This window comes from Protobothrops mucrosquamatus, unplaced genomic scaffold, assembly GCF_001527695.2.
Source record: "Protobothrops mucrosquamatus isolate PMUCROS unplaced genomic scaffold, P.Mucros_1.0 scaffold1854, whole genome shotgun sequence".
NCBI lineage: Eukaryota > Metazoa > Chordata > Lepidosauria > Squamata > Viperidae > Protobothrops > Protobothrops mucrosquamatus.
In genome coordinates this window covers 8,755-80,843 of record NW_015387984.1, presented here as the reverse complement: position 1 = coordinate 80,843, position 72,089 = coordinate 8,755, and the positions used below count along the sequence as shown (strand labels likewise).

Here is a 72,089-nt window from a genome sequence, read left to right as displayed (position 1 = left end):
TCAAAAGGCAAGTGGACTTTTTTGTTTCTGCTTGGAGATGTTTCACCTTCTCATACAAGAAACGTCTTCAGTTCTTCAGCAGAACTGAAGCAAAGCTGAAGCTTGGATGAGAAGCGAAATGTCTTCAAGCAGAAACAAAGAAAGTCCACTTGCCGTTTGAAAAAGCACCTTTGGGACAACCATGGATGGCCAAGAATCTCCATGGACAGATCATTTGTCACTTTTTTCTGTGCAGTTGTAACGTCAGTCACTAAATGAATGGTTGTAAGTCAAAGACTATGTGTATGCCCCCTCAGCACCTGTTATGAAATACCCCATCCAAAAGCAAGAACATCAACAGGTTAACAAATCTAGCAGGGTGCTAGCCTGCGTAGGCCTAGCTACATAGAATGGGAGAGGCAGGGAAGAATTATAAACTTCTCTATGTCAATTATTTTAATCACTGGATTGTAAACAAGCAACAGTAGCAAATGGTGGTGTCTCTTAGTGATTATATCAAACCTCTGACAAGTTAATCTGATCTTGTTTAATTGTACTTCCTCCACCCAAACATTGCACAATTTGCATGTGATATAGAGATGATAGATATAGATACAGGCATCCTGTTCAATTCGGTCACAGGCAGAAGGAGGAGGATCTGATACTTCTTACTGAATTGCTTATTATTATATCCTAAAGTTCTTGTAAACAATGAGGGAGCTATACTATAGGAAGAAGAATAAAACCAGCTAAAGCTGATTACATTTTGACCAGACTCTGGGTACACCTCTGGCTCCTAGATTGTTTTGACCAATCAGCATCGTTTGTCTCTCCCAAGCAATATTCTGACACACAGCCAGATTTTTATGCTGAGCCTCCTCCCCTCTCAGCTACCTCAACTCGATTTCATCCATGTTATTTATGATTTTCTCCCCTTTTCCAACAGATGAGCAGCACTTTTATCTTAGTCTGAAATGTTATAGGATTTCCTGCTTGAGCGGGGGGGGGGGTTGGACTAGAAGACCTCCAAGGTCCCTTCCAACTCTGTTATTTTGCTATTCTGTTATTCCGTTTATCTCTTCTGCACATCTTGTTCAACACATGAAGCATATTCCCTGGAAAGGCAGATCACTGAAGAGAGAGAGAAAAAAAAGAAATCCCTGTTTTGGTACTTCAAAGAGTTATTTTGTGGGCCAAAGTTCACAATGCTGAGTCAAGCTTGAGCAATCTCAAACTGACCTCGTGTGGCTTCTGCTGCGAGCAAACACACCGAGCGGGTAAAGGACACCCCAGAATGAAATGGCTACAAGAACAGGTGCCATTGTGGGAGTCCGCAGAAAAACACCTGAGTAGTTTTTGGCTATAGGACTTTCTTTGGCATCTGTAGGACTCTTGAAGAGAAGAACCCCAGGTGTGAAAATGATCGATGCTGAGAATTTTGTGAGAAGAGTTAACGGTTGACCGTTTGGGTTTAGTCTGGGAAAAGTGATGTTTATGTTGCCCTCAAGAACACCTGGATCGGAGTCGAGCTGGATATAAACTTTCCCCTTGAGCGGATCCTGTTCACCTGACATATCCCAGAAATTTGCCAGAAATTTCTCTCTGCAATCAACTCCCAGAAGAATACAAGTAGGTGGGGGGGTTAAAGGAAGGAGACAGACAGTATGTAGAAGCTTCAAGGCAATGGGAAGGTTGCTGTATTTGTTGAACAAATTGCTCCATTTGATGGCTAGCAAGGAGGTGGAAATTTGCATTTGCAAGAAACGTGTTGCTATTGTTAGGTGGCTTGTGGAGCAAACCCTATAGATGCCAATGATGTAGAAAAACATACTGAGTTTGCGAATCTTTATTATTTGTTTATTAAATGTTTATGCTGCTCGTCTCCCCTATGTCTCTGGACCTTAATAATTAAAATATGAATGATTAAAAGGCAAATTAAAAATGTAAAACTATACAAAACACCAAGACTAAGTAAGAGACAGATGGCACGGGGATGAGGCCTTCTTACCCTATAAACCAGGGGTCCCCAACCTTGGCCACTTTATGACTTGTGGACTTCAATTCCCAGAATTCCTCAGCCAGCCATGCTGGCTGAGGAATTCTGGGAGTTGAAGTCCACAAGTCATAAAGTGGCTAAGATTGGGGACCCCTGCTATAAACCACCAGCAGTGATAAGCATACCCCTTGAGACCCCAAGACAACAGGCAAAGCCAAATTTTAATACCCTTCCTGAAGGCCCCAAAAGTGGGAGCATTTCTCATCTCCGGTGGTAGAGTGTTGCACAAGGAAGGGGCCACCGTGGAAAGAGCTCTTCTCCTTGAACCCGAAAAATGGGTATAGAATGGCAGTTGGGTGGGCTTTAGAAAATGATGGAGAACCGAGAGCTACATTCAAAAATATATTTAGGGATGCTTCTTATCCTCCACTGGGTATAAATGGATTGCAGTTCCTACGCAGTGATTTCCCAGCCACCATTTTTGCAATATTCTAAGAGTTACCATTCTAGTCCAGTAGTACTGTAGCCATTCTTCACCTTTTCATTATTTGCTGCTCAAATTTATTCATTTGTTGTTCCCTTAGCTTTGCTCTTACTTTACATCTTTCATTATATCACTGACGTGGATGTTTACTAGGCTGATGCTTATGACCACAATCAAGCCCCAAATTTGATGCTAAGCAAGACAGTTGTTAAATACTTTTTGCCCCATTTTATGATCTTTCTTGCCACAATTGTTAAGTGAATCACTGAAGTTGTTAGTAACACAATTGTAAAGTGAATCTGTCTTCCTTATAGATGTTACTTGTCAGAAGGTCCTAAGTGTGAAAAACGGTCATACTTTTTTCAGTGTAACTTTGAATAGTCACTAAACAAACTGCTGGAACTCAAGGACTACCCATGTGTATGTATATATGTATGTGCTCTCTCTCTCTCTCTCTCTCTCTCTCACACACACACACACACAATCTTTATACCATTTCAGGAAATGGAGCAATAGCCTAATGTACATTAGCTTATCGCTCTGTTTCCTGAAATGGTGTATAAATGTGTTGATATACGGGAAAGATAAAAATACTGTCCAGGTTGCATTTTATCTATATCTTTATGATTTTACAATGCATTATTGTCACGTAATCAGGCTCTGATTATGCAAGAAAAAAAGATTAACTTAATTACTGGCTGGAGTACCAATGTCAGAGATTTAGTTGTTATATTCCTCTTGGTGCTTAGCTTTTTTTTTAAATATTTTTTATTATCAATATATACTAAATAAATAAAAATATATCAGTGACTGTACAGTAAAGTAATCATACTTCACAATAACGGAAGAAAGTAGAAAGGGAGAAAAAAAAAGAAAGAAGGAAAAATACGAAAAATAATATGTAATAAAATCCTACAATATATTATTAAATCTGCAATATGCAGAAAGAGATTAAGTTTTTGAAATGTGTTTCTAGAATATATATATTGATCTTGTAAATACTGTACAGTATGTCATGATGATTTCATTGCTCTTATGTGCTTTTAACTATTCTCTGGTTATTATTATTTTTAATTAATATTATTAATATTTTTATTGGAGATGGATTGTTTCCTGGCTGGAGGCACAATATCAATAAATAATTTTTGTTTGTTATGCAAAGGGGCCCAGGCTGCAGGCATCCCAGATAATTGCTCATCATCCAAGATTGCACGAGGCAAGATGGTCAGAAGGATTCTTTATCATTAAATAAGACAGACAGCTTGTGCTGTAAAACCGAACTGGCATTTTAACAACTGACTTTATAATCCAAAGGGATGTGCTGTCCATGAGGATCTTATTTGCATAATATATCTCTTGTAGAAATTTATACTCACAAGGTTTTAGGTCATCTGGGATACCATTATTCCAAAAAGCGCACAGTTGCAGAAAGAAACTTGGCAAGATTGATTCAAATTGAATTGTTTAAATGTCACTATTCCGGAGATCACAACCAACATTGTGATCCAAAGGAAGAGATATATACATGCCATTGGCATGCACTGTATATCTATGGCAGCAGCAAATAATGAATGACATGCTGATAGTCATGAAGTTAACCATGTAGGCTTGCAAGTGATCAAGACAGTGTCTCAGCTCCAGAAAAACAAGGGAGTGTCCTCCATCAGGGGTATTGACATTAAGATCTAAAACAAGAAATGGACACAGGCAAAGCATCCAGGTGAGAAGGGAAATACTCAGGGAGATTAAGGCAATAACTTTTAATATTACATAGCATGTATCTTCCTAGTAAATACATTGTGAAACCCGAAACCTACAGATAAAGCTGAGTAACCTCTCCCATTCCAGATGTTGCTGGTTTCAATGACCAGACTGCTTTGTGGTCATGGAGATGGAATTTGAGCATATCTCTACATATGCTAGCCTCCTGTACTGGCAGTATCTATCTATCTATCTATCTATCTATCTATCTATCTATCTATCTATCTATCTATCTATCTATCTATCTATCTATCTATCATCTATCTATCTATCTATCTATCTATCTATCTATCTATCTATCTATCTATCTATCTATCTATCCATCCATCCATCCATCCATCCATCCATCCATCTATCATCTGTCTGTCTGTCTGTCTGTCTGTCTGTCTGTCTGTCTGTCTGTCTATCTATCTCTCATCTTTCATCTCTCATCTCTCATCTATCTGGGTTCTTGGGGGGGGGAGGGTCAAGAAAAGATGATGATATTGCAAAAGAGGAGGGAGGCAACTTTTGCCAAATATTCTTCCCCCTACAAACATTGCCAAATATTCTTCCCCCTAACCAAACTGTTCCCTTCTTCAATCTTCCAGCTCTCCAGAAAAGATGTCAAAAAGAAGAACACTGGGATTTAGAGAAACGGATGAGTCACTCTAAGTTAATGGTAGAGTACACCCATTTGCTTGAAATACTTGAACATTTCTTCCTTCCTTGTCTAGGGGAGACTTATGGAAAAATAAGCAGCTCTTCAGGGACCTGATAAAATATTGAGCAGATTCATATCATCACAGGGCTGCACACTGAACATGGCCTAGATAAATATGAGAATGCAAATATGCTACAAATATAAAAGGAATCTAAACGACTGTTGTTCCTTAAGGGCTAAAACTTTAGTCCATCTAGACTAGTCCTTTTTACTGGAAATGCTGTTCCCTTACTGACACTATTCAACTGCTGGATGAAATTTCTTGAATTAGGGTTTAGACAAGGAACCTTTAATATTTGAGTTAACTGGCCATCCCACCATTGCTAAGCCTCCAAGTGGGGTCCTTGGTGCTCTCTGAGTTTTTCTTATAGACATTTCATTACCAAACTAGGCAAACCAAATCTGTTGATGGCTGAATTTGTCTAAATTTGTGAAAAATTTCACAAATGGACATGGCAATCTCAACCATAGTTTCACCTGTGAACGTTCTAGATCAAGCCTAGTCCAAAACGCCAAAGAATTCCTGGAGGCCTGGGACTCAGACAAATTGACCATCAATAGGCACATAGATATAAACAACATTTACATACCACTCAAAAGAAACAATTAGAAAGTCCAAAAGGAAACAAAAAGCCTGAAACACATCCTCATGAGCAATCAACACCCATATGAGCAGACCAAGATTAACAAGAAATCAAGTAAACAAATACCCCAGTGAAGAAACTACTAATGTAGACAAACAGTCAACAACTGCCTAATCAAGGAACCACCAAGAAACGCTCCCACTAACACTGGCAGGACTAGCCACTAAAATATAAAAATAAGAGCAAATCCCACTACCTTCTAGCATTGATGTTGTTATATAGTTTGGTAATGAAATGTCTGCAAGCAAACATTCAAGCTCAGACAGTTCAACCTTGAGATACAAATATTTTCTTCTTTTGAATTCTATAAGTAATATACCATTGAGGAAATGTTTTATAACAAAAAATGTGACATAATTTAATTGAAATAATAATAGTGGTCAGTGTATTATCTTGAATCCTGAAGTAAGGCCTTGAATTAGCCCTAAATATACTACTGCAATTATGATATATAGCAGTCATGTTAAGTTCCAAACTCAGTGAATGATAAATTGCATCTAATGATACCCTGTTGATTATTAAAATAATGACTTCAGACAACACTTAATACAATATAGTATTATCCTGTAAAGCATTCTAAACCAAGATTTCTTTATAATGGTTGTTTACAAATGTCATTTATCAAAGGTCCCTTGCATGTCTAATTAGTAGCTTCCTACTTAAAGATGGTGCTGGAGAAGACTCCTGCGAGTCCCCTGGACTGCAAGGCGATCAAACCAGTCAGTCCTAGAGGAGATCAATCCTGACTGCTCTTTAGAAGGCCAGATCCTGAAGTTGAAACTCAAGTACTTTGGCCACCTAATGAGAAGGAAGGACTCACTGGAGAAGAGCCTAATGCTGGGAAAGATTGAGGGCAAGAGAAGACGGGGACGACAGAGAATGAGGTGGCTGGATGAAGTCACTGAAGCAGTAGGCGTGAGCTTAAATGGACTCCAGAAGATGGTAGAGGACAGGAAGGCCTGGAGGAACGTTGTCCATGGGGTCGTGATGGGTCGGACACGACTTCGCAACTAAGAACAACAACTTAAAGATTTTGCCTCTTTATTGTTTCCTGTTAAGCACAACTGAGCTTAATCATCATTACATCATCCTTAAGCAGTTTTCATTGCCATAAAGAATTTGATTATTTTTAATCTTCCCCTTCTTTTTATATTATAACAAAATAGTACCTTTTTGCTGTAAAGAGAATATAAAGAAAAGCAGTAACTAAGCCGTTCAATGCTTTCATTATTGATTTTCTTTCCCAGGAAGAATAGACTCTGAGTAAAGGTAATGAAAAATCAGTAAAGGAGCTCTACTGATGAAAAAGCAGTGAATAGGACAAAAGGAAGCTTTCAACTAATTAAATAAAAATACTCCTTTACTCAGCCTTTAAAAACATCAACAAATTCTGATGCTGAAATTAATTTTTTGGTAGGGAAGATAGCCACAAATCAGGTTCGAAACGGAATCAAAGGAGAACTTTAAAAAATCTGTAATACAACAAAAGAACCAAATTATTCAACATTCTCCATGAATGATGTTGGGGATTCTAATACAGAAGCATACTTTTTCTCACGCAGCTGTATCTAGAACAGGGGTGTCAAATGTGACGTGTCGTGACATATTGCGACTTTTTCCCCATTGCCGGAGCTGGGGTGGGCATGGTTTTGGCATGACGCATCCGGCCCATGGGCCGGCAGTTTGACACCCCTGATCTAGAATTACAGCTTTAAAACAATAAACCTATACATGTGGGTCCATATGGTTATGAGCTATGGGTTGCAGAAATCTAGAACATTCTATACCCATGGTGGTTTAGATTTTTGCAGCCTAGTTCTGACAGCCCTAGGTTCAAAATGCAGTTGAAATGCCCACAGATTAAAAAATACCCAAATATCCAATGTGGCATTCCTTCAAAACACTTACAAGACCATCCTTAAACATTTTACTTGATTTGAAGCCTGAGAATAAACAGAAGAGACCTTACAGCAGCAGATCATACCAAAATCTGAAATTATAAACCACAGAAGTAGAAAAAAAATAAAATGTGGCAATGAAAAACTGCTCTTCTGTCAGTGTTAACCACAAGAAAGGGAGTTACTGTTTCTGCATTTAGTTCCAGATAAATTGTGGTTTTGTAAAAATTGAGTGTGAGTGAACAGAAGAGACCCCCCCCCCATGGAGGGGAAGGTTATACAGAAGAAATCAACTCTTCATTAAAATGCTTTTCCTCCAACCCTTGTGTACTTTAAAATGCTCTCTGTTAGAGCACACTTGTAGTTTTATACTGGAAAGAAAGAATGTTAGATTGTGCAGCATAATGGCACAAAGTAGAATTCTCAACAATTGACCTATAAAAGCAATGTGGAAAAAATTCTTGATATTCAACCCTAATAATCATTTCATTGGAATTCACAATCAAAAATGTATTGATGTGATAGTGTCTTCCTGACCTTCCTTTGCTGAAATGGTCTTAGCCACAAACTAACAAATGAAGTACTTTAGATATTTCGGGACACACTGCTGACTGATAGTACCAGTGACAATCATAAACAGATGGGGAGAAAGATGAAAATCCATTTATCCTGCTACACCACGCAGCAACACTGTGGTTTTACGTTAATGTTAAGTCAATGATCTGGCTCCCAGCTTTTTAATCTCAAGCTAAATCCAAAATAATCTTAAATTTCAGGCGGATGTGTTTTACTCTCTCTAGTGGCCTTTGCTTTATTCTATGTACCCCTGCCTGTGGCTGGGTGGTGTAAAACCTAAGAGGGCACAGAGTGGAACAAATATTTATTGAATTTCCAGTGTTGGTTCTGTATCTTTCAAGCTCATTTTCCTTTGGAACGACCAATGAAACTATCCACCTAGAACGTGCCATCTGGAACATTCTGTGATGAGAAATGAATTTGCTGCAGGCATCTGTTCATCAGGGAGGCGCTGAATGGTATCCTCTACTAGGTATCTTGCCTGCTGTTCCTATTTAACTTAGACTCAAGGCGGCTAATAGTAAGCGATAAAGCTTAGACAGTTAAGATCTGATTAAACCCAGTTAACACAATCATTGACGTAAGCTAAAAACCCAGTTACAGAGGAAGGTCTGGGCTCTGTTCATGAAGAGAATGAGACCTGAGCACTCCAGAGGGAGCACATTCCGTTACTCTTATTTGTAAAGCTAGCAAATATATCCCCCTTGTCCCAACACACAACCATCACAGTTGTTGACTGCTTTGCAGGGTGCTTCATCTATTTGCGGGGTCACAGCTGAATGCTGGGAACAGGTAGCTGCTTCTGCATTGCTCTTAGCAATTGTGAGTTCTAGTCCCACCTTAGGCATGAAAGCTAGTCACTCACTCTCAGCCCAACCCACCTGTTGTAGGGAAAATAGGAGGAGGAAGGAGCATTAGTTATTTATAAAAATAGTAAAGGTGGGATTAAAAAATATAAACAAATAAATAAAACATATTGACCGGTAATGCTGGTTGGGACAAAATAAAAGACTTTCTCAATTCCAGCAATCTCTAAACAGGACTGGAGAACAGGATTGTGAATGTGTACGTTGCGATGACTCCATCTACCATTCCTTTGGAGAAGAGAAACCATGGGATTCATTATCTACTTCTGTACGAAGAAGATGCAGAATTAAGAATTGCCATTTCGTGGATTTGTCCAGCGCAATACACATTTTAATTCAAGCTTCTGATGATAATCATTTGCTTCCCACTCTCCCATTCCCGAAATCTAGGTCTAGCAGTTAGAGGAAGATTCCTGATTTTTCAGGAATGGTTATCCTGGTGCAAAAAATCCTGAATTCTTCCAACAATCGTTAGTTGTGATTTTAATGTAAAGACTATTTAAATATATGGGATTTAAATTTTACATGAACTATATGTAAATTACTTTGTTCCAGACCTGCCTACTTCATATAGCAAGAAGCCCATCATGTTACATAAAAGTCCAATGCAGTTTTCTGTCCCCAAAGGTCTTGCATCCTTACTTACTCTTGTATTTGAAAGCACAAAGCACATTAGTCACGCTCCATGAACTTTGGAGACATGTTTCATCCTGCAGCATTTCAGGTTGGCTCAAAGGTGTGTCTTTTCTAACTCTGGCATACAGCTCATTTCTAGGACTATAAATTAGAAGGAATCTGTTAATAAAAACACTACAAACAATCCCGTTTTAAAGGCAAGTAATACGATCCTGTATGGCCAAAGAAATTCAGTGTAATGCTTAAATTTAGAATACTTCCATTATTTTTTTTATTTTATTTTGGCCAACTGATGCAGAGTAGTGGATGGGAGAATGTAGACTAGATTGGGAGTTGAACAAAAATATTGGGAAAGCAGCAATGTACCTCTACTGTTGCCAAAGTCCATGCAGTCAAAGGAGTTAAACGGGATTTGAGGGAGTCTTTGCTTTGATATTGCTTGCCATTTCAGCAGCTCAAACACTAGTATGATGAAGTGACTGAAAGCTAACACCATTGTGTTCTTATTTCTTGACAGATTAAGAAATTGGGCTGTGAATAGATGGCAAGAGAGAGTTTTGAAGATTGTGAGTCTTATGTTTACCAACCATGATAAAAATATACATCTGTAACACAGATTATTCCTTTTGGGGGCCAAATTAGCAAATTTTAAAATCCCTTTCTAAAGGGAGGCTTTGTAGACTCTCCAAGTTGTACCCTTATAGTTAGACAAATATGACAATAGCCATTCTGTGGGTTGTATAAATGCTTCATTCACAAAGGAATTAGCAGGGTGCCTGATTTTTAAAAGCCAGAAGGAAATCAATGTGCGGTACCAAAGAATCCTTGAGAATGCCTGCTTATGTTCTCAGTTTTCATTCAGATGTAGCCACTTAATATCTGAACTCAACCAAGGAGAAAAACACAAGTGGGGAAAAAATATGAGTCATCTGCAGCCATTCAGCTGTTTTGTGTTCTTAGAATTAGCATGGTGGTCTGGGGAATTCTGGGAGTTGAAGTCCATAAGTCTTAAAGTTGCCAAGGTTGAACACCCCTGGATTACATGCTGGGGAAGATGTCCTGACTTCCCTCATGCACTTGTGTTAATGGCACACAATATTGAGGAAGAGAATTCAGGCTAGAGAAGGTCAGGCAGAGAGCATCTGATTTGCAATCCTGGAATGTCTTGTCTAAACACTTTTCTGATATTTTGTAGTGTTGACTGAATACATTCTCTCCTTTCAATTACAAACCTAAAACAAATACCAGAAATTTCATTGGAAGTGAAACACTGCAATTCACCAAGGCAGGCTTCACAGTAGAATGGCATTTTCTATTTATGCATACTATTTTGAGAATAACTACTCAATATTTTTGTGAACTAGGGATGCACGTTACCTACTCTTAACAATTAATGGAAGGTTAAATATCCATTAATTGGCTCCAAAGTCACCCCATTATTTAAGGAAAAGATTCAATATAATTGGAAAAGACTCAATATAATCAAAGAATTCCACAGGTACAGCATTTTCCAGTATAAGTTTTATAAAAGAAAAATGCTCAATTAAACAAAAGTTGGTAAGAAACTGGGAGCCCAGGGCAGAGACTTGCAATCTGAATTGCAAGCTACACATTTTTGGAGTTGAAGTCCATAAGTCTTGAAGTTGCCAAGGTTGGACACCGCTAGATTAGATGCTGGAGGAGGATAGCCTGACTAAAGGTAGAAATCCTTTATTTTTTTTTTTACCAAATTATAAATTTTAATGCAGCTGAAAAACATTAAATGCATGACTGGAGAACGAGATTGCCCGTTTTAAATTTTAATTAAATGTGAAAGGAAAAAAATCAATTTTTTTTCTCCTGCGTTAGGGTTAGTTTTTGAATTGCTGCTCTACCACAAGGGTATCAAACTGGCGGCCCACGGGCCGGACGCGTCACACAGAAGCCGCGCCCACCCCATTGCCGGCAATGGCAAAACTATCCAGATACGTTGAGCGACGTCACGAGTGTGACATGTCTGCTCTACAACATACCATCAAAGATGAAGGGAAAAGCCCTGGGAAAAAGGATTTGGGTACCAGCAATTGAATCCAGAAAAGCAAAGCAAACTCTTCAATTGTCTCCCTCCTGGTCACTTAGACGGGTCTGCTGGCAAACATCCTTCTGCAGCACCCACTGAGCGAGTCCCCCATTTTGATGTCCACCAGATGCAGTTTCCAACAATGGTCAGCATGGGATTGTTAGGAACCTTAGTGCTCTCTGAGCCTGGTTGTTTTCTTGCAGACATTCCATTACCCAACTAGGTAACAACAGTGCTAAGGGACTGTTAGTCAGAATGGCTGAAAATCTAGAAAGCATCGAGTTTGAGAAAATTATAGCTTTGAGCGTTTGACGCCTTTTCTCTCCCCATACTTAAAGCAATTTATGTAAGCATCTGCTTATATGCATGCACAATGCCCTAGGATTAACCCCACATTAATTTGGCTAGAAAATGTTTACACAATCCCAGGGGAAAAAAAGAGATTTCTACTTCTTTTTTTACTATCAACTACCTTATCTTTTCACCTGTTCCGAGCAAGATAAACGTGTTTATACTGCAGTCCTTTATTACAGGAGCTGTTTGCTCAGTTATGCTCTTTGTAACTTTGTGCAAAAACATTAACTGAGCTCAAGCAGCACTCAATGTTCAGTTTGTTTATTTGTTTGTTTGCCTGCCTTCTGGAAACACTGTACGTTTCCTGCTATGGTTTTTCACAAGACAAAACCCTATAAGTGAATTTTTGTGTTGACCTGTCAAAAAGGTTAGCAGGCAGATAACACATACACTAAAAGTCTCCGCGCCGTCCAAATAGCAGAACATCTTGATATTTGAAGTCAAAGGCAACAGTAGGCAGTTCCTTATGTGCACCTTGATCGCTGTGAGATTATTGAAGTTGAGATTTCAGGTGCCTTTTCTCCTTACCATGGTACCTTGTTAATTGGTTCCAGGAGGCGCAATGAGTACCGAGGGAAAGGGTACCAATTCTTTCCCATAAGGAATAATGTAGCGAATCACAAGGCATCCAACACTCTAGCTTGTGCGTTGAGCACCGAACAAATGGTGAGTATCAGGACAAAATGTTTGCGTCAAAATGCACAAATTGGATGAGTTTCAAAGCAGCTGAGGACCACCGCACAAAATACCTCAGTATAAATAAGGTTTGGTGACTGATACACTGGATTAGTGATATGGAGGCCATTTATGTGACAATTTAGATATATCTACTACTTTTAAGCACCATATCTGATCCCTCTAGTCTATGGGAATGGAATTTAATTCTGCTTTGTTGCTTAGGTCAGCTCAACTGACGTTCCATCCAGGTTACCAAGTAATCTTAAGAAGAATGAGTCAAGTCATGTACAGAGTTTTGCCGCTTTCATTTCGTGTTGAAATTTACAGTGATTTCTGATACAGAGCAGTTGTCCTCTGCACACCCCTGTAGGTGGTTCAGGGAGGACAAATTCACAATTCATACAAAAGTTACTTTACAAATTTTTGGCAATTAATCTTGAGTAACCCGTTTTCTCCTATTGCCATTTTCCAAACATTCAAAAAAGTTATACAATAATTTACATTGAAATGTTATTCCAAAGTGCTTAATAAACTATCCCCTCCCCGGGTGATTTACAATTGGGCCTATACAATTATTTACAGCTAGTACTTCTGAAGCACTTATACTATAATATGGCTTCTTGAAAAGTGCTTTATACATAGCCAGTGGTGGGAATACTTAAGTTTATTCAAGGGTTACAGGTAAGTAAGAACCATCAAAAGTTGATAGTGAACACAGATCTTTAAAACTTTGTATGAAAGTGTTTTTTTGTGAACTTGTTCCACCTGTGCCTTCATTCATCAAGGATCTCTTCAGCCACTATCTGGCTATCATGCAAAAGTGTAGAATGCAAGTGTAGACTAGATTCACGATAAATCATCCTCTGTGCTTACAACCGATATCTGTGGAGGAAAAAAATGTTATATTAATGCACCTGTATTTCAGACAGGTACAGTCTAACTTTAGGAATCAGCTGTTTGTTGGCGAGGGTAACCTGAAACCTCTAAGCTTTCCATTATTTATTTATTTATTTATTTAATTTTTTTATCCCGCCCTTCTCCTTACGGACTCAGGGCGGCTGACAGCCTTGTAAAACAGATACGACAATAAAAATACCCAGTTTAAAACCTAATTAAAAAGAAATATTTACTGTGGCCTATGTCAATTAAAATTACTCTTAAAACCCCACTAAAAATTCCCCTAGGCCAATCCCGCTTGTTGGAAGAGCCATGTCTTAAGGGCGCGGCGGAAGGATGGTACATTCAGTAATGTACCATCCCTTCATTTGAAGGCAAAAGCACTTAGAAACTGCATTCTAAATGCAATTGTAGCTTAATAAATTGAACATACCATCCGGTGCTGCAACATATTCACAGGAAAAAAAAACATTCCCTATCCAGAACAGCACATTCTGCTCACTTTCTTCCAAATGTGACAGGTAGCCCATGCCACCAGCAATCTCTTCTCTACCCCACCCCACCTCAGCAAAGTATATGAACATAAGCTTGTCTATGCCACCAGTCCTCACTGACACACCCCATATATCCTTTTAACCAAGGAGTGGAGCTGAGGAAATAGCTATTGAAGCTGGAGTCTGATAGTTTTACATCAAGTTGCCATGGTTAAGCTTCAGACATGTACATGTTGATTAGGTGCCCTAAAGCCTTCAATTGAAAAGTAATTCTTTGCAGAAACTGGTTGGGATTTTGAAACTTATTGACTAGATTATAGGCCATCAAGTCAGAGTTGACTCTTAGTGAGCATATAGATAGATCTTCTCCATGACAATCTATCCCAAGCTTCAGGACGTATTTGAGATTTAACCAGGTGAATTAATCTTTAAAGATCCATATCCCGGAATAAAGACAGACTACAACAGTTGTTGGAATCCCAATCAGATGCCATAGGAACTATGAAAAGCTTTTCATGATTTTTCAAAAAACAATTCTTTATATTTTGGGTACCAAGTAGAATCACCTGTTTTAATTTTATCAGTGACTTCTGGAGAGAAGTAGGAATTCACTTACTGCTGGATATGTGTGTCCAACTGTGCTGCTGTGTCTTCCAATATCTATAGAGAGATCTTCCTCTGTGGTTTTCAGGTACACTGGGTTGTCAAAGTTCATGCTTTTCATGTTCTTCTGTTGCCAGTTGCGCCACATGAAGTAGCCTCCTGCTGCGGCTGTGACTAATAGTACTATGAGAAATTGTGAGATTTTTAAAATTCAGCTGGAATGTCTGCTCTGTTTTAAGTAAGACTTAAAGACTAAGACTTCATTACTTGTATTATGCCTTTTCCTCAAGAATCTCATGTTGGCCTCTCCTTCCATTTTGTTTCTTCACAATAACCATGTGAAGCAAATTAGGTTGAGAAAGGCAGATGAGGGGGAGACTATCCATCGGGCATTACTACCACGTCACGATCTAGATGTGCTTTCTTCCAATGCTGTTCAGGCTCTCTGACTACTATGCCCTTCCTGCTACCTCTAGATATAGCTTTTTTCCAAAATAATTTTATATCCCAAAGGAAAACATAGTGGAGGTATAAAATAAACCATGCTGAAAATGTTGTCTACTCCTGATTTCGGGGTACCACCTCATACTTACAAATAGGAAGAATAGCCCATACTGCTGATGTACTTCTGGAGGAGGCCAGCTCTTCTGATACTGGACTGCTCTGATTTTGACCTAAGGAAAGAAAACAATTACAATATGTTTACAATGTACAATTTACAATATATTTATCTTTATGGATCATCTGATCAAGTTTCCTATCTAGAACACAGCATTGCCCAGTAAAGAAACTACATAATTCAGGAAATGGCCTTGATTTATACCAGCTGTATATCAACAGATTCTGCTCAGTTCACAATCACTCCATTATCTGTTCCAAAGTATTTCATCACTCTTGTGACATGACCACCTTCTTGCTATAACAAGAACAGATTGGACAACAGACCAACAGAGATGAACGGACATTGCAGGATAGCTGAGATACACCCAATGAGCATCCACAAATACTGTTAAAAGAACTGAAAACCCAGCCCAGATGATCAGAGATTCTAGTCTCAGCAGTAAGTAATGAGCCTCTGACATGGCTGAAGGATCATTTATGTTTGCATCCTGGAATTACTTTTGGACCCTGCCCCGTTTTTGGATTATCAGAATCTGGAGTGCCCACATAGCTATTAGATGACTTGCAAAATTCTAGCAGCTCTACCTGAACTGAATACAGGTAATTCATCGGCTTCATTACTCATTTGTTTCAGTTTAAGTTGGGTTTTGCTTTTAAATCTGAAGGATCGAATACTTAGAGCCACAAAGCTACCCAACATCCTACAAAGATCTAGCCAAACAGTGGTCCACATCCCATGGCTGCAGAAAGTCTTAGATGTGACATTGCTTCCAAGGTATTTGAACTTCCTACTTAAGTTGGTCAGCTTTAGTTAAAAGACTGTTGATTTTAACTCGGGGCCTTTTTCTGCAGGAGTCTGGAACTTATTTTTTTTTCCTGTTTTTTGTTCCTTTTGGATTGCTAAAATGGTTTCATTTAACTAGCTGCTTTGAATGTTTTGCCTAGGCAGTGAAGAATGCTGCAAACAAGACATAAGGTACAACTTTACCAAAAGTTGGCTAGGCATTCTTTAAGAACTTAAAAAGTTTGCCAAATCAAGCCAAGTCAGTCTAGCTCAGTGTTTCTCAACCGTGACAATTTTAAGGCACGTGGACTTCAACTCCCAGAATTCCACAGCCAGCAATGCTGGCTGTGGAATTCTGGGAGTTGAAGTCCACATGCCTTAAAATTGTCACGGTTGAGAAACACTGGTCTAGCTCCACATTCCTTGAAATAATCCCAGCAAGACCAACAGCTGCTCATTCCTGCTTCCGCGGTCAACGTTTTGGCTTAATTTATCCTACTTCACCACCAACGTTTTTGAGCTGCCTTGGATCAGGACCAATACCTCCAGAAAGTGGTCCAGGTGGTTTGTCTGTTCTGCTGCTCTCTTTTGTCTCAGTGAAAGCCACAGCAGTTCCTGTACCTGAAATTACAGATCAGTAACTTTGAAGCTCTGCATTGGCTCTTTTTTTTTTCATTTTTTTTCCTATTTTTGGGGTGGAAGTAGAATACCCACAGCAGATGAGTATGATCATGCAGGCTTAGTTTATCTGGCCCTGGAAGGTGTTAGATTTATTGTGCTATGAAGATGTAACCAACAGGCAAGGATATTATATTAGGTATCATAATGTTAGGAATCACTTCATAGCCAGCTCGATAAGCAGAATCATCATGAAAAACAAGGCAAGGATTGCAGTTTGAATTCAACAGAATGGAAAGTTTGACTCAATCAAGGGTTACCATAGGTTTGTTTGAACCAAACAGCAAATCTATCACCACCAGCACACAAAACACAGTATCCTTTAGCGTGCCTTAGCTGACTCACATATTATTGTGCTTTTATATTCAAATCAAAATGCCCTCTGTAATTATGCAATCCAAGACCCTGGATTAGTATTTACATAGAATTTGGTTATTCAAAGCCTCTTGCCCCTTTATAGATTAGAATTATATGATTGCCAATCGGAGTTTGAGGCAAGGAGTTTGTGAGCCCATGGCAGAGAAGAAGCTTTTTATGGCTTGTATCCAGGCACATCATGGTTGATAATTAAATCAGGTTGATGTTCAGATTTAATGTTCTACACAGCATGCAGTATCCATGAAAACGAAGAAGCCAGGCAGTCGGGATGCTGTTTAATGGCCAAACTTAATACATTAGTAAGAGTTGTATGCATGAGATGGCAGGACACAAGCGCTTCCAGCACAACGACAAAGAGTCACAGGCTGTACCTTTGCATTTCAAGCCATTGTCTTGCAGGGCATCTCCATCGGGACACGTGCAAGTATACTTTGAGGAACGACTGTTTATCTGGGGTGCAGGTAGGCAAAGGTATTCACAGCCTCCATTTGTCATGTTCTCGTCTTTGCACCAGTTTTTCCCTGTGGGTGGAAGAGTTTTCAAAAATAGGTCACCTAGGATTGAAGACTACAATTTCTAATAAAGCAGTAAAGGCTGCGGCCTACTTGCTGTTTGAAACAATTACAATGTCTTACTTGGCTTTCCACTTCAGATCAGGTTATGAAGGCATTACAAGAATGCCGTACCCCCAGAGCTCAAGAAGAGTAACCCCATTTTTATGTTATAAAGCAGCTATGGGCAACTATGGCAAATTTATGAACCATGGACTTCATGTTGCCTTAGTTGCCCGCTTAAAGGCACTATTTCTCTTTTCAGTACTAGATGGCATTTGCAAGGCACTTTGAAATGACGACACCAAGTCAAAAAGAATTGACAGATTGAAATCATCCGAACGTTTTGCTCCTCAGGGAGGCTTGAACAATAAAGGCAGTCCTTGAGTTATAACTCGTTGCTTAGCAACCAAAGTTACAACGGATCTCCCAGAGCTACTTATGATCTGGATTTGAACTTCTAATGGCCACCCTCAGTCATGTGATCACATTTATGGCTGTTTGCAGCATCCTGTAGTCATGTGACCTTGGTTTATTTATTCGTTTTTTGTCGGAAACCAGTGTTTACGTCTGGTTTCTAGGAAAACACACCCATTGAGTATAATGGATTTGCTTAATAACTGTGGCATTCGCTTTATGACCACCATTAAAACATTGTAAAATCAGGAGCACTCACATGGTGACCCACTTAACAGACATGATTTACAACTGTAATTCCAGGGTCAGTTACGGTTGTAAGTGGGGGGCTATTTGTACTGTGTTTTCCTCCCACCTGTACTTGAGAACTCAAAAGAGTTTTTGCTTGGAATCTTAACTCCTGTGCCCTTGCTATATTACCTGACTGCTGAACAAGTTCATGATACACAATGATGTCTCGAGCATCATAAAGATTATTTACTACTGTTTGCAGTTCAGATCCTGTAAATTTGTTGGCACTGTACACAGCTTCGTTTTCCCAGTCTGTCCAGTAAACAGTGTCCTAGGAAGAAAAGAGTGATTAATTATGTCAAACTGAAGGATTATTTCTTAACTTCCTCATATTTGAGTAGTGAAATGTACACTAAAGAGCATGCATTTCATCACTACAACTTATAGGTTAAAAAAGGAAACCTCTTCCAGATGAGCTCATCTTTCTTCCTCTACCAGCTTATACATTTGCTATCTTTTGTGATCAGGGACATACTTTGTCTCCCATACTTTGTTTCCTGCCCCTAAGAGTTGCAGGAAATACAGCAGTAATTATCATAAAAGGAGACAGGACAGAAGGCTATTTTTGGGGATGCATGTTTTTTTAAAAGAAAAACAGCTATATTAATTCTAGCTTCTCCAAGTTCTTTTCCTTGAAATGTTGTGGGGAAAAAAGTAAGATTATGATGCCAGGATTTTGCATGTGTCTATTAAATTTTAGCAATGCAATCTCCCCATCCCTCAAAAGAACTAGAGGCAGCTGACAGGTAAGTCACCCCTGCCATATGATCCTGCAACCTCTCAACATACATGTCTGCAAACTTTGATTCTTACCTCAAATATTGTCAAACTAAGAGGATGAGCAAGAAATTCATGGGATATAAATATAATCCTGCGGTCTTGCCCATTCATATCCACACTGGAAAGCTTATGCAGTTTGGAGTCAACCCAGTAAATACGATTTTTTACACGATCTAAACAAAAACACACTTCAGTACTTAGGCCAGAAGAACCATGATTTAACAAGAACTTCCTTACTTACTTGAACTCTCTTTAAACCTAGATATCTAGGGAAGCTATGAAGTAGCATCCTTGACTACACAATGGGTAAATAAAAGCCATGGCAAACAGTGATTGAAAGAATTCTTATCACAACCAGAAGCTGATGGCCGTGGCCATTCAGAAGCCAAGATACAGGTAGGTCAATATCACCAAGTTAGGTATTAGTGATATTTTGGCTATTAAAGAAAGAGAACATTTTAACATGGTTATTTCATTACAGAAGGTCACTTGCCTTCAACCCTTAATATACTAGTCTAATTTAACCAGTAATTCCAAGAATTCCTTAAGAAAGGGATTCCAATGTGGTATGAATAACATTAATATACCTAGTGCAATCCCATTGGGCCTTTCAATATCTGTTGTCACAAGTTGCTGCCTGTCAAGTCCATTCATCCCTGCTTTCTCAATTTTGGCTGGTTCACCCCAATCAGACCAATACATGAAGCTGTAAGAGAAACCAGGTAAGAGCCGTCATAAGTCTACTCTTGTGAGACAGTTATTTTATTTCTACCGTCTCCTTTCAAACATGTTTCTTCTTCAATTGAACCGCAACCTTCGACCTTAAATTTGGGCTGCCTTGTCAGAATATTGGACCTCCCCCTCCAATACATTATTTATCCTTACGGCTCAAATATCATTTATAGAATCTGAATGACAGATTCTCTTAGGGTTTTCTATCGTGTTACTGCATTGTTCTATGTTCTGAGGAAAGACTCTGCTTTCTCAGCAGCTATTAATAGAGATACTGAAGTAAGATGTGTAAACATCACTGGCAAGTATCTAATATTACAAACTAGCAATTCTTGCTATGCCATCTCCTGCTATTTCTTTGTCAACATTGCTGCTGGTGTTAGCACAGCTGTGAAAGAGATTCTGAAGTGAAATTACAATCACTTTAGGATTTCTTCTGAGCTGCATGGGTCTTTCCCCAAAAGACCCTCTAGTATCACTCCTCAAATTATGTGATTTAAGGCTCACAGGAATCCAGGAGTGATTTAATTTCAGGAGGATGCAGGACAATCCTACTAGAGAGGCTTAAAGTTTCTCAGAATTAATGCTCAGATACTTCCATATCAAGTATGTAAATATGGACTTACCCAGAAAGCGGATCCACAGCCACACATGCCGGCTCCCTTAAGTTAGTGTTAAATAAGATTTTCCTTTTAATACCATCAAGGCTAGCCACCAAAATGGACTTCATGGAGGAATCAGACCAATAGATGTTCTTGTAAATCCAATCAACAGCGATTCCTCCAGGACTTGGTACATTGTCTACAATCCGGCGATGTCGCACTGGTTTGTTACTAGAAGTAATTGAGGCACTAGGGAGAAACATGTCATTAAATGCAGTCACCAGGAAATACAACATCCTATATTTAAGCATATGGCAAAGGTACAAAGAACAGGTCATGTCTGGTTCTAAGTTAATCCTAGATCTGACTTGCCTGGAAGTTTAGCTTCAGCCACTGTTCAATTTTTTCCTACCTTTTTTATTTTTTGCCACCAAAACTGCTTCCTACAAAATTCAGATAGTTGTGTTCAACAAGGCTTTTTAGGATAAAATCTGCCAGGAATATAGTTGGCCCAGAGCTTCTATGGTGCTTTCAAAGTTTACCTAGATAATTATTAGAGCTAGAGTTCTCCTAGATCATGTAAAGAGCTCATCAAACATAACAGCAGTTGAAACAAGGCATATTATGCTCTTGTTAATTTTTATTTTAGTGATGGCCGATTAATGTAACAGCCATTTAGAAGCTAGGTACAAAGCAAGATTTTAGGAGAAAGCAAGGAGAACATTGCAGGTGCTTCTATTTAGATCAGGCGTGTCCAACCTCCAGACCATGGGCTGCATGTGGCCCCAGACAGCTAGTAATATGGCCCCGCAATAACTTTAAACATTATTTTGTGCATTTATATCCATTAATTATATTACATATTTTATATGTGGCCCAAAACAATTCCTATTCACTCAATGCAGTCCAGGCAAGCCAAAAGGCGGGAGATGCTTGATTTATTTTAGATCAACCCAGACTGCTAGCAGCTAAGAGCCAAGCATGTCCTTTTCCACAGAGCTATTTAGATCCTGTCCCCCCAGTAGCAGCTGCCTTCATTCTAATGCCAAGAAGAAACCAAAATGTTACTCTCTCTGCTTGGAACTATAAAAACTAGAGCTATAAATGAGCTACATAGCCCACTTCAGACCACTGACCAGACCTAGGTGCAGATCAGATGTTATGCAGTGTCTTTAAGCAAAGCCATAAACTTTTCAGAGTGGCAGGAAGTCCTTTTCATTTGGAGACCGAATTAAGAAAGGTATTCCAAGGCAAAGCAGTGAGGGTGGAAGGGTCAATTTCTTTAGTCTTTTTTTAAATTGGGAGGGGAGCTTTGACTTCTTCCCTCTACTCAAAATAGGCGCTTTAAGCTATTGGAAGTTTAATATGCTTACTTTTATGTACATTATTCCCTTTTAAAAAGAACAATTATGCTACAAAAATTGAAAACATGTTACTAAATTTCAGTGGTGTGATCTTGGGGAAGTCCAAGGGTTACAAGGGAACCCTTGTATGTTAACCACGAATTAGAAGCACTGTTATCATAAAGAACTGACACCCACGGATCGGTTTTTAAGGTATGGCAGATATGTTAAGCTTTTACCCTCACAGAGAAACAGCTTACACAAGTCGGTTTACCTGAGGATTGCATTTGGTCCAACGTCAGCCCAAAAGATTCTACGCTCAGCCATGTCAGCATCCAGAGCGACCACATTTCTTAGGTCTCCTATGAGCTGGGTGTAGTCCTGCCTTTCAAGAGCAAACTGCCTGATGTTCCAACGATTTGTAAAAAGCAGACTTGGTTCCCCTCCTGCAAGAGTAAATTTGTGTAAAGCTAGGCATAAAAACCTACAGCCAGTTGCTGAAGAAAGAGCTCTTCCCATAAGCTCTTGAAAGAAAGTTGCAAGCCTTATGCAGGGGTCAGCTTAACCATCCATGTATTCAGCCACCTTAACCGGAACTGCATATTCAAGAGTCCAAATGCCTGCTGATCACGCTCCAGAGACAGTCAGGAATGCAAAATTAACATGTTAGCCTAGATGGGATTCTCACATCTGACCATGCTAGCTGGCAGTTCTGGAGATGTAATTTCAATAGATCTGGATTGGGCAAACAGATCTATTTGATCAACAGATCAACAGTTATCGGTCTAAGAAGTGTTAGCCATGCCTTTCTAAGACCCTATGACAGAATTTGAGTTGGGTATTTGTTTCAAGCTACTTACCAATTGCTTTGCAAACTCCTGTTTGTGGATCCATTTGGTAGCCCCGGCTACATTCACATTTATAGCCCAGTTTGGTATTGACACAAATCTGACTGCAGATACCTGGATTCTGGCATTCATCAATGTCTAGGGGGAAAAAAAGATACTCACAGCTGCAACATAATATGAACAAAGGGTAACTTCAGAATTTTTTTCTTTTTCAGGATCTTTACCTCCACATGTTTTTCTATCTATCAACTCGAAGCCTGCTGGACAATCACATTCGTAACTTAAAACCAGATCTCTGCAGATATGAGAGCAGCCTCCATTGTTCACCAAACATTCATTTACATCTAAAAAGGAGAAGAACTAGTAATGCCATTCAAGTTGTTATTTATTTGGAAGCATCAGTGATGCAAATTTTTTCAAAGAGGGAAAACTGTACAACTGTTTGCAACTATAGAGTTTCTGGATTGGAATGTGGCCTATTACAATAGGTGCTGCATTATTCCTTGAGATGAGAAATTTCATTAGAATCAGATGAAAACATTTTTACTTAGTTGGCTTTCTTAACTACAACTTACTGCATTCGTTGAGAGGCTCATCACTCCAGTCCCGGCAGTCCTGTTTCTGGTTGCACACTTTGTTGAAATCTATGCACTCACCACTACCGCACAAGAATTTTCCAGGTCCAGTGCACTGATTAACTGGAGGATGGAAAGAAAAGCCACAATTAAATAAATAGCTTTATGCCCAACTTAGTGTCTCCTTGTGGCATAACTCAATTACTTATTAGTTTCAAGGAATTAATACTAATTTATGATAAATCAGGAAAGTTGTAACACTGAACATCAGTAATGTAAAAGTCTCAAAGGGCATGATCCACGGAGTAAATATCATCAACTGAAGAAATCTCTAATGGAAATTCCCATGAGATTCTCTAGGACACAGCATAAGGAATACGGCTCCTACATATTCAGGTCACATGCTGACATCTGCAAACTCTTAAAATTCTTGTTGCTTACCAACATGACAGTTTACTTCATCAGTCCCATCTATGCAGTCTCTTACACCATTACACTGTCTGGTTCCATGAATACAGTTGCCATCCTCACATCTGAACTGGTCAGGTCTGCAGGTCCGAGAAGCTGAATAGATGAGATACCGTTTAAGGACCACATTTCTATTAAACAAGTATTAATGATTAGCTATTCGTGCCAATAGTTTTAACTGAAACAATTTATTCATTGGAAAATTAAATGTCTTCTGTGTGCTAATATGGGATTCCTTAGGATTAAAGTGGCATTTATATCTGACAGTTAAGAATTAATATCTGTTATTTCAAGTACACATTTAAAAGTGTTCTATCATTCTGCAGAACCTTGGAAATGGTGTAAACACCAATTCCTGGCTTTTTATCTTCTTTTCCCAGGATTTGAATATTGAGTACAAGGATATTCACTAAGGGAACAGAATTAATTTTGTGGAATTAGAGACCGGACAATAAATGAAAATCTACTAAATATATTTTGCAAAAATAATGATTATCAATACCAACTGAATTCCAAATAAGCCAGGTTCAGTCATTCCTTCATAAAATATCTATGTCTCATCAATTCAAATCATTAAGAAAATTTGAATAGTGTACCTCTACTTCATTTACTAAGGAACCTTTCTTAAAACTAATCTTTTTTTCTTAGAGAAGTGCAAAATATTAAAAATTACATTCTTTTAGTTATCCTCACACACAGAGATATAACCATATTTGTTTAACTGATAAAACAGTGAAATTCTGAAACTTTATTATATAATTCAACATTATAAAACATCTTTAAATATACTTATATAAATTAAAATATACATATACATTAAACAAAGGAATCTTTTCACCATGATAGAACACTTTTATACAGTACTTGAGAATTAAAACATTCTTGGAAGATGATTTGGATTTGAATGTGATGAATCTCATTGGAATTCTATGGCACAATTCATTTTAAATGTCTTATGATAATCAGAACTAATTATGGAGTTTTTTGATTGGTAACACCACTCCTATAATTACACAACATAAATTGTATTATTCCAGATAGTATTAACTAATGACAAGAATATTATCATACTTTGCTATCTTTAATCATAATGCCAAATTAGCCAAGTCTTTTTATTTTTTTAATTGGGAAAACCAACCACCAATAATGATTCGTGCTGCTTATAAACTGTACTTCCTTAATGATATAAATTGATTTTATATATAAACTTACTCAATTCCTGGTATTAGCTACTAGGTTTATTATCACAAAATTCTGGAAAATTAAAATATAGTCAGTGATATTTACAAAGACTTCTGAAAACTACAATTAATAAATTCATCCAAAGCATAACTATTTGTAGATCCACTGAAATGTTTTTCCCCAATAGGCTATTTAGGTTTTCTGTAGTCATCCATTCTGTACTAAAACAATGAAGAGAAATGTTTTAAATGTTTGTACTTCTCAAGATCAATGTATTAAAGCAATAACATTTTTCTTCAGGGCCTTATGATTTTGTCACTATTTACTTTTTTTGTTCAAATTCTGTTTTAGGGTGAAAATAGTGAGTATTGCCTAAGGTGTGGATCTGGCTGGGAAGTCCTTAGTTATAGCTTTGCCTCCATAAAAATTTGTAAGGAACCTTTAGACAAATTACTGTCTAGCCCAGCTGATCTCATAACATTGTTGTGGGGTAAAAGGCTACGTAAGTTTCTGAAGGAAAAGTAGAATACAAGTCTAATTAAAAAAAACCCACTCATTTCCAATAAAACCTACGCTGCCAAGTGACAGCTTTTTACTTACGGCAGTTGACTTCATCGCTTCCATCTTTACAGTCCGTATCGCCATCGCAGCGCCATTTCTTGTGAAAACATTCATCTCCCGAATCACAAAGCATTTCGCTCTCCCCACACTTCGCAGTTTGGACAGGCTGATGGCCACACTGTTCCGGAGACTCGTCTGATCTGTCGGTGCAGTCGGCTTCCCCATCGCACACCCAGTTAATTGGGATGCAGATTTCGCTTTCGCTGGTGCACTGGAAGTCCCCTGCTCCACAGGTAGGAGTGGCGCAGCCTTTCTCATCGCTTCCATCACTGCAGTCCTCCTGCCCGTTGCAGGCAAAGTCTTTTGAGATGCACCGCCCATTAGCGCACGTGAATTCTTCGGGATTGCATGTTATGTTGGCTAAGAAACAGTTGAAATAATTTGATTTACCAAACAGAGCTACTTCTTGGGAAGCCAGTAAGAAATATAAAGAGAATATTGTTATTCTGGTGAGATTAATTTCTAGGTCTTTGCCCAAACTGCCATTTAATCTCGCATTCTGACATTTCAGCAAGTGGGGCCTAGCAAAGTTCAAGCTAAAAGTTACTGGAAGAACTGTGCATAAGACAGAAACTGCATGACTGGTGAAACTGCTTAATTTATGTTCTATACAATGAAAATGTCTATTTTTAAGACAGCTTAACCTACTATAAAATAGCGTTTTGAAAGAAGAACTATTTCTAATGGATATGGCATTGTATTTTACTTTTCTTTCAAGCGGTTTAGGCCTCATATTGAAGGCCCATTTTTTTAATGTAATATTTAAGCTAACATCCTTACTATATTAGGCACTGATGTTTAAAATTAATGTCATATCGCCTAAAGATGTCACAGTTCCTCAAAACATTAATGGGAATTTGGCAAGCCCTAGTTACATTCTTAGCTAGTTTAGTGTAGTGGTTAAGGCATGAGGCTAAAAACTGAAAGACTGAGTTCTAGTCCCACTGCCTTAAGCACAGAACCAGCTTGCTTACTTTGAGCCAGTCACTCTCTTTCAGCCCTAAGGAAGGAGGCAGTGACAAACCACTTCTGAAATCTTGCCAAGTAAACTGCAGAGACTACTTCAAGAATTAGCAGTGACTTCAAGGGAACAAAAGCAACATTTACTTTTCGGAGTTACAGGAACTAAAGAAAGGGGAATAATATCTCTGTTCAGGATCTAGTAGTATAACTAAATACTTTCTAATTTTCATGGGGAAATTATGGCACAGCCTAGCTAGCTAAGCCAGCCCCCTCATCCCCAGTAACTATGACTTACCACAGCCTTCTTCATCTGTACCATCACCACAGTCATTTTCTCCATCACATTTCCAGGATACAGGGATGCACTGAGTTGATAGAGGACCACAGCTGACTTCACCTATCGTACATTTTCTTCTATCTATTGAAAAGTGATTAAGAGTTTGCTTAGGTGCTTTTTGAAGACAAATTAAGTCTGAGGACTCAGGGCACTTGTTCAAATCAAGGGTGACCTATATGCAGAACTACAAGCCCTTTTCTCAAATTTCCTAGAGACCCATCTGCCACAACTGTTTGAAAGTTGCAGCAGCATCTCACAATACTGGGGCCAAACATACCCCTAAAATATACCTAAAATGTTTAGGAAAGTTCCCCAAGCTTACCCCAAACTCTGTATATTCCAGCCCCACACATTTTGTCCTATTATTCTACCTCCAAAGTATTAAATGTTACCTTCAATCACCAAAAGATTTCCATTCCTTCATTTAGAGGACGGCGTTTGCAACTTCTTTACAGTTTTAAACATGAAAGCAAAGCTATACAATACTGTACTTATTATCTGCTACAGATAATATGTAGGAATTGCCCATCCAGAGGCAAATAAGCCATGTGACATTATACTATTTCAGGATACTCTGGGATAATTTCTATGATGAGAACATTGTATCCTCACTTACTACAGTGTTCTATAGATCTATTTGAAATGTGTGATGCTCTATAGACATTTAAAATAATAAGCTATGAGAACTAATTATACCAAGTAGTGATTCTCTTCAGGATCTGTCAGTTGTTTCTGTTAGGTTATTAAGACTTATATATAAAATCATATTTAGCAGTTGTTTTTTCTCTCTATCATAAAACAAATTATCATAATACTATGGTCTCTCCCATTAAGTCCAAAGTTCTCAAATACTATTTTCAGCTTGGTCCCTTCCAATTCTGTGAATGAGATGAGCAATCTCTAAGTTTGATAGATAAACAAAATTTACATAACCAAGTAATCTGAAGAACATTAGAATGTTAAAGCTGTACTATCAGTCGAAAGAAGATATTTTGTTTGAATAATGCCACAGCAGTTTGAAACTGAAATTATGTCTGCCCTACCTATCTTTTGTCTGGGGACCAGCCCAATCTGAAGAATATTACAGGGTTGGAAAATTTTAAAGGAGGGAGTGCTTGAATTTCTGAAGGAAAGGAGGGACATAAATCTGACGAAAATAGATCTTTACTGACGGTCTACTTTATACAGATGAATTATGTACTGAGGCATAGGCAGTTTAGTTCGGTCTTTAAAAGGGGAAATGGTGCAGTCAACCTGCTGCATAGATGTCAGCCTACTTACAGCAAATCTCAGAACCTTCATCGGAGCCGTCTTCACAGTCGGGATCTCCATCACATTGCCACCTGTTTGGTATACACTGCCCATTCTGGCAAACAAAATCCGTGACAGAACATGTCTTCTTCACTGTATAAGAGTAACATGTTGTTAAATTTGCCTGTGTAGAACTGCTTCACAATTTCAAATGTTCTGCTTAAAAGTGCTTTGATATTTTTTCCTTCCAGAACTATTCAAGCCTCATACCTGTTTGATAGCATAGCAGACCAGGAGTCTGAAAGCAAGCAAGACTCGGAATTTTATTTTTTTATTTTTTATTTATTTTGGTATTAATTGCTGGGACAGCTTCATTTCTCAGAAAGTCACATGGTCAATTTTATCCTAGTTACTCCAAAGGAGTCTGGTAGCATTTTTTTTTTTTTTGCTAACAGATATTATTAAAAGGCATAAGCTTTCATGAGCTAAAACTTACATCATCAGATTTACAGAATGGCTAAACTGATGTAGGGCTTAAATTGAGGTGAGATATGGAGCACAGATTACATATGAGAGCCAGTTTGGTCTAGTACAGAGGCAGGCAACCTTGGCTCTTTTATGACTCGTGGACTTCAACTCCCAGAATTCCTGAGCCAGCCATGCTGAGGGGAAAGGGAGAGGTTTCCAAGCTGAGCCATGCTGACTCAGGAATTCTGGGAATTGAAATCCACGAGTCATAAAAGAGCCAAGGTTGCCTACCCCTGGTCTAGTGGTAAGGCACCAAGGTAGACACTGGGAGATTGTGAGTTTTAGTCCTGCCTTAGCATAAAAACCAGCTGGGTGGCTTTGGACCAGCCACTCTGTCTCAGCCCAACTCACCTCACAGGGTTGTTGTTGTGGGAAAAATAGGAAGGTGTGTTGGATAGTTTCATTGCCTTAAGTTATTTGTAAAAAATAATAAAGGGAGGGTAAAAATAAATAAATGCAAGACTGCAAGTGCCTATTCGGTTAACAATTGTAATCAAAACCCATTGTGTTTGTTGAGACCTTTAGTAATAGCTTGAAACTGTTTGATGCCTATGAGTACGGCAAATTCTCACTCAATATTGCTGGTAAATTCTTTTTAATCACACAAAACAGCTTATTAAAAGTTACACCTTTAAATATGACTTGTTAGTTGGAAAAGGCATTATCAGACTGTAGTTTTTGGCTCCTATAGACTAACGTAATTATCCTCCTACAATACTTAGATAACATAGGTACAGTTATGTATGCTAGTTATCAGGTTATAACAAGAAAGACAGGATATTATGACTTTAACAGCATCATGGGAAAGCAAATGTGCGGAATAGGAACATCTATGAGCTTTTTAGTTTAAAGGAGATGCTTGTTCAATTCTTCTATCTCCATGTACAATGAGAAGGAAATCATACACTTTCAATACCCTGGATTTCCAGACACATCCTGGGGAATGGAAAGGGCAGAACTAAGTTAGTTGTTTTTTGTTGCGTCTGAGATCTGAGAAGCAAAGACTGAGGTTTTTGTAGCAACTGTGAATAGGTTTCTAAAGATGTCTGCTCTTTCTGTCTAACTCAGGTCGAAGAAATGGCATTGCAAGAAGCCAAGTTCTGCGTATGGGCTTCAATACCAAGGTCAATATGAAACTCGATATAACTAGCAGTCCTATCCTAAAATAATCAGATTATGGCTACTATTCCCATAGCTGCTTTACATGGTTAGATGCTTTGATAACTCTTCTTAAAGCTTGAACTACTATTGTAATGGTTGTTCTTTCTGGCTGGCTGTCGGAGCCATGCTGACTTATTTATAAGAATATCCTACTAGTAGGATTGAGCCAGTTTAGTGTAGTGATTAAGGCATCAGGCTAGAAACTGGTAGACTGTGAGTCATAGGCACAAAGTCAGCTGAGTGACCTTCGGTCAGTCTCTCTCTCACAGCCCTAGGAAGGAGGAAATGGCAAACCACTTCTGAAAAACCTTGCCAAGAAAACTGCAGGGACTTGTCCAGGAAGTCACCCAAGTCAAGATAACTCAAAGACATATTAAAAAACCAAACCCTACTACTAAGAGACTGGGTCAGTGGCCGTGTTAAACCTTACCGCATGCTAGTTCATCACTGCCATCAGAGCAGTCTTCATCCCCATCACATCGCCACACCAGAGTTATGCAGCGGCCATTGTGACATTGAAATTGTGATTCATCACATGTTACCCTTGTCCCTTGAATTGAGAAATAAATTGCAATTAGAGCCAACAGACCTTAAAGAAGCAGAACATGTCACAGTTTAAGAGTGATAATTCCAGTCATCTAGGAACTAAAGCAGACATAGAAAGTTTTTCAAGTGATTATGAAGCGATTGCTCCTAAAATGCAATTCTTCATACATCTCAGTTAATACTGCAGTTTTGAAAAAGGAGCAGCTTTGATATATTATTTATTACTATTATTTATTAGACTTGATTCAGGCTAAGATTGACATAGCTATTTCTAAAAGTAGAATCACCAGGTTGGGCAAGTAATAATGTGAGATAATATAAGGACATTTGGACAGACTACTTTTTAAAGCATTTTTATAAAACATTGCATCACATATGCATGGAGGCATATGTACATACTTCTATTTACCTATACAGCAATTCTAGATCACCCCACTTCCAAGAGCAAATATACCTAAACACTTAAAAATGAGTTAGGTGAGGTATCAATCTATTAAGGAATCTTACATGCAACACTGGGGAAAAAATCTAAGGAATATTAGGACTCAGAAGACTAAGCTTTTTCCAAATCACCAAAAACAAAATACAATTTCCTTTCTAAACTCTAAACTTGTATATACAGTACAAGGAATGCTTAGCGCCCAATGTCAAAACTTGATAAAATACCCAGAGCTTAGACAGTGACATGTCATTTAAGAGGAAAGGTTTTAGTTACCTTGGAGAAACTTTGTAAAACATAGTTGTATTTTGGCTGATCATTGACCAAATAAACATTACAATTACGTATTTGTAAAAAATGCAGAGAATATTTGAAAATACTGGAAATGACATTCGGGTAAGAGAAAAAAATTAGAGTTAATTATGAATGAATCATTAGACTTCTGTAAATCAAGCAAAATCTGATTCAAATAATCTTTTCAATTTGGATAATTGATCTTATTCAGAAAATCAATCTTATTCAGATATTCAAGTTAAATCATTCATTTCTACATCAATCGAGAAAAAGCTATTTCAGAACATAAAACAGAAGCATCATCCAAAGAACAAATAGCAAATCTAAATATAACTTCTGTCTACTCCTAGGTTGTAAGATGATTTATATTCTATAAAGCATATTCATCCTGGAATAAAGATAAGAAATTAATGAAGGTTTAAAAAAGCTATTTTTTCTTTCCTCAGGAATAGGAAGAAAATTGAGCCAAATCAGGAATCCAGTAACATAATTTGTCAGTGACTGGTACAAAAATGGAGGAACTCTTTTACAAAATTGTACTTCTAACTGGAAGTACGGTACTAAAAACTAAGAGATCATTTTGAAAGATTAAACAGAAAAGTGTTTTAAGAACTTATCTTTTGATGCTGAAATCAAACTGCACCCGAGGAAAAAATACAGCTGCAAAACTGTTGTGCAAATATAAATTGGACATCAAATATATTGTCTTGGTACATTTAGAAACTGTTCCCTCCTTTGATCTTGCAAGAGGTGCTTTTCCCCTTTTTCAGATTTTAATTACAGGAGATATCCACAGACTATATGATTTAGACCAGGTGTAGTCAACCTTGGCTCTTTTATGACTCGTGGACTTCAACTCCCAGAATTCCTGAGCCAGCTTAGCTGGCTCAGGAATTCTGGGAGTTGAAGTCCACGAGTCATAAAAGAGCCAAGGTTGACTACCCCTGATTTAGACCTAGAAACTCATAAAAATTCAAAGGAAACAAATGCATTCTCCATATATATCTAGATAACATAGCACTTATGAGAGGTACCAACAACTTGCTTATTCTGGTATTATGTTTTGGGGTTGATAGCACAGTATTTGACAAACTGGTTATTAGAAACTTTGCTTTAGTGTAAGAACTACTAGCTCCTCCCTTTCCCCCATCTCCCCAAAAAAAACCAACCCTCGGATACAAACTCATGGGGAATCAGAACAAAATCAAACTTCATATTATCACCATAAAACTAACAAAATCAGATGTGGGTATAACCACTTTCTAGGAAAACATGGGCTGTATTATAGAAGGATATGGAAGAGGGCCATAATAGGAAACATAGGGTATTATGATAAAAATGATCTTATCAGGGAGATGGATGGTGTATAAATTTAATATATACATACACATATATATTACTGCAAAAGGAAAAAGAACCAACTCTTATGACCAACTATTATAAGACTATGACAGAATAATAAAAGAACTAGGAAAGGGCTGATGTAGTTCCCATCTTCAAAAAAAAAATGGATCCAGGAAACTACAGACCTATTAGTCTTACACCAATACCTGGGAAGATTCTGGAAAAGATAATCAAGAAACGAATCTGCGAACACCTAGAGGCAAATAAAGTCATAATAAGAAGCCAACATAGATTTGTCGAAAACAGAGCATGCCAGACAAATCTTATTGCATTCTTTGACAAAGTGACAAAATTAGTGGACCAAAGGAATGCTGTGGATATTATTTACTTGGACTTCAGTAAGGCATTTGATAAAGTAGACCACAACCTACTACTTGATAAGATAGAAAAATGTAGGCTAGACAGCATCACCACCAGATGGATTCGAAACTGGCTGACCAACTGCACTCAACGTGTAGTCCTTAATGGAACTGTATCTAATGCGGTGGGGTACCCCAAGACTCTGTCTTAGGCCCAGTACTCTTCAATATCTTCATCAATGATTTAGATAAGGGGATAGAAGGGGAATTCATCAAATCCACAGACGACACCAAGCTGGCAGGAATAGCCAACACTTCAGAAGATAGGCTTAAGATACAGAGAAGGATCTTGACAGACTTGAACACTGAGCCCTATCTAACAAAATGAAATTCAATGGTGAAAAAGTAAGGTTCTACATTTAGGCAAGAAAAGCCAAATACAGAGTACCTGGCTTAATAGCAGTAACTGCGAGAAGGATCTTGGAGTCCTAGTGGACAATCCCTTAAATATGAGCCAACAGTATGCTGCAGCTGCCAAAAAAGCCAATGCAATCCTAGGCTGCATTAACAGAGGGATAAAATCAAGCTCATGTGAAGTGTTACTACCATTTTAGAATGCCTTGGTAAAACCACAATTGAAATATTGAATCCAATTTGATCACCATGATTAAAAAAGATGGCGAGACTCTAGAAATAGTGCAAAGAAAAGCAACCAAAATGCCACGGGAGAGTTGTACCATAGCTGGCGGTGGGACTCTTAACTAGGGCTTACTTTTGGGGTAGGGCTTATATTAGGCCCACACTAAAAATCATACTAGGGCTTATTTTCTGGGTGGGTCATTTTCGGGGAAACATGGTAGGAAGAATGGTTGCAGCAATTGGGTATGTCTACGGTGGTTTAATGAAAAGGACTGGGATGACATGATAGCAGTGTTCTAATATCTGCCACAAAGAAGACGGTGGTTAACCTATTCTCCAAAACACCTGAAGGCAGAACAAGAAGCAAAGGATGGAACCCAAGGAGCAAACCAACCCAGAACTAAGGAGAAATTTCCTGACAGAACAATTAAATCAGTGGAATGACTTGCCTCCAGAAGTTGTGGGTGCTCCAACACTGCAGGATTTTAAGAAAAGGTGGGACAACCGTTTGTCTGAAATGATATAGGGTTTCCTGCCTGAGCAGGGGATTAGACTAGAACAGGGGTATTAAACTCAATTTCACTGAGGGCCGCATCAGCATTGCGGTTGCCCTGGGGGGGGCGTGTGTGTGTGGCCAGAGTGGGTGCAACCTAATGGGTGGGCGTGGATGGAGTGGGTATGGCCTGCTGGGTGGGCATGGCCAGTTCTACATCATTCATGTCAAGGGTGCCTATGGGGGCCTGGGCAGGAGTGGGACAGATCTGAGGGGCTCTGGCAGAAGGGGATGGGACCGGGGCAAGTGCCAAGGCATGGTCCACTGGGGCAAGTGCCAAGATGGCCACCACAAAATTGTACATTGGCTCCCGGCCAGCCTGGGCCAGGGCCAGGGCCAAGGCAGTGGGGGCCGTTCCCTCACTGTTTCCAGGATGGCTTTGCGGGCCACATGAAACCACTTCGTCGGCCGCATCCAGCCCCCGGGCCTTGTGTTTGACATGTCTGGACTAGAAGATCTCCAAGGTCCCTTCCAACTCTGTTATTCTGTTAATAAGAGGAATAAATTTTATCAAGGCACAATTCCATATCACCTTCCTTGGGGTGGCAGAAAAAGAGCTACCTAGTGTATAATCCATAAAAAGTGAAGTAATAATGCCACCTTTGGGAGGCCTCGATAGGTGGATTAAAATGCCAGTCGAAACATCTTGCTGACTGTGCGACAAACAATATTAAAATTCAAATAGATAACCACCTGCCACATAACACCTCAAACTTAACAACTGTCAATAAAAAAGACAACCTAGTCTGTGAATAGTGGACACGGCAGTACTTGAAGACTGCAGAAGAGAAGAGGAAGAACTAGAGAAATTCACAAAATACAAAAACCTGCAAATAGAAAGAGAACAACTCTGGCACAAGAAAGCAAAGATAGTACTAATAGTAACAGGCACCTTAGGTGCAATATCTCAAAATATCTGGAGCATGACTTGAACACCACTGATATTGACAAAATCACCATCAATTGCAAAAGGTAGCTTTATTTGGAGCGACATACATCCTGCAACAATATCTGTAACACCATCAAACAATTAACATCTGGCTATTTCAAGTCCTTGGAAAGAATAAAAATGTCAAATCCAGTCTAAACTTCTGGCTCACTGAGCAAGTAACCATAATTTTAAAAAAGCATTTTTTTTTAATACAGTGAAACTTAGGACAGAAAGCTTGAGCTTTCTACACCCAGGGCATAATTAAGAACCATAGTACCGTACCTGATTCCCTATTAAGATGATCTGAATGAAATATAATACGGATAATTTTCAGTCAAGCTTATCTGTCTGAAATTTAATATTTTAAAGGCCAAGGAAATATAGCATGATGCAAGTCTTTCCTAATTTGTTGCATCATGTAGATATTTACCTTTCTCACCTGCAGGTTAACAAGACTGAATTTATTTTTAGCTCTCACTAAAACAGCTAGTTGTCTTTAAGCTGATTTCTGCCAAGGTCCAGCTAAAGCAGTGTTTCTCAACCTTGACAATTTTAAGGCATGTGGACGTCCACATGCCTTAAAATTGTCACGGTTGAGAAACACTGAGCTAAAGATTCTATTTTTCTTGCACACCGAGTACTTAGGAAAAGTTTGTGGCTAGAAATCAACATACATTGTACAGGCAGTCCTCTATTTGTGACCATAATTGGGAGCAGAACCTCCGCTGTTAATGTAGTTTAGTGAGTTGCGTCCAATTTTGTGACCTTTTTTTTGCCATAGTTGATAAACGAATCACTGAGGTCCTTAAATGAATCACACAGTCCTTAAGCAAATCCAGCTTTTCCCATTGATGTTCCTTGTCCAAAGTCAACTGGAAATGTTGCAAATGGCAATCATGTGATCCTGGGATGCTGTAGCCATTATTAAAAGTACATGCCCATTGTCAAGTGTCCATATTCTGATCACATGGCCATGGGGATACTGTTTGGGTCATAAGTGTGAGGACTAGTCAAAATAATTTTCAGCACCATTCAGAACTAAGGGATGGAGATTGGGAAAGGTTATAATGGACAAATCCCACCTCATGAGGCCCCAAAGATTAGGGAGTTTTTAGAGTTTTAAAATATTAGAACTTTAGGCTTTTTAAACACTGGCAACTTCTCCCTTGAGGATAGCATTAGGCAGATGCAGTTAAAATTCAAGTTAAGGCATTCACACAAGCATAGACATCATTTGTCATAATACATAAGCTTGTTTCAAAATTGATTATTATTAAAGCGGTGAGCTAGATCTCTGCTTCTCCCTGAATAGAAAACCAATGAATGCATTAATCTCCACAATTTGAATAGCTTTTCTTAAATGCCACTCTTGTGGAATGTGCTTGTCAAAACCAAATTTAAATTACAAAAACTGCTAGAAGAAAGTCAATAAGTGTTTATATCTGCTGAGCAGCACATATAAGGACCTAGTCTTGATCTTCCTTCCCCTGTTGTGTAAAGCTCTGCATGTGTAATTAATTGGAATAATCCCAACAAGAGTTTTGCTAAGTGCACAATCCTTACATTAACTTCACTTGTTTCAGAGTACAGTGCTATGAATAAAAACAGTTTGCAATGCAAGATGAAAACTATCTGGTGGCTTTAATTTCTCCCTCTGAAAATTTCCTGTCAAACTTTGTGTTTGACAAGAAAAAGGAAGTGAACAATTACCAGTACATGGTAGAAATGCAAGGGAAATGAATGAATTTGTATACCTTTAGAGCAGTGTTTCTCAACCTTGACAATTTTAAGGCATGTGGACTTCAACTCCCAGAATTCCACAGCCAGCATTGCTGGCTGTGGAATTCTGGGAGTTGAAGTCCACATGCCTTAAAATTGTCAAGGTTGAGAAACACTGCTTTAGAGAATGAGGGAGTGAGTCTAAAGCAGTGCTTTTCAACCTCCCAGAATTCCCCAACCAGCATGCTGAGCAATTCTCTCTGGAGAATTCTGGGAGTTGAAGCCCACATAGCTTAAAGTTGCCAAGTTCTAAAGCCTGAAAACGTCTAAGTCAGTGATGGCGAACCTTTTAGAGACTGAGTGCCCAAACTGCAACCCAAAACCCACTTATGCATCGTCGAGTGCCGGGTGGGTGTGGCCCATTGGGTGGGCGTGGCCGCAGTGGTAACAGCAGACTGGGTGGGACTAAAAAGTTCAATCAATCAATTCCAACTTTGCAAGATCTTTTTTTTTCCTGCAAGAAGTTGAAATTGACTGATTGAACCTTTTTTTTTTTTTGCACACGGCGGCAGAGGCCTAAAGCGAAAAGGTTTTATAAAACCCAGCTGAAGGCCTAGGACTGGGACGACGGCGCGCGTGCCCACAGAGAGGGCTCTGAGTGCCGCCTCTGGCACCCGTGTCATAGGTTCGCCACCACTGGTCTAAGTAAAAAAGTAGTGGTAATATATGGTTTATTGTGAGGAATGAATTAAACTTGAAAGAACTGAAAATATATAGCCATATATGAAAACGAGTTTATGTCCACCTTGTTATATGAAATATTTTATATATACCTCTATAGGTGTTAAGGATTAAACTGTATAACAAATACGTGAAGGAAAATGGCTTGAAAAGAAAGGAAAAACCAAGAAAGTCATGACTGGATAAAGTGGATGATTTTCAAAAAAAGAAAAGCTTAAAGAACAGAAAGCAATTAATTAGTATATGGGCATAGCGGAAGCAAGAATAGTCATATATGGCAAAATAAACAGAATAGAGTTGCTATAAACTTAGTGTAGTTTAGTAAGATTTCATTTTTTTCTTCTTTAGTTTATTTTGCTTACTAGCCACTCTCTCAGTACTTTTTATTGTATCATTTACTTTGTATGGAAATAACAGGGCAAACGTAGAACATGTAATGAAAGGTTTCTGCAGGTTTTGGACATCACAAAAAATAAATATGGCTGATACCCAATGCAAAGGTTTATGCTAAATTTAATGCCCAGAATGAGATTTTAGCTCATGATATTCAATGCTTCAAAGGGTAGTCAACTCTTGTATTCAGAATTTAATCCATAAGCAGGGTAGTTATTTAAATATGTTTTACCTACTTGCTATATTACATATACATATACAAAGTATATTTACTTTGATTGATGGTAGGTGTGGTCAAGACGGCTGCACTGAAGTTATCAAAGAGTGCCAAAACTATCTTGATTCCAAGTTTAAAATGCCCAGTTTGAGGTCTTGAACATTTCCAGTACGTGTAATCCTCAACTTGCCCAACAAAGCCCAAAATTTACATTGCTAAACAAGGCATTTGAGTTTTACAATCTTTCTTTGCCAAAGTTAAGTAAATCACATATTTGTTAAAGCTTCTTCCCCCATTGACTGGAAGAAGCTGGAAGCTGGATTGGAAGGTTACAAATGGTAATCACATGACCTCGGGACAGTGTAGCTGCCATAAATACATGCCAGTTGTCAAGCGCCCAAATTTTGATCATGTGGCCACGGGGATGCTGCAATTGTCACAAATGTGAAAACTGGTCATAAGTCACTTTTTTCAGTGCTGTTGTAACTTTGGTCACTAAACACATCATTGCAAGTCAAGGATTACCTGTATGGTTGAAATACCATCACAACAATTGTGGTTAACACTGGAGTACCCATTTTGAACAGAGTTTTGCATACCTCTAACCAGGATTCTTTCACATCCAATATTTTTCTTTTACATTAACAAATAGTTTTTAGTTACTAAAAACAAAGAATGAAGAACTGAAATTCCTATGATCTTCTGATCACTATCTATGCTTATTGGAATCCTGTGGATTTTCCACTTTAGAGCTAGAACTATATTAAAACTGCATGTCCTTTCCAACATGACACTGATGGCAATGCAGCACATATGGACACCTACTCTAATGATACATGTGTAACTTGGTATTGGTACTACTTGGCCTTGAAACTTAAGTTTCTTGGCCTAATTACTAATGTTTGAAAAAGAAGAAAGCTCTTAAGTGGCTTGCTTCAGCAGGAACTGACTGAAGATATTTAAAAACCAACAAAGGAAACTTATCAATGTTTATTTGAAATCTTTCAGGCCTTAAATAATGATTTCCAGTGAAGCAGGTATTAAGAAAAAACAGGGGAAGAAATACAATGTAAGATTCCATTCCTTTCTATATCTGATGAAAGTAAGACTATAATCTAGAAAAGGTTAGACCACAGCCAAGTATTGTAAGTTTTAGCACAGCATGTTTACAATGGAGTATTTGGCAGGGAAGGAGGATTACCGTTTTGGTGGATTGGCATTTTGTTTCTCAAGTGCTAAAGTTAAAAGGTTATTCAAGTTAGACTTACAGGAAAAAAAAGCAAACCAGTGATGTGGCTAAGAACTTCAAATCCATCTGCAATAATATTAGTCATAATGTAATTGAGTCCAAAGAATTTGTTCTAATAAACACAGAGAGCTCACCTACATGTTCCTATTAAGACGCCCTGGCATTTTAGCTTGGCTTTAAATGGCCTCCCCAGCCATATTTGTCACCAACTATTACAAGTCATCATCCTACAGCATTTGCAGTACAGTCCTATTTGTGATAATTGTCTTGCAAAGTACTAGGAACTAACAGAACCATGAAAGATCAGAAGTACTTAATTGTGTGGTGAACTGTGGAGTTTCCCCCAGTTTTTATCTTCTCCAGCGGCACAGTTCAGCAAAGTTAGGCAAGCAGAGAAAAGCAGACCAGGATTATTATTTAAGGGAGTAGCTGTTTCATCATTAAACCACTCAAACACTTACATCTTAAAGCATTAATTAAAAACATCACTGGCCTTCAAAACCAGCTCCTTATGCCAACTAAAATACTGCTGAGAACAATGTGCTGTGTGTCTCTGGTTCCTGCAGGCCGTGTAACATTGCCCAAACTATATTTCCCAGATCTATCACTAGGCTCTACTATCTGCATTTTTTCATTTGGAGTAGCTCCCTCATCTCTTTTTAGGAACAGTATTCTCAGCATCTACTACTACCAGCAGTCCTCTTCTGTGTAACTCCTCCACTGACCCCACTCACTTGGAGCCAATGCTATCCTCCCCAGGCGTATAAATGCCATTAAGCCACAGTTACCGTTGCTGAATTGGTCGACACAGAGGGAGCACATAAACATTTACACTATAGTGTTGTCCCGAGACCCCCCACCAACACTATGGCGATGCAGCCACACAGAACTCTTCAAGGACCAGCCCTCCCCCCCTCAAAGGCAGATGGAAAGTTCTGCGACCAACACTGAGGAGGCTCCCTTCAGATGTACCAAACCGCGGGAAAGGGGGAGGAGAGCGAGCGAGCGAGCGAGCAGGGGGCCCTTGAAGAGCTTCCCTGGGAGCAAACGGCTCAACTTCAGGGTCAAGGCTACGGCGGAGCCCACAACAGCTGTCAGACAAAGAAAGGCCGGGACACCCTCCGCAGGAGGCCAGGTTGCCCCTCTCCCCACGCACTCGCTTCGGCAGCGGCCAGGCTTGCCTCCACCGCCAGCCAAGACCAAATGGAAAGCGGCAAACCCCCCCCCCCCCGCCTTTCTACCCGGCGTCTCGGCAAGGCGGACAGCAAGAGAAAAAAAAACGGGGGGGGGGTGGATTTTGACTACGGGCGCAAGAGCACGTAGCCGTTCGTTGGGTGTGTGAAGAGAGAATTCCTACTCCTCGGGGGGTATTTCTGGAGGAACGAGCGAGTCCGCCGCTCCCCCAAAGGCAAAGCCACCGCGCCGGCTCGCTCGCTCGCGTCCTGCCGCCCTCGCTCCGCCGCCTACCCGGTTGCCAGGCGTCCCCAGGGGAGAAGCTGGGGAGTCGCGGCAGCTTCCGAGCTAACGGAGCCCCCCCTTACTCACCACGCGCTCCTCGCAGGCAAGCCAGCGCCAGCAGCAGCAGCAGCAGCCCCAGCCCCAGCCGCCGGAACGTGTCCATCGTGTAGTAGCGCCCGCGGCGCCTCCTCACACAAGTTCGGGCAGAAGGAGGACGCGCAGGCGGGGCGGGGGAGAGACGCCTTCCTCGCTGTCCCCCCCTTTTGAGAAAGGTGAAGAGCCTCCGCTGGGGCGGGAGGGGGGGGAGAAAGGCTCCAGGTAGGGCGGCGAGAAGCAGACAATGCAGCGGCGGTGCGAGGAGGCAATTCCAGTCCGAGGCAAAAGCGCGCGCGGTTGAGTGGGGGGGGGGAAGGTGCGGGCGGCGTGTGTGTGTGGGGGGGGGAGTAGAAATGCAGGAGGTGCCGGGCAGGGCGGCGCGCGTGCACCCGCGCACGCACACAACACACACACACACCGGTCGTGCCGGTGAGGAAGAGCCGAAGAACGTACACAAAGGGGGAGGGCAGCTCGGCTGCGCTCTTATACCAGCCTCCCCGCGCCGCTCTCCTTGCGCGCCGGTGACTCACGGACGCCTGGGCGGCCTCTGGTTGGCTCGCGAGCGCCTCCAATCCCAACCGGCTGCCCTAATTTCCTGATCCGCGCAACCTGCCGCCGCAGCTGAGAGCCTTTCGCCCGGCAACCAGGCGCTGCGTTGCTGCCTGCGCTCGCTCCCTCGGCCGAACCAGCGCCGCCGCCGCCGCCCCTCTGGACCAGCTGATGAGGAGGAGGAGGAGGAGGAGGAGGCACGCAGGTGAAGTCTTTGATCTGCGGCCTCGCCTGCACGCTGTTTGAGGCTCTCGGCTGTTTCTGGGGCTGTGCATGATGGCACTCGGGGCATGATCTTACTATTGTGTACGTGCCCGCTGGTATTAATGTTGGCGTAGCTGCCAAGGCTGGAGGATCCAAAGCGGGTTTCCAAGGAAGCGATTCCCAACCCGCCTTGTTTTACTTCCTGGTAAGTATTGCACAGGATTGCTGCTGCGCAAGAGCGCGATGCCGCGGGGCATATTCTCCGAAGAGAATCGTCGGGCGTAAATCCCTCTTTAAAAAACGCGATGGCCACCTTACTGCAGATCTTGGGCCTTCTTACTTAGAAGCGGTCTACTTAAAAGTCAGTGTCAGTTAGCAATTGAAGCGTTAAAATTAAAAGGCGGCTTCTAGTTGCTAGTAAATCTCTTGAATTCAGCTTAGATCTGAAAAAAAGACCTTCATGGGATTGTTCTGTTTTGGACAAGTTATGGCAGTCACAACTCCGGAGTAAGATTCTGGAGATATCTAGACCAGTGATGGTGAACCTTTTAGGGACCCGAGTGCCCAAACTGCAACCCAAAACCACTTATGCATCATCGGGTGCCGGGTGGGTGTGGCCTATTGGCTGGGTGTGGCCAATTGGTGTGTGGCCCATTGGGTGGATGTGGCTACGGTGGTAACGGCAGACTGGGTGGGACTAAAAAGTTCAATCAATCAATTCCAATTTTGCAAGGTCTTTTTTTCCCCGTGAGAAGTTGAAATTGACTGATTGAACCTTTTTTTTTTGCACATGGCAGCGGAGGCCTAAAGTGAAAAGGTTTTATAAAACCCAGCTGAAGGCCTAGGACTGGGGCAACGGTGCACGTGCCCACAGAGAGGGCTCTGAGTGCCGCCTCTGGCACCCGTGCCATAGGTTCGCCACCACTGAGCTAGACAATCAATGACAAGCCACTGATTGTCACCTATAGATTTCAGCAATTCAGGTCCTTATGGATTAAGCATGGACCTGAAATTCAGGAGAAAAATACTGTGATGGAAAATTGCAAAAATTCCCCTCCTTTTGGTGGAATTTTGCAGCTGCTTCCTTGCAGACAGAATGGCAGACATTTATCTTGTACTCCACTAGCTGAGTGATATGCCATTCCAAATTGTGGTTTACCGAGTAACAGTTGGAAGGGACCTTGGAGGTCTTCTAGTCCAACCCCCTGCTTAAGCAGTAGACCTTATACTATTCGAGACAAATGGCTGTCCAATCTCTTAAAAATTTCCAGTGGTGGAACACACAGAAGTTCTGAAGACAAGTCATTCCACTGGTTAATTGTTCTCTAAGGTTTGTCAATCAGCAAATTGTTATGAACCCAGCCATGTCTGAAAACCATGGATTGTTCTACTGGTAGTGCACTGTGTGAATTTAATTGTGGCTCATGTAGTGAACCATGGCTAATCAAACTATAGTTTAGTATATCATTTAAACACAGCCACTGTATTTTTTGTTGGTAGATTTAGAACTTGTTGAAAGGTTGAAAAGTATAACAAGAATGTTCCTTACCACTGAATTGTTAGTGTCTTACTTCTAAGGCATATAATAGGAGAACCATTGGGTTTTTTTAAGGCATATCGAAAAGGACAAAATTAAAATTTGAAGTGATTTTGACCTTTGCATATTAGGTGGAATTAAATTCTGCTATACTCTCTTTATTCTGAATTAGAAGCGCATTATAGTTGCACACATATTTTATGCTAGAGCTACAGGGCCAGTGTACTTCAATAAACCTGTAATATGTGAAAGACAGAGCTAAAAATCTTCAAAGATTCAAGAATAACCAGTCACCTCCTCTGCTGTGTCTTGATCGTGTGTTTATAGATAACTTTATACTTCCTTGTTTATAGCCAGTAATTAGATGTGATCAGTAAAGCAGTTATTGGCATATCAATGCCTAAAGTGCAAAATTCTTTTTAATTGAATTTCCCCCAATGGCATCTGGTGATACAATAAGCACAACTAATAAAAACCAAGTTGCATGCATAGCATACTTATAGATAATTTCTAAAATGGCTTAAGAATTTATAAGCATCCTGAGGTCAGGATTAGCAATTAGCTTTCCTATCTATGTTGCTTCATTAACTTGCTAATTTCTGTACTGTATGTGAAAGTAATTTGGGTAAAAACAGAAAAACCTGACCAAATTGCAAGAGTAATGAAAGAAACATTGGGGAAGGAGGGCTTGGGGGCTAGTCAACAAAATATAAACTCTGGCCTTTGATATGGGTAAAGGAGAATATTTACAGCTCAGTGTTGAAACGAGGGGTCATTGGTGCTCTGAGTTTGGTTGTTTTCTTGAAGACATTTCATTACCCAAACTAGATAACATCATCTAATGATGTTGCCTAGTTTGGGTAATGAAATTTCTGCAAGAAAACAACCAAACTCAGAGAGCAGCAAGGACCCATCTGGCCTTTGAATTTGCATGTAACCTTAGCAGTAGCTAACTCAGATTCAGAGAAGGCACTTCAAGAAGGCGACTCACTTATTGCTGAGTCATTTTTCCCCCACTTTGCTTAAAGTTAACACTCTTAGGCAGAGGCGTAGCGTGGGGGGTGCAGGGGGGCCCGGCCGCACCGGGCGCAACATCTGGGGGGGCGTGCTCGCACTCGCAGCTCTCTGCCCCTGCCTGTGCGAATCCGATCCGAGCCGCCGGGTCGCCGCCCACTGTGGAGGGGGGGGGCGCAAATTACTTGCCTTGCCCCGGGTGCTGACAACCCACGCTACGCCACTGCTCTTAGGTAGGAATGTTGTTGTTGTACCATCCCATGAAACGTAAAAGTCTGCTGGCAGTTTTTTCAGACCAGACTTTTACATTTCATAGGATGGTACTGCAACAACAACATTCCTACATAAGAGTACATGATGTGGAGAGGGGCAGGAAACGGTGTTTGGTTTGTTTAGACTTTTGTTCCAACTCTATGAAGACACAAATTCTCTTGGGGACAATATAGAGAAAATAATATAAAAGTTTTCCATTTGCAGAATAATGCTAGCAATTAGATATTAGCATTAAGCGCAGAGCCAGTTTGGTGTAGCTAACAATTAGATGTATAAACAAAGTATTTTCTTAATGAACATAGTACGGGCATGGCCTGCAGTTGGGGCATTGCCAAGAAGAACAGTGCACAATTCATAAGTTTTAATTGAGCTTTCTAAGCCCTTCATGTCTTGGGGCCAGGTTACCTAAGGCAGGGCTTTTCAACCTTTTCACCCATTGTACACTTTTAGGATATGGCAATATCCGAGTACCACCAGTCGCCTAGCAAGGTGTCAAAAACTTGATGACCAAAAGAAAAAAAAAGGAAAAAACTGATAAAGTACAGGTAGTTCTCGACTTACAACAGTTGGCTTAGTGACTGTTCGAAGTTACAATGGCACTGAAAAAAGTGACCCCCAAGCCACAGCCGAGCAAGACACCTGCCTGCCCTCCCGGCGGTGCTCTTCCTCCTGTCCGAGGTTTTCATTGTTGTGAGCATTTCTGTTGAGGATTGGCAGTGGGGGTAGGGTGGGGTGTTTGGTTTTTATTCCCCCCATCTGCTGGGTGGTTGCACCAGGTTTTGGTCACTTCACATGACCCTGGGACACTGTGACCGTCATAAATATGAATCAGTTGCCAAGCATCTGAATGTAAATCACAAGACCCTGGAGATGCTGCAACATTCCAGCTGATCGGCGCTTCTTCTGGGCCCAGCTGGAGCCTGGCACTGATCCTGGTGCTTCCGCTGAGCCCTGACAGCCCTGCAGCTCCAGCCATCTCTCGCTCAGGCTTGTGTGGTGCTGCCACCGGTTCAGCTCATTCCCCTCCCCCGCTACCACTTTTCTAGGATGGTCGTGTACCACCTGCCAGGTGCCAATGTACCACAGGTGGTACCCGTACCACTGGTTGAAAAGCCCTACCTAAGGGACCACCTTCTCCCAGTTGTTTCTACCTGTCCAATTCAGTCTGATAGCTTGGACATGTTGTAGGCCCTGTCCTCTAAGAAATGTTGGCTGCTGGGAACCAGGAGACGTGCCTTCTCTGCCATAGCCCCTGCCTCTGGATATTCTCCCTTCAGAGATCAGGATGACCCTGACCCTACTGAACTTTCATGATTATGTGTTCAGGCCTGGGGCCCCAAATGTATTAACGGCACCATTTCTCGCATGCATTAACACCCATGGTGTGAATTTTGCCCCCTTTTACACCCTTTTTGCCACAGTTGTTAAGTGAATCACTGTAGTTGTTAAATGGATCCTGCAGTCATTAAGCAAATCTGGCTTCCCCCGTTGACTTTGCTTGTTGGAAACCAGCTGGGAAGGTTACAAATGGTGACAATGCAACTGTCATAAATACATGCCGGTTGCCAACTACCCAAATTTTGATCACAGGACCATGGGGGTGTTGCAATGATCGTGTGAAAAACAGTCATAAGTAATTTTTTTCAGTGCCGTTGTAACTTCAAGCAGTCACTAAACAAATGGTTATAAGGACTACCTGTATGCCATCCAGAGACATTTGTTGAGACGAGCGGCTATAGAAATCAAATTAAGTATTTTAAGCAAAACAACCCTGTGTCCCTCAAGTAGTCCATGGTATTCCTTCCACCTTACAAAACAATTGTTCAGTTGGAGGCAAAGTATGTGATATTAGTTGTTGGTATGCTTTTCACCCTAACAGAGGTAACCTTTGTATATGTGTATGTGTTGAGAGAGAGCTGTCAGCATGCATCATGCAAAATCTCTGAACTGACATGCTGAAACATCAGGGCTCAAAATTTTCCTTGTTCCTAGTCTGCAGAAGTTGAGGGTTTTTAAAATACAATTTGGCATTATGAATGATCCATCTTTTCTTTTAGATGTTTAATGAAACCTTTTTGCAGCTCATAGAAGATGAAATCGACAAAGAACAAGATGGACCTGTTGGGCAGAGGAAACATTTTGGAAATTTAACAGGGAAAAACATTGCATCATCTGAGAAATGTATAATTATTTTTCACTTTGCTTCCTGAATTCCTACATCCAACTGTGGAAAGATGATGAGGCATCAAAATACAGAAACAGAACCTTATTAACTCTATGCACTTAATTCTTTCCACACATGAAAGAAGCAAAACTGCTATGATCTGTTAGGGATGTGTGTATGAATAATTAGTGTTCTATATGTTATTAATGATGGTCCCTCAAACATTCTTGTAAAGGAAGGTGTTTAATAATTGTTTGAAAGTTCTAAAATAAAATGCACTATAATTATTACATTTGTGCAGGAGTTTTCATTCTGGATCCTACAAGTATTAGATTACACGAGAGGCACTTTGGTTTCGTGGTTAAGGCAGCAGGCTAGCAGGCAGATCGTGAGTTCTAGTTCTGCCTTAGCCATGAAAGCCAACTGTATGACTTTGGGACAGTCACTCCCACCTCACAAGGTTGTTGTTGTGGGAAAAATAGGAGGAAGAATGTGTGTTGATGTTTGCTGCCTTGAGTTATTTGTAAAAATAACGGAGTAATGTAAATAAATTGGACATTTGAAATATAGCTATAGTTAACTTAGTTATGTTCTTCTAATTCTAATGGTCTTTTATTTCTTAGCAATATCCATCTTTTTATCCAAACCAGACAACGGGCTGTAAAATCGAATTTTAGATCAGGTAAACCCAGTTCTCCTCTTTCTTTGTATCCTGTATATCTTGTATTTAACTTGTAGCATTTTCCCTTGCCATACAAAACACCCGTTTTTACCACAGAGATTCTCCCCAACAGTGACAATTGTGGTTTCTCCCATCTTAGCATGTCTTTTAAATTTCATTCCAAGTCTTAACATAATTATTTTGAAATAACATACAATTAATATTTGTCATAGTGATACCCAAATATTTTACTTTTTCTCAATCTTAAAACCAGCTTAATCCACCATTTCTATTTGATCATCTGTTTTTATACTTTTGTTAATATCTTTGTCTTCTAGTCAGTAATCTTAAAACCCGCTAGCATGTCATATTTTTTTTATTTTCAACTTCTAGCCACAATCATTTTAAACAATTTATAAACTTTATTCAATAAGATCTGATGATAGGTTGTTGTTTTTTTAAGTCAAAGCTTGACCCTCTTTAGGTGTTAATGCCTTATTAGCCTCTTTCCAACTGTTTGGCATCTTTCCCCTTTATAAAATAGAATTCATCAAATTTTGTAAACATTTGTAAAAAGAAGCCAGTAAACTATCTGCTCCAGGCACTTATATAATAATAATAAAGTTGGAAGGGACCTTGGAGGTCATCGAGTCCAACCCCCTGCTCAGGCAGGAAACCCTATACCATTTCAGACAAATGGCTATCCAGTCTCTTCTTAAAAACTTCCAATGTTGGAGCATTCACTGCTTCTGGAGGCAGGTTGTTCCACTGGTTAATTGTTCTGTCAGGAAGTTTCTCCTTAGTTCTAGGTTGCTTCTCTCTTCTCTCTTTGGTCAGTTTCCCTCCGTTGCTTCTTGTCCTGCCTTCAGGAGCCTTGGAGAATAGCTTGACTCCCTCTTCTTTGTGGCAGCCACTGAGACATTGGAACACTGCTATCACGTCCCCCCTCATCCTTCTCTTCATTAAACTAGACATACCCAATTCCAGCAGCCGTTCCTTATATGCTTTAGCCTCCAGTCCCCTAATCATCTTTGTTGCTCTTCTCTGTACTCTTTCTAGAGTCTCAACATCTTCTGTTTTAATCTTTTTTTATAGCTTCACTTAATTATTTATCAGTTTGATCAAAGCTGTGTCCCAGATTAAAGAATGTATGGTCAAGCAGCCATAAGTATTTAATCTGTTTGTTTCCTGCATAATGTGAAAAATAGGGAGATGGACAGGGATATGTTTTATTTGCGTTGAGACTTGTCTCATTGCTGGGGTGATATACAAATCTTTGTTTTGCATATTCAGTAGCAAACCGTTTTTCTTAGACAATTAAAACATCATCCTTATGTGTTGTTTCAAACGAAGCAATCTGACCGCAAATCTCCCTGTTGGGTATATTTTTATTTTATGCTCTGTGTTTATTTTAAATTTATTTTCAAGATCAGCATCTTTTCAGGGCAGGTAAGACCATAAAACTAGTTCTGTTATATTAATTGTAAACAGTTTCAAGTGCAGCCCGTTGCAATAAAACACAACCCTGGCATGCCTGTCATCAGCAAGTACAATAAATTTTTTCAATTAAAATCCAGAGAGAACAGATGAGTTTTTAAAACCTTCTTTAAAGTTGTGGCCACAGATGTGGCCAGCCATATATCTCCCGGGAAGAAGCCTTCAAGGATCCTAGGCCATCCTTCATATTTGCTATGACTTAAAAAGACTATCCTGTTTGTCAAGAGCACAAAAATAATTACAGATTGTATGAATAATCAAGAGGAAAGGGAATTTAAAGGACAGTTCATAAATTATTCTGTCTGTCAAGAGAGATACTCCAGAACTAGTTGCTATAAGTGAAAACAAAGGCAAACAACAGGATCACATGGAAGAGTTCAGTTTAGATCCTGGGTATAACTCCTATAAACGAAAGAGAAAATTAATGTTTTGTTTTTTTCACTTTTGAGATTCATACCATGAATCTAAAATGTATAAAACTGCTAAGCTACAAGGCAGTCATCGGATAGAGGAATGCTAATCTTGGACACACATTCTTCCATATGCACAAAGGTGATCTACCGTCTTCGACATCCAGTCTTCAAACAATGACTTCATATCCCCAGGATCAGATTGATTCAGGTCCTGGGGATATGAAATTGCTCACTGCAGTGCATCCTGTAAGCTCTTGTTACATCAGAAACCCCCATTTTCTCTCATATGCTTTAGATCATCGGACCTTTTTTGGACTGACATGAGAAATACAGGCACCGCACAATGGAGAACTGGCTGCAAAAGCTGATGGTGTTATCTAAATCGACTGCTTTAATTAAAGAAGACAACTAACTTGCTTTTATTTGGAAACCACTTCTGGACTCTGTGCTTGAGGTGGAAAAAATGAAACTTCGATTTTGGTTTTTGCTGATTAGATAGATTTGTTGTTGTTATAGAAATGACTAGAATATATTACTGCGTAAAAGTAAAAAGTCGAGGTATGTTTTTACCTTATTCTACTGCGCTAAAGAGAGTTGGAAGTCAACTCTTTTACCCACTTTTTCCTCTTTCCTCCCCTACTTTGTCATTTTTAAATTTGTCTTTGTATTTTATATTTCAATAAACTAGTAAAATTTGTAATACCAAAAAAAAATAAATACATGCACTGCACCCTTCCTTCCCATGTTTGTCGAAAGCAACATGGGCAAGGAGCAAACCCAAGACATTAGCCGTGCTAATTGTTTTGAGCCCAGCACATTTTTCCATGTCGAAGGTCCTAAGTTCACTCTTGGCAATCTAGCTAAATCAAAAGGGAAAGTTCTTTCCATCAATGGCTGCCTATAGTAGAGTAATTCCTGATGGTTGTGTGGTGGAGTTGAAGCACGAGAGTCCAAAGGGGAGTACAAGATGGCATGTGTACAAATACTCCACGTACTTGAGACTTCATAAGACAAACTATATAACATGATACCAAGACATAAGTCATCATTTTGATTTTGTCATGGCTTGTTAATAGATCACAACAGTCTAATGTAAATGGTGGGAAAGCCTTTCCTCTCGTATGTTTTGTTCTTTTTTACCCAAACATCAAAAATTATGAAACATGGCACATAAGGTCTAAACCAGGGGTAGGCAACCTTGGCTCTTTTATGACTCATGGACTTCAACTCCCAGAATTCCTGAGCCAGCCATGCTGGCTCAGGAATTCTGGGAGTTGAAGTCCATGAGTCATAAAAGAGCCAAGGTTGCCTACCCCTGGTCTAAACTGAGATCTTGCATAATGTATGTGTATGTTTCAGGTTAGTGCAACCATTGCAGATAAACCAAAGGTCCAGGCAACCTCTGAAGTTAAATACTGAGATGTAGATGATCTTTTATTAAGAAAATTTATATGGCTGCCCATCTAACTCATTGTGGACCCAGGCAGCTTTCAGAAATAAAAACCCAATACAAGACCCAATAAAACCCCACCTCTCGCCCCTCTAGCAACAACATCCAATTACTTGATGGGCTCTATATCATCCTGGAGTCCTCAGACCCGCTGGCAAAACCATGTCTTTAGGGCCTTTCAAAAAAATGTCAAGTGGGGGCCAATTTTATTTCTGCAGAGATAATGTTTCACAGGGAGGGAGCCACCACAGAGAAGGCCTTCTTCGCTCCGCTACATGGATCTCCTTAGGAGAGGGGACCTATAACATCCCTTGCCTCCCTGCTCTAGTGGATTGGGTAGATATAACTGGGGGAAAATAGTCCTTCAAATAACCTGGCCCCAGGCCAGGGAGGGCTTTAAAGATGAGAACCAGCACTTTGAATTGGATCTGGAAGCAAATTGGCAGCCATGAGAGATGTGATACACGTGCAAATGCACAAAATCACATGGGTCATCACACTTTGAACCAATTGAAGATTCTCATACTTTTCAGAGGCAGCCCCATGTAGAGCACATTGCGGTAGCCAAGATGATGGGAGATGTCCCTACTCAAAAGCATACAAAACTGCTTGCAAGCAGAGTAGAAGATACTGGATTACATAGACCAAATAATCTTGTTCCATCTTCAGTCATTTGTATGAGCAGCATTAGAAATTATGAGACAATTAAAGTATCACACAGGTACACAACAAAACAATGCATTTCATTTATAAACAAAGCATTGCCAAATACAATTATAGTACTTTTCTCTAGCTAAACTTCAACTATCTTTCAGATTTTAAGTTAAATTACAGATAACAAATTAATGTGTGTTGAGGCTGAATGCCAGAATTCTTCAAAGGGGAGATGTATAAATTATATATTCAAAATCTGATGCTTGTAGTCACTGTAATGATACCTTTTTCTCTTTTGTAATGGTTTCATTAAGAGCTTGTGTTGGAAGATTAGTAGATTCATATCAACACCCAAGTACAAAACTCACCTGATCATTTGCATTATTTTTCTGCAGTTTTTTGGAAGGTTTCCAGTGGCTTATCAGGTCAATGAACTCAAAGTGATTGCTATTTGTGATTTGCAACAATTAAAATTAAAATTTAAAAGTGATAAAATCAACATTGCAGGAAGAACAATGGTACTTTGATCTGCTTGGAGATATTTTTTTCCCCTTCTGTTCAATTATGTGTGGTTCTTGGAGACTGCCTGGACAGGTCCTTGCAGTTTTCTTGGCAAGGTTTTTTAGAAGTGGTTTGTCATTACCTCCTTCCTATGACTGAGAGAAACTGACTTGCCCAAGGTCACTCAGCTGGCCTTGAGCCTAAGGTGGGACTAGAACTCACAGTCTCCTGGTGTGTAGCCTGATGCCTTAATAACTATACCAAACTGCCATTAATACAGTAAATAATTAAATTGACATATAATAAGTATTTACCTCCTTTTAATAAGTAGCTTTCAGGTTGAAGAGTCTTATACCCAACAACGTATATAGAATTGTAATTGCAATATAACACCGATGAGCATACATAGAATACATTTCAGTTAGCTTTGCCGTGAATGTCTTCCACATGTATAGTTCAGTTTATGGAGGTCACACTATGCACATATGTCAAGTGGCTTAGATTGGCGAAAGGCAAATAATATTACTCAAGAGAAGCTTACAACTTGAAATACTGTGCTACAATTAAACACTGAATGATTGAAATTTGTAATGATGTCAGTCTTGTTCACGAGTGGGGAATTCTTAGTCATTACAATGACTGGAAAATTATTTCCCACTAAGCAAAAATGTTTCTATTTTCAGAAGGTTAATTAGCAGATTACTGATGAGAAATGACTTAATAATAGCAGCTGTTCCAGGCTTGACATCTCCAGTACTCCCAATGCGTACTGGAGTCTTTATCCCTTTTTATTGGCAAGGATTTGTGGAACAGATTCACTGCTTAGCACCAGGGATGTCAATGATTGCTAGCCACCATTAAGAATGAAGCTACAGTTTTGCCAGCATTGTGAACTGAACAGAACGCCCCCCAAAAGGCTGTTCCACCGCCACCCTCAAACAATGGGAATAAAATGTTGCAGCATGGAAATGTAAAGATATACTTCCCAGCAATAGTTGAAGCTTATAAAAGTTCACTCTACAGTCTAAAAAAATTAGTTTGATTTATTTAGGTTCATAGAAAAAAGCTAACATAACAGATGCCTTCAAATAAATAAATAGAAGGAACAGTAAGAAGGATCCACTGCAGATAACACTAAAATGTAAACTCATACAGTAATTGCAGGTAAAAACCAAGGTACGCTTAAAAAATGATCCAACAAGAGTTCTTCAGATGGTTACCTAAAGCCTGTAACAATGGAGTCAACTTGACCCCATACAACAGCCCACACATAGGCCAGCCACCTCCATTATATTTGCCAATCTGCCTTGCTCATAGCAATGAATAATGAAAAGAGGCCAATCTTAAAATCTGGTCAGGTGACAATATTCCTTCAAGTAACTTGGTTCCAACCTATTTAAGGCTTTGAAGTTTAAAGTTAACTCTTTGGGATTAAAAAAAAAACTTGGTAAGAAATGTGGCTATTACAATATTGGTGTCCTATAAACTAAATGCCTCGCCTCCACACTCAATTGGCTGAACCAGTGGAGTTTCTGAGGTGCTTTAAGCACAGACCCATGTGTGGAGTACATTACAGTCACCCAGCCTAGGCCTCACCAGTGCAAGGATGAAATACTCAAGGCAAGGTGTATTCTCTAGATTGGACTCTGGCTGCCCTACCTTTGTAAAGTGGTAGCTAGGGCTCTTAAAAGTAGTCTAGGGGCTGGGATGAACTGAGTAAGTATTAAAAGCCATTGGTTGTGCCCCCAGAAGCCTCAGAATTTCTTGACTAACACCAATTGAAACTAGTCTACCAACTTTAGACATATCAGGCAGAAGGATCTGGCCAAGATGACTGAGAAAGTTTTCTCCCAGTTGGTATCAAATAACAATATTGAAGAACAACTTTGCGGAGCAATTGGTCCATCAAGAATCCTGGTGAATGGTTCCTTGCTTACATGACACACCCTCTTCTCTTACGGGATTGCTAATATGTTTGCTTTGTTGATGTGTGCACGCCAGATGAAAGCCATACGTGTATGAGTGGATATCCTGGCTGCCAAAGATGACTTTTAAAGTATTAATTGGAGTTTTCCAAGGAGCTTATTTTCTGCCAGCTTTTATGAAGGAAACAGGTGGATTGCAAAGGCACTCCTCCCCTCCCTCACTTTCTTCCACCAACTTTTTGCTCAAGAAGCTGCCCAAAGGTTTATAATGGAGAGCCACACTGCAACAATGCTCTTATAATAATTCATAAGGATTTCCTCCAGAATTATCCTATATTATCCATAGGTCTCTTTTAAATCCCAACCCAATCATCATATAATAAAAGCATGTTGTTCATGTAATTAACCATTTAGCCAAAGTTGAAAAATGCCATTTTAACACCCATACTTCCGCATGTTATATTTGTATTCTCTGTCTATGATGTCCATTCTACCATATACAGAACTGTGTTATATGATTAGTAGTAACAACAACACTACTTTCCACATCAGCGCTTTTCATTTTACCAGGAATTCACTAGAACAGCAACAGAAGATGCAGCTATGAGGATAACTTCAGTAGTCTTGTCCTACCATAACCAAATTACAGCAAGTGACAACCAGCTCCCTCAGAGTGGAATAACTGAAGCACTAATATTTGCAGGCAAGGCTAGGCCTGCTAAGAACAAGGAAAGGATGAAAAATAAACGGAGCATATGATAGGAGAAACAGGAATTCAGTCTACTTCTCCTGCTTTTGGACAGTTCTTTAATTTGTAAATTACAGTAAGTTAATTTTAGGGAGGTTTTGTACATTCTTGCTTCAAAATGGCTCCACGAGAAAGCTCTGTGGCCAAAGGGTGCCCATCCAAGTTTGTTATTTGTTCTCTCTTTATCATCTTTGTGTGAAAATAGTTTGTATGACTCATGCTTGTCCTTTACAATTTTTAAAAAATGTATTATCGCATTCATTTAATCAGTTTATATTCCGCCTGCTGCATCTCAAAGCCTGATACATAGAAATGTTATTAATGAATCATTAGGAAAGGAGACCAAATTGAAATGCCCTTCCAATCCACAATTGTGTGGTAGCCCATTTATTGTGATCCTAGCTGACAGATCCCAGTTTATGGAGGCATTATTACAAATGTTCATTGCCATTATATATTTATGAAGCAAAAGTTTTATCTTATTTTATAAACATATTTATCTGATGCCAAAATATAGGGCTTATATGGCAGACCAAAATCCTAGGATCAGTTAGATGGGAATTCATCATTTGGCTTCCTTAATCAACAAGAACCAAACTGGAGCAGACCTAAGCAATAGATTCAGTGCCAGCAGAAGGGCAATATGTGCCTGTGCTTTAAGGAATAAACCAGCAGATAAACCAAAAAAGCAGGAGGTGAAACGTATGTAGTAAGAATGGGTACATCACATAAAAGATAATGTATAGAGGTGCATCTGTCCATTGAGAAGCTAAAGTACACCATCTGAAGAAATATTTTGTCAGACTCCAGCAAAAGAGAATGATAGACAATAGAAGAAAAAGGAAGTGAAAATGTAAGTTAGAACACTTAAGTAAATTATTGAGGTCAGAGCAGGAACCAGAGTGATAGGAATCATCCAACAGATTCTTTAGCAGACCGTTGAATTGCTGGTTAAGGGGTGGTTTTATACTTGTGACTAGAAGGGATGTTACAAGAGGAGAAGCTGACATTTCCAGCAGACAGACTGGTGTGCAAAACAAAGATATCACGAGGGACACCCAGATGGCATCAAAAGAGCTGTCATATCAGCGGTCCTGATAGGTAATGGTATTTCCTATCAAGAAATGGAATGGCTAATTCACAGATATCCCCTATGTTACCTAGCTAAATGACTTAATTATCACTTTTTAAAAATTAATGTATGGTTTTAAGGGGGGGAAATGCTTTAATCAAGGAGAAAATAGATATTTATTATATCCTGGAGGAAATGGATTATTCAGTTCCTTTTAGTCTGGGTTCAGATCAAGATATAGTAGTCAGGTGGCATTGGTCTCACCTGTTGATGGCCTATGGGGGCTTGAGATGGGGGGCAGTGCATCCATCCTGGTCTTCCTTGATTTCTCAGTGATCTTTGATACATCAGTTATGGCATCCTTCTGGACCAAACTGGAGCGGTTTAGAATGGGAGGCACAGTATTTTTCCTCTGGAAAAATTGGTTCCAGTCAATTCCTCCAGACAGGAATTGATGTTGGCAGTAAAGTCTAGCCTGGATCCCTGTTTTTTGGGATGCTTGAGGGCTCACACCTTTTCTTAAGCATCCATATGAAGTTGAATCTTCATGTGTTGGATTTACATGCATTGAAATATCAGTTAATACTTGATTGTACATATTTGCCCTTTGCCAACCAAGTGATGCTATCAGAGCTGTTTTCTAGTGTCTCGTGCAGAAGTTCTCAAGCTTGGCAATTTTAAAATGTCTAGACTTCAACTCCCAGAATTCCCCGGCCAGCTATGAGGGCCTAAGATGCCGAAGAACTGGCTTCAGCTGCAATTGGTCTATAATGTGGCAATGCAGATAGTCATGAGTGCACCAGGTTGTGACTATGTAACACCATTATTTTATGAACTTCTAAAAGGCTTTTCATCGCAACTCAACATACTGATTGTCACCTACAAAGCCCTACATGGCCCAAAGACAGGTTATTTGCAAGATTACCTATCTCTGCCCACCCCACAGGATGGACACGTTCCAGATCCCCACTTCGATACAATATCATCTGAAAGAATGCCTTTTCTGTGGCAGCTGCTGCCCTTTAAGATAGATTCCTCCCCGCCCATTCCTAATACTTGGATGGTGCCAACAGTTAGCCTTCCTGAAAGTTTTAAACACTCAGTAGTTTCCCCCAAGTATTAGGTTAGGATGATATATCAGTCCATCTTTGAAAATTGAACGTGTTCTTGGTTGACCCAATTTTCTGTTTCTTACGGATTTTGCTTTAATTTTGTATGGTCTTTTATTTACAATTATAGTCTTCTATTTTTTTTAACCTTGATATATATATTGATATAAATTGATATAAATATATATATTGCCCAGTGTCAGAAATGTTGGTCCATTATATAAATCTAAACAACTTGCCAAGATTCTAGTTTTGCTACCTTTTGTAATACGGAAAGACTTCTTCGGCCACAACGCCATGGTGAGGTCAGTAAAAATACTACATGCAAACTCCAGGTTCACTCCTCTGTCACACTGTATTCCACTGTCAGTGACGATTTTCAGTACAAAAGCTGGATTAGTATCTTGCAGCAGACCGAAAAATTCTATAGCACTTCAAGGTTAACAGATTGTGACATGCAGACCTGCTTAGTAGTTGGATGCATTCTGAAGTATAAAGGAACAAAAAGCTAGTTTAGTTTCTTATAGGAAGAAAAGCACTGCATGTTGCTTTCATCATCGTAAGTAACAATATGGATAGGCAAATAGGTATCTTCTATTATATATCGCAACTTCTCTATACTGTCTTTATATAAAACACGGCATTGCTCAGCAATGTATATCAAAATTATAGAAAAATGACATTCTACTCTTTTCACATAAGCTCTCAGCTGGACAAGGTCATTTCAGTACTAATCAACTTATGGTGCTGGAGTGGACAAAATGCGCTTTGAGCTTTAGTTCTTGGCTTACTACAGTCCTTGGAACGTGTTCAAAATTGTTGGGCACAATAACGAATGAATGCAGCACAGTGCATTTTTTTCCTCACACTTAATAGGTTAAGTTGAATTTCTTTCCAGTGGGAAAAGATGCAAGAAACTGACCAAGAATAGAAGGTTCAAGCTAGATTTGATGTCTGCATTCAAAATGTATGATGATGATGTAACCTGAGTCAAAATACAAAAAGCAGCTGGGGGGAGAAGGGGGGGGGAGAAATGAGGTGATAACTAAACCCAGATGTCTTTGGTCTACACTTTCCATTTTCCCATTTGAACTACAATTGCTAAGCAGCCAGAGATTGCAAGTGTGATAGTTAAAGTAAAAAGCAAAATAATAATAATCTCAGAATGTTATCACTACCTGGGAATGGAAGAATGGGGTCTCTAGCTGGGCACATGTTAATTGTGCACTCATACAATTCATCAAGATCAGAGACCAGAGGACAGCAACCAGAGATAAGAACAACAGTTACCTGCCATGCAGCAAATCAGGTTTAACCTAACAGATAAAAAAAAGCTGAGGTGTAGCATAATATATTCTGGTGTGTAAAAATACAGAAAGAATCTGTACTGTTCCTTTTGGACTACTCAACACTTTCCACATGAACTATAAAGCTGTCCTCCTCTCCACCCTTTAACCCAGATTGAGCTGGTTAATTCAGCTACAGGCAGGAGGCATGTAAGTGGTATGAGTGATTGAACATGCAGTTGATTTTTTTTCTCAAATGTTGAAATCAATAAAGCATTATTGCAGCTGCTGAATCTCAGTGTCTATGTTGCTCACTGCATAAGATTGGGCTACCTTTTCTAAGAAGCTTCTTCCCAATATCAGCAAAGTGTAACCCATTAACTCCATTGTCAGAGAAAACAAGCCCCATCTGCTTGGAGTGAAATTCCTCTACATTTTGAATGCAGACATCAAATCTAGCTTGTATGAGTGCATAACCCCTTTCTAGCTGCTCCAAAGACCCAAGAGAGGCATGGATTTACTTCTTGGGTGGTAGAGTTCATTCTACAGAGAAACTTCCATATTATTCCAGCCCTTTCATTCATTCTTAAGCTTATACCTCCATAAGAGTAGACCTCTGCTAGTCAGATGCTATATCCTTTCACAAATACATAATATATGTATATTCCTTTCTTTTTTCATCCATGAAATCATAAGGTATAATTTTTCAAATGACAGACATCACCAGGGAGGATCACAAATGTTGACCTCTGCTATCCAATATGGCTTTGCTCAATCAAGACTCTGATGTCTTGCTTAATAGTAAGACAAAGAATCCTACACTAGGTTACTAGGCTTAATCATGCCGGTATCTATGCTGCATACAATATTGCTCCATAACAATAAAGACAAAACCAATCAGGTTTGGCTAATATCCAATTTTACTCTATGTTACAAGTCCAAACAAAGCCCAGTTTTACCATAAACATGCTCATGTTATTTTATGCAAGCTGCAATCTCTAATAAGGATGCAAATCAGACTTATGGAAAATCAGAAAATAACTGATTTGGGTAAGGAGGCCACTTCTGTTTGCAGTAAACATAATGCCTATAAACTTCCAGGAATTTGTTCCAATAAACAAAACAATCCAACTACATTTCTTATTAATATAGACTAGAATTCACCTTAAGAGTTTAAAAAAAATTGCTTTAAATATTGCTCAGGCATAAATGGAAAGTTAATATTGTTGTTACCAATTGGCCAAGGAGTCAGATGGATGTCATCATCCTAACTGCAAATGCAATCCAAAGTATTAGCGACACTGAGTGGTTTTATGTAATCATAATTTGTTAAAACGTCTACATCTCCTGACTCCCGACAGTCTGGGTGACAAAGGACCTAATCATTTGAGGACAAACAAAGATAAAAGATGGCAAGAACGACAGACCAGATGGAATGAAGTGAGGACTCTCACTCTGCCTTACCAAAGGCCTGGATGAAGAGCTAGATGTTCATGGCTCTTCTAAATAAAAGTAGGGTGGGGACTATCCAAATCTGGGAAGGGGAGGGAGAGAATTCATTCCAGAGGGCAGGTGCTGTTACAACAGAAAAGGTGCATTTCCAGAGTCTCAAAATAATCCAGAGGTTCCCAACCTTTTGGGCACCAGGGACCGGTTCCATGGAGTTTTTCTGCGGGCTGGAGGGGGTGTGGTTTTGTGCACTGCCTGCATCTCGTGGATGTGGCTTTGCTTGTTTGGGCGGCCTGGTACTGGTCCACAGACCGGGGGTTGGGGACCCCTGGTTTAATCTAAGCAACCAGGAGCACAGCAATCCACCTGCAAGATTGGTCAGATACTGTGGGAAACAGTCCCTCAAGTAAATAGGTCCTATGCCATGTAACAACCAACATTTTAAATCAGCCCAGTAAAGAAACCAAAGAACCAGCAGAAATATGAAGGATTTTTATACTTAATTGAATGTGAGATTTTGCGTTTCTCCTAGCTATGCAAATCAAGTGAGGCAAACTTGGAAAAGTAAATACATGTTTAAAGGATAACTGCTTCATGATTAAACAACTCAAACACTTCCTCCCAAGTGTTGACTAAAAACATTGAGGGTCTTCATAATTAGTGTCTCAGTAGTCTTGGCATCTTTCATTATGGATAGGGCCCCAACTCTCTCAGGGTTGAACTTTCAGCATCTGTTAATACAGCAGTTATTTTCTCTGTGGCTCTTTCTCCACTAGCTTGCTCACCTAGAATCATTAGTTTCTGCCATAGATATTTTAAATCTTCGGAGTTTTGTCCTTTCCCTTTTACTGTTTAGCATCTACATCAATGGCCTAAGTCTAAGATGAGATAACATTAGTATGCTGGCAATGTTCAGTTAATTATCTCCACCTTAGGCTGTTAGATGTATTGGGGTCTTGATGCAGTATCTGAAAGATGCTAGGACTACTGTATAAGGCACAGATGCTATTAGATAGAAACCTGGTTGGGGAATCCCCCTCCATATGGGAGTTTGCCCACATCAGTGGAGTCCTTTTGGACTCATAGTTCCTATTTTTAGCAAATTGAAGCTGTAGCCAGGTGATCTTTTGCACAATTGAATCTTGTGCACCAGCTTCTTTTCCAGGATCAAGAGGATTTGCTCAGTCAGTCACAGATTATTGCAACACACTTTGCAGGAGCATGCTCTTGAAAACCACCTGGAAGCTTTAATGCTAGAGCATGCATTATGAGTGTATCAATGTCCATCCATTAACGATACTGGTTGTCCTCTTTAGAGCCCTACAAAGCAAGGGGCCTGTATGCTTTTCCCCCACTACCTTTCCAAAGTTGAACCTGCTCATCCAGTGAAATCTGGGAGAAGTTTGCTGAAGAAATTCAGTGTCAGGGAATTAGCATTCAAGGCTTCCTGGTAATGGCTGTCCTTCTTTGGAACAATTTATTCCCCAGATATCCAAAGAATCCCCCTTGTTACTACATGTTTAGAGAATCAAAACCTGTAGAAATACTTCAGAAATGCATTTGAGGCCATCGTTTTTCTCCCCAATGGTGCATGAGAGCGATTGAATACAATTGCACTTTTGTTTTTAATCTGATGTAAAACATATTGCAGTAATAAATCAAAGTTAAAAGTTCAGACCTAACAATATAGAAACTGCCAAGTTTGAAGAATATCAAGGACTTCGCAGTTCAACCCTGAGCTCCATGTATTCTCTTCCATCAGTATAGAAAGAGCCTCGTGCCATGTTTGTTTGTATTTATTTTATTTATATATATTTATATAAATTTATATTTATTTATATTTGATATAAATTATGTATTTGTAAATAAATTTATTATTTATTTATTCTCCTTACACCATGTTTCACATTCCTTAAAAGCTGCCGCCCATTTACCTCTTTTAGAGGATAAATGGAAAATCTAGTAAGTGGGCTGCGGTGGCCCGCAAAGCAGTCACCCCCCCCCCCCAAAAAAGGAGGGAAACGCTCCGCAGGAAACCTGGTTACTCCTTTCTCCACGCGGGGCTCCTCAGCAGTATCGAGGCTTCCCTTTGCAACCCAACGCCGACGGGAAAGCGGCACCTGCATCTACCCTGCCTCACAGGAAGGCGGGCGGCAAGAAAGATTGGCCTTGCTTAAGGACGCAAATACCCATAGCTCTTCTTTAAAAGAAAGAATTGCTGAAACTGAGGAACAAGGGAGTCCTCGACTCCTACGATCTGGCGGAGGTAAGGGAATCACGCATCCGCCTCTTGCACCCGCACGGTCGCCTAGCGCCCCCGGAGAGGGCTCGGAGCCCCTTCCTCTCCACTAAGCCGGCGCTCGCGGCGCCTGCCACAAGGTCGTTAACATTCAAGAAGGAAAAGGTGAAATCGGGCGGGACGGGCTCGTTCATCGCTCCCTTAAAGGAATAATACTCTATATTTACAGGGGTAGTCAACCTTGGCTTTTATGACTCGTGGACTTCAACTCCCAGAATTCCTGAGCCAGCATGGCTGGCTCAGGAATTCTGGGAGTTGAAGTCCACGAGTCATAAAAGAGCCAAGGTTGACTACCCCTGCTCTATAATGACTTTGCCACCGACAAGCGTGCAAAACCACTCCCGGAAAGGCGGAGAGAAAGCGGGCGGCAAAAGCGAGGAGCGAGAGAACTCCCGCGGGAAAGGCGGCGAGCCTCTCCGCGACCCTCTTGCCGCTTTTATACCATTCTCCGCGCTCAGCCGGAACCAGGCGGTCGCTGGTTGGCTGCGACCTCCTCCAATCCCAGCCGTCGGTCCCGATTTCTTTCTTTCTTTCTTTTTTTTTTAGCCTGGAGGGCGGTGTCACACCGGGCGAAGAGCCGCGTGAAATGATTGCAAAAGTGCCTCGTAAACTGAAGGGCGCGAGTTGCCTATTTTGAATTAAATGTTTAGTTTTCCACTGGAAATCGTCTAGAAATCCTGGGTATTTTAATAGCGAGCTCCATATAAGGCATTTTCAGCTTTCCCGATGAGTATGCCACAAACCTATTTAGTACCCCTGGGATAGTAAAATTACTGGAATAGCAACATGAACTAATATAAGAACAAATCTGATGTATAAATAGGTTTGTGGCATACAGCTCCAGGGCTTTGCTTTTGTTAAATATTACTGATTGATTACAAATAATCAGCTGCCTTATGAAATGTCTCTACAAAGAGAAAATGTATATAAATACAAAATCTGCGGTAGCTACAGTGTTGAGGATATTTTCTCATTTGCATCTTCCTCCTTAAAAGTCCACGTTGGGCAGGGGTCTTCAAACTTGGGCCTTTTAGGACACACGCTGGCTGAGGAATTCTGGGAGTTGAAGTCCACAAGTCATAAAAGGACCAAGTTTGAAGACCCCTGATGGGAATATGGGAGAACCACAGAGCCCAGCATCAAGATCGCCACTCAGAAAACCTATTTGATTTTTGGGACCATTTAGATCAGAGGTGTCCAACCTTGGCAACTTTAAGATTTGTCATGAATGAAGGTGAATATCCTTCATTCCCAGGATAATGTTGGAGGTTCAATCTGCGTCCATCACTGGGTCCACCAGAGGTTTTGAAGTCTGAGCTTTCGGACTTGTGCTGGAGGCCATCTTCAGGGAACTTCTCTCTAGCAGTGTGTGTGCTGTTCTGTGTGTGCTGTTTATGGTGCCTGTTGTATGTGGCTTTTTAAATGTTGATTGGGGTGTGTTGATGGCTGGCTTTTAAGTCATTAGCTGTTGTTTGTTTGTGCTGCCCAGTCCTCGCCTTCTACTGGTAAGTACTTGATAGGCTGGTGGTAAATCAGCATTCCTGTTGATTCCTAGAATTTCCAGCAGCCAAGCATGGAGAATTGTGGGAGTTGAAGTCCACAAGTCTTAAAGTTGCCAAGGTTGAACACCACTGATTTAGATGTTTGTTTATAAGCTACACTATGCTGAAAAGTTTGATTTGGGATGCACATTTTGTTTTCTTTCTTCTCACCTTTACAGTGGGTGGTTTTTATCCGGGTTAGGAATGTTACCAATGAATAATCGGGTCTGAATAATGTGAATTTAATTGGCTTCCATTTTTTATTTGCAGGAACACATTTGAAATTCAAAACCAGCACGACAGGAAGACTGCATGATCTTTTAACTTCTGTGGAGAAAATGTGTTAAAACAAAGATGAAAATACTGAGCTATTTAATTGTCTTCTCCTACACAGTATGAATGGGGGCTTTTGCCGTTGTCACTGAAGTATGATAATCCTTTTGCTGCTGGAGAAAATTTCTAGGAATACTGTGGACAGCCAAGAAAACAGAAATGGATCACTAAAGAAATCAACCTAGAGGTCTCACTCCAGCACAAATGACTACCTTCAAATTATCCTACTTTGGACACATTGTGCAAAGATCTAGCTTTTTAAGAAGGCTATATTGCTGGGAAGGGGAGAATGAAATGGAAGAAGAGAATGACCAACCACAAAGTAGAAAAACCAGGTTAGGGACAATCATGAACAAATCTCTTCCAAGAGTTGACACCTACTTGATGACACATCAATTAAATATGCATATAACAAAATGAGATGTTGTCTCCTATAACTGAGTGCTATTTAGATTGATGGGACTTATCCTCAGCAAAGTTTATAGAATTATATTTTGTAGCCGTAGGTGGACAGAATATGTTCTCTCAGTAACTGCCTTCAATATCTTCACCACAAGTAGGTGTGTTAATGGAGATCATGCACATTTGTAAAAAGGATTAACCAAAAGAAAATAGTGTTAATCAGGAGCAGCCTACAGTTTGAAAAATAAGGTAGAACTCTGAGCACAGATGGCTATGTGTCCTAATAATAGTTTAAATAAAGAGATGCAGATTATAGTGAAATAATCCCTTATCACAAAGGTCTGGATCTGTTTTGATGTTTACATTAAATGTATTTGGCAAATAATGGAAAAGCTGACTAAATCTTCACAAATCGTTTTAAAAAGAAAAGAATTATTACAGCTATTAAATTATTAAGAGTTAATAAGGGATAAAATAAGTTATAATTCATTTAGAGACATAAATTCTAAAATCTGTACAGTCAGCCTGAGAATCTCATGAGGATACAGAGGCTTCTTTTAACAAAATTGATCACCTGCAATTAGCAATTAGTCCTAGGAAGAAGGCAATAGCAAACTACTTTTAGAAAACCTTGCCAAGAAAACTACAAGAAATTTGTCCTCAGAGAATCAGACATCCTTGAATGGAAGAAAAAAAATGGGAGAAGCTGTGTTATACTTTAATAAGGCTTATATTACAGTTATTCCCATCCAACTAACCTCATATTTTAACTTACAATTATCAGTTTATTTCTTGATTAATGTCCAAATAGTTATTTCAGCAAATAGATTGCAAAAAGTTATACCTTCGGTAATTAAAAATGATTAAGTTAGCTTTTTAAAAAACAGACACTGATCAGGCAATATTCAACATGGTAGATTTGATTAATTTGAATAGGAATAAGGAGAAACAAATAGCAGTTATATCCTTGGGATCTTGAAAAAGCATTTGGCAATAGGAAAAGACATTAATATTAATACCAAAAACTTCAATAAAGTTTAAACTACATCTTCTGCAACGAAAATAATATTTCAGGCTTATTGATCAGTGTAGGAGTAAATCATCTTGCAACTGGAAATCAATTAGATTAATACTGTAAACACAAGTTTGTACAATCGACTATAGTTTATCTTTCTAGGGAAAAAGTTATTACTTGTATTAACTGAACTGTAAGATAAGATGGAGTTTTAATATTCTCAACTGTTCATCTTCCCTTTGCCATACCTCTATTGTATGGAGATTGACATCTGACAAAGAAATATTATCTATCACACTTATCTAACATTGAATGGATAAATATATGGCTCCAATTACTCAGTGGTTTACAGAGTTGGTTTTATTAACAACAGATGAACAAATTTCTTTTTGACATATATTAAATATGGATGATTTTAATGAAATATAGCTACTCTTTACTGAAATTGTAATTTTTTATATATTAAGATGTATCTACCATAAATATACACCCTGTGGTTTTTAATCTGTTTCTTATTCTTTATAACTTACTGCATTTAATTAATAGAGTAATAAAATACATTACATGACTTTGAGTAACATGGGCTGGATTGGCAAAGGGAAACACTAGGGCTTAGTACAGGTAGACCTTGACAGATGAGCCCAAAATTTCTATTGCTGAGCAAAGCAGTTGTTATGTGAGTTTGTGCTCCATTTGATGACCTTTCTTGCCACAGTTATTAAGTGAATCACTGCAGTTGGTAAGTTAGTAATACAGTTGTTAAGTGAACTTGGCTTCCCCATTGACTTTGCTTGCCAGAAGGTTGCAAAAGGTGATCATCAGATGACCCCCCAGGACATTGCAACCGCCATACATACGAGCCAGTTGCCAAGCATCTGAATTTTGATCATGTGACCGTGGGGACTTAATAACAGCTATTGTCCCCATCTTGATATCTTCCAGGATTCCCAGTCTTTATTCCTTTTTTTATTGGCAATGATTTGTGAAAAGCTGTATCATACAGCACCAGGCATGTCACTGACTGCTAGCTACCATTTAAGATTGAAGCTACAGTTTTGTCAGTATTGAATGCAAAAGCTTCCGGGGAGATGTCCTGAAGGAAAGCCAAACAAGCAAAAAAGGCTGCCCACCCAGCCCCCTCCTCAAACCTGAAAGTTGCAAGCAGCATGGTAGTGTAAAGAAGCAAAACTTTATAACAACTCTTAAAACTTATAAACATACAGTGGACAGCCTAAAAAAAAAAAATCCCTGTATCTAATTTTGGCTTGATTCCTTTAAGTATATCTAGGTCACTTTATATAAAAAAACAAAATGCTTTTTTAAAAAAACAAACAATAAAAGGAACAGTTAGAAGCATCCACCATAGACATTAATGTAAACCCATTAACTGCAGCTAAAAGCCACTAAACAAAAGAGATTTTGAGATGGTTCCCTAAAGCCTATTTCAGCAGGCTGATAATAGGCAGAGAGGATTTTTCAAGTACTTTGGCCTCAGTTCATTTCAGACTTTGAAGTTCAAAATGGACACCCTATTGGGCTTGGAAATGTTCTGGTTACAGAGTTCATCCTTGCACATCAAATGTACTCCAGTGCAGGATATTTTCCAGACTGGAATGTGTCTGACATATCTCTTTAAACTGGTAGCTGGGAAATTTAAAACCAGACTAGAAACTAGAAGGATTGGATGGAGAAAAATTAGAAATATTCAGCAAATCCACATTTGATGGCATTTTCACAGAAACTCAAATTTTCTATTGCCTTCCCCTTGAGTGACACCTTTATTCTTCCTGTCTAAGAAGAGGGACATCAAAGACACAGCATTTTAAAGTAGCTACTGACAGGTGTAGCCTCCAAGCACGCCAAATCATTTTTTTCCCTTATGAGTCTAATCACTGCACAGACTTATTAAGTAATGTCAACAACTAATTATGTTTGTGTGTTTTAATTATATTGTTGTAAAGCATACATAATATACGATACCATTTTGGTTATGTTTTGATTTTGATTCTTCTATCTGTTTTCCTCCTATCCCCACGTAACCTTTGTTCTGTTTGTACTATACGTTGTAGGTCAAATGAGCCTGGAGGCTTAAGGGAAGTTTCATGCTTCCCAAACGGGTTCAGAAGAAGGTGACAGAGTTGATACAGGTACCTGAGGACAGGCTGAACTCACTTAAATGCCTTGCTCAGCAATGGAAATTCTAGTCCCAATGGTTGTAAGTCAAGGACTACCTGTAGTAAGCAGAGGCAGTTGATATTACTGACGTCCTCTGTGAAGAATTCCCTAGATTAATATTTCCAACATCCGATCATGTTTGAAAACCACGATATTAACCAACCTAATTTGAGCAATATGTCAAATCTTGGTTCTAATGTAACATCCACTCTCAGTAAAAATTGATTCGAATAGTATTGATTACTTCACTTCCTCTGCTGAGTCATAGATAACTAAACTATCTAAAATGTTGCAGGCAAAAGACAATCACTCATTTGTTTTAAATGCTTCCTTAAATTGATTTCCGACTCCTAATTTCATTGTTTCTTTGTTACTTCCTTAAATACATTTGAATGTTCTTACAACTTTAAAGGACATTATTAGTAGAAACAAATGGCAATAAAAGTCCAGTAGCAACATGGACTTTAGGAAGGTCAGTTCCTGTTTCGTTTGAAGTGATCTACAGTGTCTTAAATTATATAGCCTGTCAATCGGTGTGCTGCATGATCGCAGCTGGCTTTTAAAGCCCTCACTGCTGACTATATCATCTGGGTCATGATTCCGCCATTGCAAAATTTTGCTGAGTGCATAAAAAGTGTCCTGAGTAAGAAATAACGGTGGGGGTCATCATTTGGCATCCTTGATCAGAAAACAAGCTGGGCAATAGATTCAGTGACAGCAGAAGACCAGTTACATGCCTCTACTGGAATAAACCACAAGATAAGCAAAATAAAACCAAAAAGGAAGTAAAATGTAGCTATTTAGCAAGAAAAGTTGATACAGAAGGATGATTGGGGAAGCTGAAATAAGATAAATGCTGACAGCAGCTGAAGAAATAGTCTTTGACCGGCCCTAGCAGGATAGAATGACAGATGAGAAAGACAAGAAAAAGGAAGTGAAAATGTAAGTTTGAGGGCTGCGTAAAAGACTGAATACAGACCAGGAAGAGACGTGATAGGAATCACCCAACAGATTTTTTAGCACAGGGGTCTCCAGCCTTGGGAACTTTAAGACTTGTGGACTTCAACTCCCAGAATTCCCTACCTAGCCATTGTGGCTAGGAAATTCTGGGAGTTGAAGTCCATAGTTACTAAGGTTGAAGATTCTTGCATTAGAAGACAGTTGAATTGTTGGTCAATGGGTTCATATGGAAAAGCCTGATTCCCACTTGGTGTGGTTTTATAGTTGTGATTATAGAAGGGCATTATAAGAGGAGAATTTGGCCATTTCCAGCAAACAGACTGGTGTGCAAGACAAAAGGTATCATGAGGGACATCCAGATGGCACAGAAGAACTGTCTTGTGGGAATGCTTCAGAATGCAATAAGTGTTTCCCATCAAGGAATGGAATGGCCAATTTGCAGAAATTCCCTACATTAGCTAGCAAAGCGGTGACTTAAATATCATCACTTTTTTAATAATAGTAATAAGAACTTTATTGTCACTTTGAATGTACATCAGTCGGCATACATCAAAATGAAATTTCGTTGCATACAGCTCTCAAAGGGCCACCACCTCCGATATACCCCCCTTGTTCGTGGCCAGCTCAAGTTTCAGATCGTCCATTTTAGTCTCTAGGGAGCAAACGATGGCAAACAGGGCAGATGGAAATGGAGCTCCATGTGGATTAGCCCTCAAATTAGCTTGTATTCCTGTACAACAACCTCGCCTCCTTTCCTTTTTCTGATCCTATCTCTTTAAAATGAATATATGGGGGTAGTGTATCTATGTATGGGAAGGGAATGGTTTAATCAGTGGAAGAAATAATAGACAATTATATTGAGTGTTTCTGGTTTTGAAAACCTGCCAGGATTCCAATTTTTGCTGCTTTTTGCGGCATAAAAAGAGTTCTGCAGCCACAGTACCGTAGTGAGGCCAGTTGAAATATTCAATGTGTGTCGAGAGCCTTTGGGGTGAAGGTTATGCTACGAAGTTCCACTGTCCGTTTTTCACCTAATCATATGGGCACATACATTGATTCCTTCTATATAGTAGAAGATTGACATTCCGTTCCATCACCAACTTTTCCCCTTTCAAGTGATTTAGAATGCTGGAGAATTCCTAAAGTATACAGAGCATTTTGGGATCCATAATGCTCATTTCACAATATCTTTACAATCAGCTTACTGATTGAATTAAATGTGACTCCTGGAACATACCAGGCATTCCACAGGTCAGGCCTTTTGTAGCCAGTTCAGTCAAAAAGGGTGTTTTTTTTTTCATAAAGTTTTCTTCCAAGATTTATTGAAAAAAAATAGGGTAAGATTACAGAAATTTTAGCTGCTGGATTATTTTCATTTTCAAACTCAATTTCTCTTTCCATCTGTTGAGGCTGAGACTTTTTCAGTTTCTTTTTTATGAACCAGCAAGCTGGCTGCTCTCTTCTCTGATAACCGAGGAATTTGCAAGCAACAAAATTCTCATTGGAACCTCCAGCTGTGAACACATCATTAATTCAGATATGCACGAAGCACAGCTTTTGATGGGTGGACATCTATCCGAAAGTAATGGTAGATCATTTTAGACTCTGCATTTGAACATCAGTAAAATAAAATGTTTGCAAGAAAAAAAAAACATGCATGAACAGAACTGTAGAAATAGGAAACACATTTTCTTCTACAAACTCTGGAATATTATATTGAGCTGGGGCTCTTTTGATGGTATTGTGATATTCATTCCTTCAAAATACGGTAAGCCAGCCTTGTTGCATTTGGTGGCTCTCCTACAAATGCATATACTCCATTGAGCCAAAGCATTCAAGCTATGGCAAGTTCCTTCTCTAAATATACATTTTTCTGATTTTAATGCAATCCATTAGGGTTTTTTTTTCATAAAGAAACATTAAAATAAATCACACAATTAGTTAATTTTCCAGAGTGCGCAGAAGTAAATCTTTTTCCAATTCCTACTGTTCTAATCATCAGGACTTTTTTTTTTTTGTAAACATTTTGTAAAGGCATGATATTTTTTTTATTTCACAGAGTCAAAAGGGGAAAAGTGCATGGGGCACCCAAGGGGCATTTGTTGGTACCTCTCTTAGACTGAATGCATCTTTTCAGAGTCAGAAAAAAAAGGCTTTAAACCCTTCTCAGTGATAGGATCTTCTATAAATAGCACATCTATTAACATAGAGGATGACATAGAAAAGCTATTAACATTTCCATTCCCTCCAGCGGGAACAAAATAGATCACAAGGTCTGTGCCTTAACTTTGACTTATAAAGAACAAAACAAAATATGCCTGCTAGGGTTAGAGGCAGTGTCCTAGATTTCACATCCAATTCACAGGGCCTCGAATAGAGCAAGGCTGATAACTTTTGTCCACATTTACATTTGCATTTCTACTGTAAAAATTTCATGCAAGCAGAAATCCAGGGCTAAAATAATTCTTCTTGGGGCCCACATCCAATTGAACTAGTTTTTGTTTTAGAAGCTAATTATCTGGTAACATCCAAGGGCACTACCATATTTAGGAAAGTTTTCAAACTTGATTCGTTGGTAAGGTAAAGGCATTTTATAACGCCTACAGGATATTTAATATATCCCCCATACTGTTACTTCATACCAGCCCAGCAAAGGCAGCCAAATCGGGGGGAAATTCCCACGCCCCTGTTGAAGCAAATCATATTAGCAGGGAGAGTCTGTAGGAATCAAACTGATAAAAGTAGAATCACAGTACAAATCCCATGTCATTTCACACAATGAGGCTCTCTCATTGTAGCTTCTGGGGACTACAGATATTTTGTGTGTGTGTGTGTGTGTACACACACATGAAGAACAGTGCTCACAACTTCAAGACTAGCTTACTGACTCCTTAATCTAAATAAAGTTAATTGTGTTAATTGTATAATGACTCAGTACTGCCCATTCTGAAGGTTCAGCAGACTTTGGAGAATCAATATCACAATTTTAGTCTTTTGGGAAGCAACAACTAACAATGTATTTTTCAATGCGTATGTTTTAGGAAGAAAAAAAATGTACTGACCAAATGAATGAACAATACTCCATTCATGAGCACACAGTACTCCACTAATACTGAAAATGGTGCTTAAGATGACCCAGATAACCAATATAATTGTAAAATTTCTGAGGTGCTTGTTTAAACTTGAAAAACAGAACATTTATCTCCCCCCAATGAACTTCATTGAATTCCTGCTCTCTCCCCCATCGGTATAACCAGTTGTTTCCCAAATTAAAGACCGGAAAAATTTGTCTTCATTTTTTTAATTGAAATTTTCTTTCATAAGTTGATGAGAAGCTGATTCTGAAATGGGTTTTAATTGCTGATATGCAGCAGGCACTAATCAAAAGCAGTTCTGAATGAGGCTCCAGCAGCTCAGCCAAATTTAGTTCATTTTTTTTTAAAAAACCAAACACATTCATGCTAGAAAACATTAGAAAAAAATGTAGAACTACATTCTTAGACATTAATTATAAAAAGTTAGGCACAAAAAAAATACATGTGTGAATTTCCTGAACTTTTGTTATAAAAATGTCTCAATGATAAGTTTCGGGTACTGAAGCCATCCTCTGTTTTAATGGGAAAGTATAAAAATGTATTTATATTAGGGGGACAACTATGAGTAGAACTATTCATAGCACAGTCGGATAAATACTGTATGCAATTATCTATGAATGAGATCTTTTCAATCAACCACTTTTTTGAAGTCAAGCCTCATATATTCAGCTGTACATAGTTGAATGTCCAGGTTTATTATATAGATAGCTGGTTCAACTTTCAGAGATTAGCTACAGCAGTCCATGGAAGGGATTCCATAAACTCAATCCATTTCCTTCCAAAGGAATTACAACATGATTAGCATCTTATTGCTAGAGTGAGTGATGAACTTACACTTTCAAGGTAGGGCTGTGTAAGGTTTTCCACTTAGCCTCACAACTGCCCCAGCCTCACAACTGCCCCAGCCTCACAACTGCCCCAGCCCCAGCCTCACAACTGCCCCAGCCTCACAACTGCCCCAGCGTTACTCAGGAATGGCCCCAGCCTTACTCAGGAATGGTTACCGGTGGCCTTCCGGGTGCGCTTCAAGGTGATGGTTATTATCT

At 39.5% G+C, this 72,089-nt stretch overlaps 1 protein-coding gene and 1 long non-coding RNA gene across 2 annotated transcripts; one reads left to right on the top strand and one right to left on the bottom strand.

The window, feature by feature from the left end:
* Positions 1-12,920: 12,920 nt before the first annotated feature.
* On the bottom strand, positions 12,921-40,784 carry VLDLR (very low density lipoprotein receptor). Its single transcript, XM_015823384.1, has 19 exons — positions 40,709-40,784; positions 30,170-30,289; positions 28,081-28,203; positions 26,758-26,880; positions 25,479-25,859; positions 23,670-23,792; positions 23,229-23,351; positions 22,878-22,997; positions 22,666-22,791; positions 22,080-22,251; positions 20,487-20,711; positions 19,716-19,834; positions 19,162-19,301; positions 18,478-18,619; positions 17,461-17,610; positions 16,577-16,654; positions 15,222-15,302; positions 14,642-14,811; positions 12,921-13,516 (listed from the first exon to the last, which is right to left on the bottom strand). The coding sequence occupies exons 1-19, from the start codon at positions 40,782-40,784 to the stop codon at positions 13,481-13,483; spliced, it is 2,628 nt and encodes an 875-aa protein (XP_015678870.1). The 3' UTR covers positions 12,921-13,480.
* A 673-nt stretch (positions 40,785-41,457) lies between these two features.
* On the top strand, positions 41,458-46,745 carry LOC107294177. The gene is made up of 2 exons (XR_001549042.1): positions 41,458-41,675; positions 46,352-46,745. It is a non-coding gene; the product is annotated as an uncharacterized LOC107294177 (long non-coding RNA).
* Positions 46,746-72,089: the final 25,344 nt, after the last annotated feature.

What these genes read in the sequence shown, in the direction of transcription:
- VLDLR (XM_015823384.1), bottom strand. Translation starts at nt 40,784, where the DNA reads ATGGACACGTTCCGGCGGCTGGGGCTGGGGCTGCTGCTGCTGCTGCTG. An exon ending in TGAAGGTTCTGAGATTTGCT is followed by an intron (nt 26,881 to 28,080) that starts GTAAGTAGGCTG and finishes ACTTTTCAATAG; the next exon opens with ATAGAAGAAAATGTACGATA. An exon ending in GCTGTGGATCCGCTTTCTGG is followed by an intron (nt 19,835 to 20,486) that starts GTAAGTCCATAT and finishes TTTCTCTTACAG; the next exon opens with CTTCATGTATTGGTCTGATT.